Here is a 67,413-nt window from a genome sequence, read left to right as displayed (position 1 = left end):
ATGGAGTGGATGGCAGGAGAAAGGGGTAGGGATAGTCTTGAAGGAAGAATATGTCAAGAGTGTTTTGGAGGTGATGAGAGTGTCGGACAGAGTGATGAGCATGAAGCTGGAAATTGGTGGGGTGATAATGAATATGGTCAGTGCATATGTTCCCCAAGTTGGGTGTGAGATGGAAGAGAAAGAAGAATTCTTTAGTGAGTTGGATGTAGTGGTGGAGAGCGTCCCCAAGGGAGAGAGAGTGGTTGTTGGAGCAGATCTCAATGGGCATGTTGGTGAAGGGATCAGAGACATAGTTGACAAGAAGGTGATGGGTAGGTATGGTGTCAAGGAGAGGAATGTGAAAGGACAGATGGTGGTGGATTTCCCAAAAGGATGCATTTGGCTGTTGTGAATACGTATTTCAAGAAGAGGGGGGGTGACTTTCAAGAGTGGAGGAAGGTGCACACAGGTGGACTACATCTTATGCAGGAGGTGCAATCTGAAAGGGATTAGTGACTGCAAAGTGGTGGTAGGGCAGTGTGTTGCTAGGCAGAATCGGATGGTGGTCTGTAGGATGACTCTGGAGGCCAAGAAGAGGAAGAGAGTGAAAGAAGAGCCAAAGATAAAATGGTGGAAGTTGAAAAAGGAGGGGTGTTGCATGCAATTTAGGGAAGAGGTAAGGCAGGCAATAGGTGGGAATGAACAGTTACCAGATGACTGGGAAACAACTGCTGAAGTGCTGAGGGAGACGGCCAAGAAGGTACCTACTCTATCATGCGGGAAGAGGAAGGAAGACAAGGACTCTTGGTGGTGGAATGAGGAAGTACAGGAGAGCATAGAGCAGAAGAGGTTGGCGAAGAAGAAATGGGATAATCAGAGAGATGAAGAAAGTAGACAGGGGTGCAAGCTGATGTGGCGCAAGGCGAAGAGAAAAGTGGAAAAGGAAAAGGCATACGACGAGTTGTATGAGAGGTTGGACAGTAAGGAAGGAGAAAAGGACTTGTACTGATTGGCAAGACAAAGGGACCAAGCTGGGAAGGATATACAGCAGGTTAGGGTGTTGAAGGATAATGATGGAATGTGCTGACTAGTGAGGAGAGTGTGTTGAGAAGGTGGAAGGAGTACTTTGAGGAGTTGATGAATGAAGAAAATGAGAGGGAGAGAAGAGTGGATGATGTGGGGATAGTGGATCAAGAAGTATAGCAAACTAGCAAGGATGAGGTGAGAACAGCATTAAAGAAGCTGAAGAGTGGAAAGGCAGTTGGCCCAGATGACATACCTGGGGAAGCATGGAAATGTTCAGGTGAGATGGCAGTGGTGTTCCTAACGAGACTGTTTAACACCATCCTGGAAAAGGAGAGGATGCCGGAGGAGTGGAGAAGAAGTGTACTGGTACCCATCTTTAAGAATAAGGGAGACGTTCAGAGCTGTAGTAACTACAGGGGAATAAAGTTGATCAGCCACCGCATGAAGCTATTGGAAAGGGTAGTTGAGGCTAGGTAAAGAGGAGAGGTGGGGATCAGCGAGCAGCAGTATGGTTTCATGCCAGGAAAGAGTACTACAGATGCAATGTTTGCTTTAAGAATGCTGATGGAAAAGTCCAGGGGAGGCCAGAGGGAGTTGCACTGCATCTTTGTGGATTTAGAGAAAGTATCTGTGATAGAGTGCCGAGAGAGGAAATGCGGTATTGCATGAGGAAGTCGGGAGTGGCAGAGAAGCACGTAAGAATGGTACAGGATATGTATGGGGGCAGTCAGACAGTAGTAAGGTGTGCAGTAGGTGTGACAAAGGCATTCAAAATGGAGGTGGGATTGCATCAAGGATCAGTTCTGAGCCCTTTCTTGTTTGCAATGGTGATGGACAGGTGAACAGATTAAATCAGGCAGGAGTCTCCGTGGACTATGATGTTCGCAGATGACATTGTGATCTGTAGCGAGAGTAGGGAGCAGCTTGAGGAGAGCATGGAGAAGTGGAGGCATGCATTAGAGAGAAGAGGAATGAAAGTCAGCAGGAGTAAGACAGAATACATGTGCCTGAATGGGAGGGAGAGTGGTGAAAAGCTAAGAATGGAGTGGAGGTGGAGAAGATGGATGAGTTCAAGTACTTGGGGTTGACCATCCAAAACAGCAGAGAGTGCGGGAGAGAGGATAGGCAAGAGGAAAAGAGGAAGGCCAAAGAGAAGGTTTATGGATGTGGTGAGGGAGGACATGCAGGTGGTTGGTGTAAGGGAGGAAGATGTGCAGAACAGAAGGTATTGGAGGCAGATGATCCGCTGTGGCGACCCCTAACAGGAGCAGCCGAAAGAAAAAGAAGTAGTATCAAAATAAATTGCATGTCAGCTGCATCGACAAGGTATTATTAATTGAGTCTCTTTTTGGAGTGTGAAACTATTAAACCAGAACTGTGAGTAAGCAAATTTAAATGTGAATAAATATATACATTTAGCAGAGATTCGATTTACTTCAGTGGGAGTGAGCGACAGGTTAGGATTTTATTTCATGGCTTCATTGAGCCTTATTTATCATTATTCATTTGAATGATCATTTTGTCAACTATCCTTTTACTTCAGTGCTTAGTGGCAGATCAATGAAATATAAATTGATACTTATTACAATTGAAGAACAGCTAGAGGTGCGACAGAGAATCTTCCATGTCGCTCCTGTAATGATCCAGTTTCCATTTGACCCACATGTCAGACTTCATGCATTGTGGATCATTATCAACTTTGGCTCATGACGCATGGCCCAAAAGGACACACCTGTGGGTTTATATTTTGGAAAGCTAAATTTTGTTAATCGATATTAACACATGATAAATAAGCTGCGGAGGCCGGCAGAGAGTTGGGCCTTTAGGTGGCTCACTGAGGGGCCTGGATCTTGGAGCCAGGTGGTCTGGACCACACCCCCCCGTCAGGGACTCAAGTGGCCGGGCCACAGCTGCTTGGCCTGCTGGTCAGGGGATTAAACCAGAGAGAGAGGGAGGAAGAAAATGGAAAGAAATGGGGGGGGCGGAATTAGTAAAAAGGGAGGGTTAGTAAAAAAGGGAAAGAAATATGAAATAAAAATAAATGACACAAGGAGATGTGGAGTGAGAGATGGGACAGAGATGAAGAAATGAAAGGACAGTAAGAGCAAAGCAGGTTGAAGCATTAATACAAAACACAACCTGAATTGGGAGTTAAGTCTGTATAGAGAAAGTAGTTCAGACACTTTTTATATTACATATTCTACATATTCCATATTTTACATACAGTATATTATGTTATTATAATATATATTAAATTACATATCTGAAGCATATATTATATTTATATTTATATTTCTATATATTATATTATTAAATAAGACAAAATACATACACATTTTTGGAAACAAACACATATATATTTATATATATATGGCAGTGTCACCATATAAATGTCAGACATAGTCTTTAATATGTAATAACCCTAAACAAATAACCTTCGTAAAGAAGAACCTTGTAAAAAAACATTATAAAAAAAACACATTCTAATGATCATCCAATATCAAATCATGGTGTTTTTTTGTTTGTTTGTTATTTTTTCTTGAACAGTGTGTGCCAGATCAGTTATTACCAGACCTTAAACTGAGTTTACTTTCCTGAAACTATTTAATCTATATGGTTATAACAAACTGCAAACAGAATGTGTAATGTGGAATTTGATTGAGAAGGAAGAGGCCATTGTGTGTTTAGGGAAAAGGAAACGTTGCAATTTTACGAAATAATGACAGAGAAGTGATGCTCACGCCATTAACCCGAAAAACCAAGGTCTTTCTCATTCGTGTCTTACACTTCCCTCCTTGAACCCCTGACACACGCATGGCATTTTAGGATTTACTGTGTGTGTGTGTGTGTGTGTCTGAGACGCACTCCGGCCTAGAGTGACGTCATACGAGTTCGTCTTTAGTGCGCTTATGACGCCACGGGTAGTTTAACCCCTGAACTGCTGGTCGTCTTGGTTCTTTGCCCATCACGAGTTATTTTGCCCGCTCCTTCTGTGATAAGAGCCCAGAGACAGTGTTCCATCTATAATCTATGAATGTCTCTCTCATTAATCAACGTTTTGAAAAAAATTCTCTCAATTAAAAATCGATTGCAGTGGTATCTGTCCCCTGGTAACCCCCCTGTGTTGGGGAAATGCACTGTTTGTTTGTTTGTTTGTTTTCCCACAAAAGTCATGCTAAACATAAGGAATCATATTCAACCAATTTAATGATAATTTTGGCCAAACATATTCATTGATCTACATTTTCTCACTATAAGCCTTTTTTCTAGTATTTGACAACGAAAGCAAACAGCACATTGAAGCCATTAATCACTAAAAACCAGAAAGCTGTTTATTGTCTTTATATATATATTTATATATATATATATATATTTATATATATATTAATTCCCATAACTGTCTCTTCTGTTGCTGTGAGTAATGTGTTGAGGACTTTCTCTGCTGTTCGTGTCTTCATGTTGTTTAATACAATAACAAATAAAACGAATTCGGTCATTCAGGGTTCATGCCAGAATCGATGTTATTGAAATAAAATGATTATACCTCATACTCGGCTTAATATCCCACCGACACGTGTATTTCGTATTTATTAATTGATATATATGTTTTTATTATATTTCGTATTTTATTTTTTACACACACACTCTTTCTAAATGTATTTATTTATTTCGTATGTTTTTATTTAATTTTGTATTTTATTTTGTGTGTGTGTGTGTGTATATATATATATATATATATATTTATATATACATACACACACACACACCCTTTTTCAGAGCCCTTGTCAGTCGTGCACAGCAGGTACAGGCTGAAGTTGTGAGGGGGGAACTGATCAGGCATATGCACTGGGTATGAATTTCCGGTGAATTACTTCCACGAACAGCGGATCTTCAATAAAAGACGCACTTGTTATGACATAATTTCATTTTATGTCAAAGAAATAAAGGGCAAGCTATTAAAATATGGAAATCCGTCAAATTTAATGGAGTTAGAATTTTGTCGTGACATTCAAACTGGAAGCTCCCTCAGCTCTGTCAGGGAATACAAAACTCTCTCTCTCTCTCTCAAAATAAGTCATGTAGGCCTTTTTATGATGCACAAACCCAGACACTCAGTTCAACCGGCCATGCACCATCACACAACGGCGATCACTTGGGGAAAAAACCAGGTCGATTCTGCATCAAAAAACAGTTTGAAAACTGACTTTTTTTGAACACACGTGCACGCGCATTTACACGAAACCGTTACGCACACACACTGCAGCTGATACCAGACGGACCTCGACCGAATAATAAAACAAACCAAAAAAAAATGATTTATGATTGGTTTTGTGTGCAAGTCACTTGGAGGTTAACTGCGCTGTGTGCATTTTTATTTTTTAAAGAAATCTGCATTTTAAATATGTATTTCTTTGTGGATGGGGTCCAACATGGCAGTTCTTTTTCCTGAAAGGGGTGCAGCGTTTCCCAGAGGAGCATTATTTCATATCCAACAGCACAGTGGGCGTCATAATTAAAAAAATATAAATAAATAACCCAGTGGCAGAATGCATTGTCCAGTAAACAGTATGTGCGATTCAGATAAGAACGCACGTTTAATAAAGATTTCACCACCATAGTGTAGGTTTACAGGTGGAGCTCCAGGTTTCCAACATATCACCCAATAATTGTTAGGACTACAGCGGGAAGATATAAAAGATGTTTGAATATAAAAATATAGCGTGTCATGTGTCATGTGAGCGAAGTTTCCCTTTGCAGTGTTTTCCAGCAGTGGATCCTGTCTGGGTGGCGGAAGGTCTGTATGGTGGCGTGGGCGCATGGAGGTGGTGGGGTCTGGAGTGGGGGGGTCTCCGTCGGAAAGTAGCTCGTATCAAGCCCCGTGCCCCGGTCAGGGGGGGATGCTTCCGTTCAGAGCTGCAGCATTTAGAGAGTTGTGCAACTCCCAGGACACGTGGAAAGGCCTGGTTACGTGTCACCGAGACAAGCGGAAAACACGCTCCTGACGGACCAGAAACACGCGCGTTGATTACGCGGTTGTTCTGCACAGGCTGCAGATGGGAAACAGCACCGACAACTTGGAGTTACGTCCGCGTTTCAGTGCCATTTAAGTCGCCAAACTACATTTCAACTTGGCACGGATATAACTTGCCCGTATGATAAACACATCAAGACAAAATTAGGTTTTACTTCAGAAACAACGAGTTAATTAAAGAGTTAGAATTTAAACAATATGAGTAGAAGTAAAACGAAGTGAATAAGGTATATTTATACATCACCTTTCACAGACACCAGCCACAATGTGCTTTACAATCAAATTAATTTAAAGATTATACGCAAGTATATACAACCGAATAAATAAAATCTGAAACAAATAGGTAAATCGAACCTGGAAAACAAAGCCGACAAGAACTGGAAACGAACATTTCAAAAAGCCGCATTTTAACATTTACCTGCTGCTGTTGGAGTCGGTTCACGGCGAAGAAAGAAGTGATATAAAATAAAATAAAATGTTATAAAATAAAATATAAAATTAAATAATATAATTTCATAGAATATGATATAAATAGAATTCGGTGGCTCGCGGCTCCTCGCGCCGCAGAAACGAGACGAGGCCTTGAACCAAAGCTGCGTCTGAAGCCGAGCGCGCGAAGGAGCCTGGAGCATGGAGCCTGGAGCCTGGAGTCCGGAGCGTGGTGCATGATGGAGGAGGACAATTTGCATGAAGTGGAGCATTTAGAAGGGGCAGGTACACGGAACGGAAGTCAAAAAATAAAAATAAAAAATAAAATGAAATAAAATAATATATGAATAGAATATATAGATATAACAGGTGGAAGACTTACGATACATCTAACGACCGCTGTCGACATTCTGACCCCAAATCTAGTTTGACAATGTTTTAATAAGAAAGAAACTGAAAGAAAACACAATGAACTGTGAATCAGGTAGTTTACGCAGGACAGTTGGAAGAAAAAACAATATTCCATGCGGGACTTCCTATCATACTCCGGTAGCAATTTTATATGTAGTGCTAAATCTCACATTACAATGAGGGTTTGTATCCATATTTCCTAAAAATATAGTTTGAGAAAGTTTTAAGAAGACAAAAAAACAACAAACAAAAACCCAACAAAAAAACACTTGTATTTGCAATGAGCGGGCTACAGGAAGGAGACGGGGAATGAAAAACCAAAGGAGGCCCCTAGGAACATCGACATTTATGCACAAAAAGAGCTGCGCGGTTGACTTTCCTTAGAAATAATAGTTTGAATAGGTTTTAAGGAAACTGTTGATAGATAAAAAACCAAAACGTATTTGAAATCCGTTTTATTTAGGGGGAAATGCAATGCCTCGGTGTTTGAAATGGGCATATGTGTACATTTCAAAGAACACCACTTCGATTATAAAAAGGAATAATGCTCTGCGTGAAAAGTGGTGGTACGGGCGGGCACAAATATTCAATTTATACCACTAGAGAGCAATAAAACGAAACGACGAGATGTCTGAACATATTTTCATATTGCGCAAGAAACACGTGTGTGTGTGTGTGTTGCACGCACACGCGCGCAAAGTTGCACTCTTTTTTACTACATCAATCTGAAGGCAAGAGCACTTGTTGGCTCCTTTACCAAACATGTGCAGCAGAGAAAAAAAGAATAGGAAATCACCAAGGCTAAAACGGTTTCCTACGAACGCAAACAAAATAAAATACAATCAAAGAAAAAAAAATAAAGAAAATAGAGGAGTCCTATATCCCATGTTCTCCAATTACTGTGGTAATAATGTCAACCGCCATTGTGCCCCTGTTTTGGTGCCTCGCTCCGCCCCTACAACGTTTGTCGTAAACCCGCCGCCGGCTGGAGGAGACCCGGAGATAAGGGCAACTCGTCTCCATCTCAAGGCGAAACCAATCAGCTCCGTGACGCGCACCGAGCCTCTCCTGCGCGGCACGAACGGGTGGAACCGAGCGGGCGGCACCAGGGGCTTGTGGCGCGCTGTGTCCGTCCGGGGGGGGGGGGGGCATGCACACCATGTCCCTGAGCCCCAAGCACTCCACGCCATTCTCAGTGACGGACATCTTGAGCCCCATCGAGGAGACGTACCGGAGGTTCGGCGGCGGCATGGACAACGCGGGGAACCTGTACCGACAGACCCAGGTCTCGCAGCCCGGTGCGCAGCAGCACTCCTCGCTGCAGGGCCACGGCGCCTACCACGTGTCCCCCCACGGCGTCCCGCAGTTCTCCAGCGCCGTGGGGGGCTACTGCAACGGGAGCCTCGGTGACGTAGGGGAGCTGCCGTCCTACCAGGACACGGTGCGGAACGGCGGCCCGGCCACCGCCTGGTACAGCAACCCGGAGCCCCGGTACCCCACAAGTAAGTTCCATATGACTTTTGGTGAAATTCTCCGAAGCGGTCCGAGTAAATGCGGGACTATAATAAACCTTGATGAAGACAATAATAACATTTTTTAATCTATGAATTGTTGCATGGAGCGGCCTTTTTGCTTTTATAAACAAACTTCTACCGAAAAGACGCCTGCCCACCGCCTGGCCTTATGTCTCTTTTCTACAAGTTTCCAGATTCATGGGGACTTCCACCGGGATGAACATGCCCGGGATGGGCTCCCTGGCCGGGATAGACGCCACCGCCAAGTCCATGGTGACGCTCCACACCGCGCCGCGCAGGAAGCGGCGAGTCCTGTTCTCCCAGGCCCAGGTGTACGAGTTGGAGCGGCGCTTCAAGCAGCAGAAATACCTCTCGGCTCCGGAGAGGGAGCACCTGGCCGGCATGATCCACCTCACCCCGACCCAGGTCAAGATCTGGTTCCAGAACCACCGTTACAAGATGAAGCGGCAGGCGAAGGACAAGGCGGCGCAGCAGCAGCTGCAGGAGAGCGGCGGCGGCGGCACCGCTGCAGCGGCGGCGTCCCCGCGGCGTGTGGGCGCGTCGGCTGCGGCCAAGGACGCCAAGGGCTGTCCGAACGGATCCGGGACATCCAACCCAAATCCCACCGTTCACCGGCACCTCCAACAGCAGAACCACTCGGAAACGGGAGGCCACCTCCACCACCACCAGCAGCAGCAGAGCCAGCAGGTGAACCAGCTGTCCTCCTCCACCGAGGAGCAGGACGACCTGTCGCCCAGCCCCCCGGTGGGACTGCACGGGGCGGGGAGCGTGAGCCAGACGGACGCGGCGCTCATCGAATACACCAACAGCATGATCAGCTCCAATTTACTGTACGGGAGGACTTGGTAGCACCGACACGGGGAGCCTGGACTCACGAGGCCGGCGGTGGAGACCTGCGTGCGGGCCCAGGGCGCGACGCACGACGTAGTGTTTTAGGACAATTAAAAAGATGGAATTCAATTCGCAGTTTAAAAAGGTCTGACAGCTTGGCTACACCACCATATCCATAGGTGGAAAAAAAGCGAAAGTCAAGATGTTATTTCAATGTTTTTTGGCCAAAGTGCATTGTGTCGTCCACTATTACACCCAAAAGATGAGGTAGACCAATGCACCACAACTGTATATTCCCGAACTGTACACCCCTAAAAAAAAAAAATCGAAATATTTGTTAATTTTCTGAGTAGAAACGTGATTGCCGCATAAGAAATCCAATCTAATTTTTTTGAGCCAACGAACTTTTTTTTTTTACAAGATTTACAATTTGGCGAAAATGCGTCATTAGTACCATAGTGTGGTAATAAATATGAGGCCTGCGACAGTCTACACTGAAAACGAAAGTCATTGGATCAATAAAATAATCTTCAATTCCTTCAAGGTATATGCATGTTTTAGGTTCTCTTCTTAAAATGTGCATCTAAATTTCTCTATTTCAAGTTGAGAACACCCAAGAAATATATATTTTACTCGTTAAGCATTTTTTTTAAGTTCAGTCCACACAATGTTGCAGCGTTGCTTTTCCAATGTGAAATATCGAATAGGGCAGGGTAGTTTTGTATTTTTGTTATTTCTTTCAAAATGAAACCGAACAGCAAGTACCATGCCTTTGTGTGCTGAAATCAAGTCAAGATGACAAATTTGTTACAGATTTGAAATAAATGTTATTTTCATTCGCTATACACTTGAGACTTGGGCTCGAGATATTTTGCCAAAGGAACCTTTGGGACAGACTGACATTGGTGTCTTCATTCCTTGTATTAAGTTCATTATGTTGGCAAAAAAAATCGTTTCCATAATCCAGAGTGATAATTATTAAATTGTTTGTGCAACAGCTTGTCGTTTGCATCCCAAACAATCATAAAAATTATTTGCCAGATTGGAATATGGCCAAACTAATTTAATAAAAATAATAAAAATACTACAACAATCGACACATTTTCCAGCAGTATGTTTTGTTTTTATTACACAAATTTATGAACACATTGGTGAACTTGGAGCGATCTCTCATAGTTACGACAAAACATACTTTGAGACTGACTTGAGTTTCACTAGTTTTACAGGCAGTGATATTAAAAATCCATTACATACTTCAGTGTAATAAAAAAAAAAAAAAAAGCTTTAAAAGTACATAATTTGAAAAAAAGTCAGCAGCCCAATCTAAAATGACCCCCCCCTTTAAAGTCAATTTCCCTGAATCTAATTCCAATTATACCTTCTTGAGGGTGGTGGAGGTGGGTAACTCCTTCCGGAATTGTAGCCCTGGAAACACAAAATAAAAAAATAGTCAAATAATTGTTCACAACTTTGAATAAAACACAATAAAGTATATAAAGTGCATGTATCAAATACAAAATAAGACAATATTAACAGAAAATCAAAACATTTTAACAAAATAAATATTCAACATGTAACGAGTCAGTTCTCCAGCTCATGAGCCATAATTAAAAATTGAGGTTTTATAAATGTTATTTGTTGCATAGAACAGTTTCTATATGATTGACTTCACTAACTGCTCAAACAAAAGGTAATATTTGTAAAATAAAACATAACCTGGTGCTACATGAAAGGTTTGACACATTTTTCAAGACTTTGTTTGATAAATATACAACTGAAATATGCTTTGTAATCTCATTTTGGCTATGGAGTTTATTTTAAGTTAAATTTGAGTAAAAAACTTTAAGGTAAACATCATTAAAAATACAACCCAACAAACATAAAAACATAAAAGGCGTCTTGGGGCCCGAGGTTGAGTAAAAAACTTTAAGGTAAACATCATATTAAATATACAACCCAAATAGTATGTGTTAATATGAGCTTTGTCATTCAAACAGGATTTTAAAATCATTATTTTAATGTCATCGGTGTGAAGTCAGAAAATAAGGGCAAAGCAGGAGTTTCCACCGGTTAATCTCCCTCATACACAAGCACCCTTAGAACTATTCAACATTTCAAATATGAAGATGATAATCTTGTTTAAAATTGGGATCATCCTTTTTGGGGACACCCTCAAGCGGGACCAGCGTGCAGCAGTGACCTGGTGCTGCTGGGCCCTCTGATGGTTCTGATGCTGGTTGTAGTGGCTGGGTCCAACACCTCCTCCAGCCGAGCGGTTCAGGCTCTGCTGGAAGGCGGTGTGCTGGTCCTGCATGGGCTGACTCCAGCCGTGGCCTCCACCAAAACCGGAGCCTCCACCCCCATATCCACCCGGATCACTGCCGGCACGACCAAACTGATGCCTGGAGTGTAAAAAAACAAACCCCAAAATCAAACAAAAAAAGAATACATTTCAGAATGAAGACACTGGCACGATGTCTGGAAACGTCTTTAAACGTGGATCCTCCTGTAACTAGAGCTGGTTTCATGGTTTTAATAAACCTGCAGCCGAGGGTCTGTGCAGCCGGTGAAAATGTTTCCCACATGCTTAATAAAGGACAGTAATTTAGACAGGACAATTTGTCTGATGGATGTTCCGAGAACAGGTTTAACCAACTATTCCAAAACTCAAACTTTACTTTGTGTCCGATAACAATAAGTTAGTTTGGGGTCACTAGAAAACAATGATTGACATGTTTGAATCATTTTCTCTACTTGGGGATCAATGAGACCAATATCCCATTGCAGTTTCTGGCCGTCCCTAAAATGTATAAGTGGAATCATTTTAGGATTCATCTTAATATGGGATAGAGAATGCTAAAAGTCACGCTTGCCAAGTAGGTTGCTTTACATCATCGCACAATCCCCAGAAGCATGGATATTTAAAAACATTCTCTTTTTAGGGAAGGTCCTAAATGAAATGAAAGACCACTATGGAATTACAAGTCCTTTGATTAACAATTAGTTTCTACTGATTTGGAGAGAACCAATGAACACTACGAAGGAAAAACTGAATTCAGAGTTATTCATTGTTGGAAAAAACCTGGTTTTCGGCAACAAACAGATTTTCTTTTGTATTACCCGAAGTGTGGATATATTGCATGATCAGGAAAATAAAAATAGTGTTCATCCAAGAAGCCCCAAATTGACCTAAGTCAAGTTTGTCAAGCCCCCCCTGCTCACATCCCTTCGCATGCACCCAGGGATGGTACTCTTAAGGGGCGACGCCTCCCGTGCGTACGGGACGACTTATCGTGACAAATTCTGAAATATCGTGATGAATTATGTGGCTCAAAACGGCTTCATCCCTGAAGTGAAGCCAACAGTGCACACCACGTGAGAATAAGAGGGAACATCCACCCAACCACCATCCATTTTACCAGCATCGGCAAGACAATGGGCTGGTCACAGTGTGCAACCCACTATATTAAAATAAGGAAGAGAGAGAAAAAAAAAAAAAAAAAGGCCTTACTGGCAACAATTGAGCAGACACCCCGTCCTATCCCTCATTACTGAACCATGTCACATCCTGGCCAACGCCAGACTTAGAGCGTTGGAATCCCTAATCCCGCTCTCCAACTTACCTCTGCATCTGATTTGGTCAGGTCCTAAGTAGATAAAGAAACTGTTTTCAGTTGGTGCTAATAACTACTGACCCAGGGGTGACGCAGAGCCACAATGGGCCTGGAAGGCCTGAAAAGTTGAACCGCGGAAACCTTATTAGGACTTTGAGAGGTCCAGAGCCACAATCAATAGGCGCCCGCGCTTTGCCAGCAGCCGCAGTGCAGAAATGATACGGCTTCCAACAACATTAGCGACGCCTCATTAAGTTGCACAAACCTCCTTGAGAGAAATTTGTTTTTGTTGTGCAGGCCAAAAAAAAAAAAAAAACAAAAAAAACAAATTCAATAGCAAAGACCCAAACGGCAAAGGCGGCGTACTCTTTGAAAATGTTGGCAATCTGTTTGGGGATTGAGATAGTGAGAAATTAAAGCACCTTCTCATACGTTTGGAAGCCCAACGTGTTACATTCATAGTTTTCCTGCCTGTCAGTGGCCAGCACAATTTTTGTTGTGATGTGTACTATGGGAGTAATAAAAAAATAAACATTTATAGTTGAGACTTGTGTATCTAAAGTTACATTTCCATCTGCAATACTGGCAAAACAAGTTGCAGAACAAAATTAATATAACTGATGTTATTTAATGTGTATCAATTTAATCCATGGTTGAGATCACAACAGGACTTTCACTAATGTCGAAACCATGTTGATGAAAGTTCTTAAAAAAACAAAAAAAACAAACAAAAAAAAAATTACATTCTGAAACATAAAAAAGACAATACCTCTTGATCTCGATGGAAAATGCAAGAACGTTAATTGGCAAGTTTATGCCTAAAGAAAGAAAACAAAACAAAAAAAACCCTCAATCAAGCCAGAAAGCAAGCGCAGACTCACCTTGGGAACTGGGGCTGGTTCATTCGGGGAGCTGCTCCCAGCAAACTCTGCTCCCTGGAATCTGGACAGAACAAAAGACAGCGTTTTCACAAGTGGTTCTGTAGTGAGGTTTCAGCTCTTTTCAACGGACCACGGCCTGGGGGATAACCCCCCTTTCCCAAATCACACACACACACACACACACACACACACACACACACACACACACACACACACACACACACACACACACACACACACACACACACACACACACACACACACACACACACACACACACACACACACACACCTTGTTTATGGACACTGTATTTTCTCTACTTCCTTTATTGGCAAACATTACCAAGCATATTCAAATGCAGTTCCTTTTAAATCCAATGCCTGGACTGAATCATTCCAATCATACCAGATACATATTTGTGATTCACAGCAACAAGGTCAATTTCCTTCAGCTCAAATAGCTGTAAAAGCTGAGGAAATCCTCAGGCTTGCCCATCTGTGAGCAACACAAGCAGAATTTAATGCTTAACGTGGATGCCAATTAGCCCTATTGATTTCAGCCTTAACCTCCAATATCCAAACCAACCATTTCATATCTGCATCTGTGATTCAGAACGGACTGGTTGTAGCGCTGAATAAAAAAACACAACTAAGAAATTGGGCTCTTTCAAACATGGGATAGCGTTAGGCTCTAAGGGGGGAGACTGAGTTGGGCAGGAGCATCACATTTGCATTTCCTGTTCAGAAAATGAAATAAGCATTCAGCCTGCAGCATTGTGGATGCCTCAAGTACCCCGGTTCCATCGATGCAGCCCCTTCACAAAGGCACACTTAAAGAAAAAAAATATATATATAAAAATCCCCACGAACAGCTTCTTCCAGATCCACTGTTGCCAAGGCGATGACCAGCTGCAGGCCTGGGACTTGTTTGTTGTATAGGGGCAGGTCTGGTGAGTGTTTCAAAAAGAGCCGGAGGAGGCTGGGGTGTGAAGAAAGCAACCCGGGTGAGAGAAAGTTGACGTTAACAAATCGCAATGATGTAAAGACAAAAAACATTATATATAATTATATACAGCAAGTGGCGGGAGATTGAACATGTTTTTGTCGCTCGCAGAGAGAAGCCGACGGGTGCCTTTGCATGGGCCAAATGCACAAAGCTAAAACGTTAAATTGGAGCATGACTGAGCTTTACGGTTGACCACAATACAGCAGCAAACTGGCAATTACAAACAAGCAGGCAGACTGCCGGCGACACAATATATTTTTTTGTTTTGGCATTCAATTTTCATGTTTGATTATCTCCCGATAAACAAACTTGGAGTGGACCACCCAGTCGGGCCCCAATTACAGAACCACAGTGTCGCAGACTTCTTAACCGATCGCCGACGATAACTCAAAAGACAGAATTACAATTAGACACCTGTCAATCTCTCTCATTAAGAATGATCTCTAAGTCTATAGACAGACGGAGGCTGACAAAGGATTACGCTTTAAATCCGAAAAACACACCGTATTCACTGTATTAATGTGAGGATTACAACAGATTTAAACAACTAAACGTCTCACTCCGTGCTTTTCAATTAGTTTAGGGAAGAAGAAAATCAATTTGCATTTTCTCATCACTGGGCCAACACGCAGAGCAGTGAACTAACTTTTTATCCAGTAGCCACAGTGGCGGATAAAACCCCAAAATCTGACAAGATCCCAAAAAGAGGGATCTTATTACACATCCCGATGGCATAGCGAGATTTCGTGCCAGGACCAACAAATTCGGGTGAATCCTGTGGCTGGGAAGAAACTGAAGGAAGAAATGACAGCTGGATTCTTGAGGCCAAAGCACAATAGTACCCAAAACACGTTAAATTCAACTTTTGTTAATCTCAATTTATCTTGCATTAAATACAATTCTTAATGACAAATTAGCTTTGTCTTTTGGTTATGTTGGGGTGATGTATCCTAGCCTCCTATGCTGAGACTATGGCAGATAAACAGGATTTAGGTATGCATTATTCCATTCTACAACAGTGGCCAGTATAATAGTAAAAGTGACTCGGGTGGGGAGCGGAGCAGTGGTGGGTGGCTGAAAACGTTACTTTTCTGCCCCAGTTAAAATTTGGTGTCAAGACAATAATGGCCACCAGCAGCGTCTCCCTGGTTGGTTATTAAATACCAGCTGGTTTCATTGTGTGGAACAAAGCCCCTCAGCACGTTTCAGAGCCCGTGTGTTGACACATCACGGCAGGAGGTAGCACCGCTGCCAAAGGGGGAAGTTAACTTTGGTTTCAACCCTCTTCAGACAGCATCACACATCCAATCAAATGCCATCCTCCCGGATGCTTTCATCAGAGGGGGGCCACTGTGTCCAGCAGGGCCCACTCGACAGTCTCATTATCAGCCCTGCTCTACCACAACACTAATCAGCAAACGGGGGGGTGGTAAGAACCCCCACCCAACCAATCCGTGAACCCTCCCCATCACCAGCACAAAAGCCCAGTAGAGCAAAGCCCACGATGATTACTGGCCAAGCAGAGGATTGGTCCTGAGAAAGGGTTATCTGGACAAAAGCATGCTACAGAATAAGGCCCACTTGTCTGGTTAATCACATTCCTTAGGTTGGCAATATTAGGTTTTGCCGCCATCGGAGCTGGTTTTAACATCAGCATAGATTGGTAGGCTATTCTGGAAATCTCAAAAGTTGCCCGCCTATTTATGTGCATGGAAACAAAAAAAAAAAGTCACATTTAGAGATGGGCAGAAAATGCAAAAAAATAACATTTTTGCCACTGAAGGCAAATTTCAAAGGACAATGTCAAATTCAAACGGACTTTGATTGGCAAATAAAACAATTCAAAATTTTTCTCCTAGTTCTGCTGACGGGAATGTGCCTCTAATGTAGGTCAACAGTTCAGTTAAAAAAAAACCCCCCAAAAAACAGGTGGGGGGCATAAACTACAGATGGGCAATGTAGAACATTTACACTGATTACTCGTATTAAAATAACCATTTCCAAACTCACCCCCCTCGGCAAAAAAAAAAAAAAAAAAAAAAAAAAATTCAAGGCCGCTAATTGGCAAGTTTAACATCAAGAAGGAGCCGGGGGGGGGGGCACTGCACACCAGCACAGCCTAAAATCCCTATTTGCATCAAGTGCCACCAGAATAGCCCAGACTCCCCCGCACGCCATCAGCAGGCCGATGAGATTATTCATCAACTTGCAAATTGGCACATCAAAGTCAAACTGGAAAAGTGGCGTAAGAGGACAGCGGGGTGGAGGCCAGCGCCCAACAGGAGACCATGATTATGAGCTGAGCGTGATTATAGGCCCGCTCTCCATCCATATGTGGCCCGCCGTTCAAATATCCCCTATGCATGGGGGATGCCTCCCCTAAGCGGGGGGCAGTTAATTGTGTCACAATAATTGTGTCTTGAAAGGCACACTTTGCCAGCTGGGTGTACGCACTACGCATTTTACCACCTTTAGCCCAACAGGGTATTGATCCTTACAAGCTCAATGTCTTGCTTAGAGACTGGAGCAGAATGCAGGGCTGTTCATGAAAATACACCTGCTGTTGAAGTTTCAACGCAGTTTCCTATAACCAGAGGGTCACTTTCACTCACAGAATTTATATCTTAATAAATATATATTATAACTGTTTATAACTCATTAAATTGGAACTTTCTACCCCATGGTAAATCAACAAAGTTGCTTTTAATCAGTTCATGGTTATAGCTTTATAGAGGGCAGAGATGGGATGAAATTTGCATGGTGGAAACAAAGAGCAAATGTGCGTTTAGGGCAGTGGTCTCAAACTCAAACGACCTGGGGGCCACTGACCAGGTTGTCTTGAATGGGGCTGTGTTGAACTTCAAGGGAAACCTTGCCCGTTACTTTTTTTTTTTTTTGTCTTGTTTTCTCCTGCAAATGAGTGAATTACCTCGTAATCCTGTTATAAATAGCTCTCTTAGGATTTGATTAATTCCGTTTCATATTTTGAAAGCATTAAGTACATTGGTGTGGATTACTTAAGCGTGACTTAAAAAGATTATTTGCGAGCCAGATATATCAATATATCATCAGCATGTTACCACCCCACCACATTAAATTGTCTCTGAGCCCTGATGTGGCCCGCAGGCCTGTAGTTTGAGACCCCTGCTATAGGGATCAAAGAAACTTTGAACAGTTAAAATTGTCAAAGGTGGAAATACGACGTGAAACCAAAGGTGAATTTATTTTACACACTTTACAACATGGGCGGATAGGGCTGAGAAATATTGATATAATCTTGATATCATGACGTTGATCATGAGGCTATGAAGGTGAATGGCAAGATGGGCATGTTTTACCTATTAAATGTATATAGAACATAATAAATTCCATCGGCATTGTGCGTGACATTCTGAGTTATTTTTCTGACCACGTGTCAGTACCTACTTTATAACATCTTTGTTCCACTACAATATTAACATTTCAATAAAAATGTATATTTTGTGGTTGACCAAAGCATGTGTATGTGTTCCTTACAGTGATAGGAGGGTTGGTTGCCTCTGAAGTGTTGAGAGCGGTACTTGTCTTGTTGGTAGTGACTTGGCGGTGGAGCATTGCTGTACTGGCCTCCGCTTCCTCCTCCACCACCTCGACCTCCGCCTCTGCCCATGCTGTGTCTGCAACACATAACAAGACACAGAGTTAGGATCATAGATTCACCGATAACTTCCTTTTCAGACTGCGGTATTTTACGATGCCCTCACTATTGGACAGTTTCTGCTATGAAAATGCAATGAAAAGAGATTTTCCCCCAAATTAATAGATCATACATTTTGAGTACCTTGTGTCATTTTTCTAGATGGAAGATGAACCTGTAGCGATATTCACAAATACAAAACGGAACTTAATGCAACTATATCCTGATACACTTGTAACAGGCTCTGGAATATGAGCATTTTTACTAGCTCAGTATAGGACCAGAGACCGTATCGGTATCTGCACATCCCTATTTAGACCTAATATCGAAATATCATAACACATATTGTTCAGAAGCACAACATTCAATTTGGTCGACAAACTAAAAGCTCCAAATCCATTTAATTTAGTCAGAACAGCGTCATAGATCGCAATCCTTGGTAGCATCATATGATTTTTTACCATCATATTAATAATGTAGGAAATGATCCATGCTTTACACATTGAGCCGCCCCGGGAATAGAACTGCTGGTTCTCTAGCCCTACACTACCCATTGATGCTCAGAGAATGGAGCCTACATTTGAGTTGCATTTATTTCCTTACCCCATCCATTGATCTATGAAAGACTACTAGAAAGGAACACAAACACAGTAAATCTGAATGTATGTCGCACCGCTTCCATGTAAACCACAAGCAGCTCCATTCCTTCCTCAGTTCATCCCAGGCTTTTCAAGTCGCCAGTCTCTGGAGCACCTGCCTGCCTGGCACTATCAAGGCAAGTAACTGCCTGAATTACTGAATTAGGAACTCGGTCCACCAGAAACAAAATGGAATACAGTGGTTTTGTTTGTTCTTCAAATCTGTGCATAATTAATTCCTAAACATGCTTTAGTTCGACTGAGCCAGATGTTCAATTATTCGTGTTTCATAATGATAATATCTACGTGTGCAAGAGAGCGCTCTGAGCATAATCAAGAATGGGTGTTTAAATGGGAGTCGTTTTGGGGGAACAACAAGCCTTTAAATACATTGTTTAAAAAAAATATATAAAGATTTGAGAAACAAACTTATACAAGATTGCTAAAGGCTGACTGACAGATTGCAACCCTGTTCAGGTAAATCCATGGTTAGGGTTCATGAGATTTAAGCTTCAAGAGGCCAGGGCTGTTTATTAATCTTGAATTCCTGTTCAAGTCACTTGATGCCATCTTTCAGCGCTCAAGATCTGTTAAAAAAATAACATCTGCGTAAAGCCAAGAGCATTTGAATATGTTTTTTTTCTGCCCAAAATGTAGAAGATGACTTTGCTAAATGGACTGACCAGATTCGTCAAGAGGGGGGTAAGAGCAGGCGTAGGTTTTGTTTAATTTAAAATGGTTATTTCTTGTGTTTCTTACACAGTACATCTACATATAGTCAACTGACTCTGACCAGTGTTTCTTTCCACAACTTTTCAGTCGCCTGTGGAATCATTTGAAATACTCCTTTCCTCAATAATTCAAGTTAATCCATGAATGTCCAGTTCAACAACATATAAGGAGGTGGTAATTATGATGTTTTGTGATGTATAGAAGCGCTGCAGACACTCACCCCAGAGCCCTGAAGCCAGACTGGCCCAGGTGGGCCGGCTGCCTGTTGGAGTTGAAGCCTAGTTGGGGTCTCCACTGGCCGCGGTTCCCCGCCTCCCAGTCTCCAGGTTTCAGAACCTTAGCTGGGATCCTGCAAATGGAAAAAAAGACAAAAGCAATGGAATAAAGTTCTATTTTATTGTTGTTATATTGTGGAGTACAAGTGGTTAATTGTGTGTGACAATTACAATTAGGGCAGTACTCGACTGAGAATTGTCGAGTTGGTTGATTTGGTTTCGGCTCTTCATTACCAATATTTGGCGGAGGCGGGCTATATGTAAGATAGGCGGCCGCCTAGAGCCATGCCAAGGGGAGCACCGAGAGGGAGCGATTGCACAAACAATTTTTTTTTTTAATTTTAGATGTTAATGTTACCTATTTTATTTATATATTCTAATAAATATATTTAAGGATGTTGGTTGAAATCATTGCCCAAGAAAGGTGACTGAAAAATACTTTCTCCTCAACAAGCACCCTCAGACCATTGCCAGGGATCCAAGGTTGCTTTCAAACTCAAAAGTTTCAATTGGCTTGCCTCCTCGGCAGTTCAGTCTCATGGTTAATAATTTAAAAAGCAAAAAATGCATTATACTAAATGTGAATGTAATTAATCAATCCACATCCCCAAATAAACATATTCAAGAATTTCGCCATCTCGCCACTGGCTTTCACAGTACAGTCTTTAATTTGTTGTGCAATGAATGCAGTATGATTTTGAATGTTGACAGTCACAGGAACGTCAACAGTGCTGTTGAGAGTTGATACGTATAGGTTTGAGGGCCAAATTTGAATGTTGCTAACATCTGGAAAAGCTAAAATCCACACTTCCAAAGTCAAAAGTCTGTAAATAAAAAACAACACTAATTTGATCAAGCTTCCCTAGGCCTTGAACAGCAGATAACTGTTGTACAGACCAGTTCCAGTTCTGAAAACATCAAAGTTTATGAATAAAAAGTAGGGTTTCGGTGAAAATTTGTACATTTGTTCAGTCAGTACTCCTTGGTGAGCCCAAATGGTCAACTAGTGGTTTGTGATGTGGGTTTTCACCATTTGTTTAAATTAAAATGTACAGAAACGGGATGCCATATAATTGATCAAATAAAGACTTGTTGCAGTTGCTTTGTTCTGCTAGAAAGAAAATATATTACATTTGATGATGTGCATTGTATGCTTGTTTCCAACATAGGATAATGGCTTCTGGTATACCCTCACTATTTTTCCATTGAGACTCAACTGGTCAGAATAAAAGACTAAAAAGAAGAGAAGGCTTGGAAAATAAAGTTAATTAAAGAAAGACCCACCACTGCCACCACTTACTTTGCTTTAGAAAGGATAACTGCCTTGAACACAAAACCTTCTGCATAATGTGGATCCTTGTACTTCACCCTGGGAAAGAAAAAAACCCATTTCAGAGTCAGAGAAAGAATAATAAGCAACTTTCGATTTGGATTTTTTTTTAATTGATCCCAGATTAAGCTTTAGCTATGGCTCTGAAAAAGCACAAACACATCTATGTCTTTACATTAACCATAATCACTAAGAAGTACAACTTTGCGTGGCAATTTACCAGATTAAGGATTGAGCAGGTATTGAAATCAATTTAATTTGTTGGACATCAAATTTGGGAACAGATCCAGAAATATTAAATATTTTATTAAACTAGGCTGAAAGAAACACAAAACCAGTTTCCATGTTCAGGAGGCCATTTTCCTCCTGAAATAGTCCTTACCCTATTGCGCTGTTAGTCATGATGTCACGCAGAAGTGGAATAGGAGACTCCACTGGCCTGAACAACGATAGAAATCAGTTAATTATAAATTATGTCGTTGAAGTTGTCTTACTGTATGGGGAAAGATTTTATGATATTAACAACAGAACTTGATGAAAATGTAAAGCAGAGTTTGTGAGAATAGCCACTACTTACTTATCTGGTAGAATAGGGTCTTCATCAAGAGTTAATGTACCTTGGATTCCATGGCAGAGCTCTGCAGAGATCTCAGTGGCCTACAGTGGACACAAACTAGGAGAATCAAGCAAGGGGCACAGCAATTTTACCAGCATCTATATCTTAATACCCCCCGTCAAGGAGCAGTGGTTTTCAATTAAAAAATAAATGAATAATAACCTTGACTATTCGGGTAGTATCACTGAGATAAAATAGTTAAACTAGTTGGTAGCACTAGTTAAAGCAGGGGTGGTCAAACTTTTTTCCAGTTAAGGCCAGATTAATAATTACAGCTGTGATACAATTCTAGAGTTACTATTAACAATTACCATTAGATCCCCCCCCCCCCCATTTCGAACTACATTCGCAATACAGGACAAAAGATGCAAAGTCCGTTCTGATGGAGATTTCAGTTGCATTGGGCTCCATGTGTTATGAGATCAGTTTGGAAACTGGCTTGCGTTTTTTGTTTCCTACCTCCTGAGATTCTGCACTGTACAGCTCCTTGATAAAGTCACAGAGGGGGTGGGACTTCCTGACAAACAGCACATCGCTGCCCAGGCTGTTCCTTCTCACTGATAAAGACAAACAAGGATTGCAGTGGTCAAAGAAAATTAGACAATAAATCAGATTAAATGGACCGACAGTGAAATGACACAAGGAAGGAGGTAAAACATAGATGATGTATCCAGCAAAGCGTGGGAGAGAGATGGATTGATAAATCCAGAGATTTGTAATATTGACACATATGCCTACTTGTGTAATATTTTACATTCATCACACGCATTCATTCCCAATTTAATAAATACAGAAGGGGGGGACAAGGGATGATAAAGATTTTTTTATTCTGACCAGTAGCTGACCCTCGTTAACCAGTCATTAACCGTTATCAGACAATATTAAAATATTAGGGCAGTGTCCACCGAAAACAAAGTGAATTACGCTCGTTATTGTAATCAGGCTTTACAAATTATAATTACGAATAAGGTGAATCATTAATATTTTTATATGTGAAGGCAGCTCTCCCTGCGCCCCGATCCAATGTTATCTGATTGCACAGCCGGAGGGCTGTCCCTCCAAATAAAACAACTACAACCAGTGTGTTTTGACTGTTTTTATTTTCTTTTATTTGGAGGTACTTGCATTCCTCCTCAGTGCTTTAAAACATTTTTTTAACTGTTTAACTGATAGTATTAAATCGGTCAAAATTCTTATTGTTGGTTAATTATTAACAAAAGTACACACACACACTTAAGGGGGACAAGTACATTTAGAGGCACAGTAAAAATGTACTTTAAAAAAGGTATTGGCTGTAACATATTGAAACTACATAAAACTAAGGATGCAATTATTTGTACAAATCCTCCAGAACCATAATTAAGACACCAGTGTAACGCGTAATGACTGTGGGTGTGTGTTTACTGTGTGCATTTGTGTAATGTAGGAGGATTCGTTGGTCCGCGGTTTTTGGCAGGAGACCAAGTTTACAATGATATCTGATTTTGTTCAAGCCAAACATTTTGCATTCAAATGGAATTAACAAATCTGACAAAAGAAATTATGGAGATGCGCGACTTACCTTCCTCTGTTGTGAGGTTCGGATAGACGTCAGCAAGTGCAGCTCTCAGCCTGCGCTCGTCCACAAATGGCAGCAGAGCCACGCCTACATACACAACAGGACACAAAAGGGAAAGAGGGCGGTTTCAGTCCACATTGCAATAATTTACAACAGGAGAATAACAGTGTGTGAGTTGAGTGCCGTAGTTCTAAAGGAAGTGGCTGGGTTTTATTCGAGTCGGTGTACAGATAAATTAAGCTGGGATGCCAGCTGAATTCAATTCATCTACCTGTTGGGATAGAACACTACAAGTGACCAGGAACTGCCATATGCCGGGATCAAACTACACAAATTCAGCATCAGGCCCGAATATGAACGTCAGGAATGGCGAACGGCATCTTTACCCGGTGTAGTGTTACATAATCACCGAACAGCCTGACGAGAAGTCCAGCATGTCAGAATTGTTTGTATTTTCCTGCTTAGTCCAACAAATGCTGAGTGCTCTCTGGCGCACACACCTGTATGAGAAAGACGGATGCTGGCATTGCACCAGGGACTTTCAAATTGTTCCAAAACCCCAATAGTCAGAAAAATGTCCCATTTTACCTGGGGAGGTCCGATTAACATCATTCTTCATAATAATTAACCATGTGCTCTGGGCTCGTCGAGAGACGGGGGCTGTGTCCCGGCTCCGTCAGAAGGAGCCAAGTCTGTCCACAATCGCTTTTTCTTTTCAAAACACAAGTATGCCAGCATCACACATAGCACTTCTGTAGCCAGGTTTGTTGAAGTGACCTATGAACTCACCTAACGATGATTGGTCTGGGTCACACACACTGGTGCGCACTAGCCGTCTGAAGTCCTTGGTCTGTGCTAACAGTATCATTTATCCCATCCTGCCTGATTCCTCTACAGCTTCCTTCATGCTGCTCAACACCCGCTCCTTAAATAATAAAGCACTACTTATCCAGGACAGTGAACTTGATTTTCTATGTCTAACTGAGACATGGCAAAATCAGCAGGACTTTATAATACTCAACCAAGCCACTCCCCCAGGATATGTGTACCTTCAGAAACCCCGCTCCGTAGGCTGTGGCGGTGGGCTGGCTGTCATTCACCGAGCTGACATCCGGGTCAAGGAAATTCCAACACCGAATATAACATCTTTTGAGTGTATTCGATTCTCACTCTCTGGGTCATCTGGACAACTCCAGATTGTCCTCATATACCACCCCCACAAGGCCTCCACCACCTTCATGTCTGAGCTTACAGAGCTATTGTCCTCTGTCTGCTCCAAGTCCCCATCTACCCTCCTACTGGGAGACTTCAATATCCATGTGGACTCCTCCAGTTGCAGCTTTGCTGCTGAATTCCTGTCACTGTTGGACTGTTTTAATATCATCCAGCATGTCCAAGGCCCTACCCACGTTAAGGGCCCCTTTTTGGACCTAGTCTGCCCCCCCCCTCTTTCTTGTGCTATGTTCAAGATTCTTGGGAGCAAACTGTAATTTGTGACTTGTCTTCCTTGAGTCTCAAGACACAGTTTCCATTTTGTGGAAACTGTGTAAACCCCCCCCCCCACCATTTGCAGTGCCTGGACCTGGCAGTATCGGCCCATCACCCCGTCCTCTACACCGTCCCTGTCCCCCTGCAGCGCCCTGGTCATACAATGACCTTCAGAAATATTAAGTCAGTGGGTGCGCCAGCTCTATCTTACCTGCTTGTGACCCACATGGCCCTGGCTCCCTCTGACACCTTACCGGACAGCCCCGTCATCCACTATAACACTGCTCTATCCAATAGCCTGGACCCTCTGGCCCCCCTTAAATCCTGTACTGTATGCTATACCCGCCCCACCCCCTGGTTCACCACTGACCAACGCACCATGAAGGCCACCAGTCGTCGGTTGGAGCGGCTCCACAAGCGAACTGGCCTCACCGTCCACCGTCTGGCCTTTGAAGGCCATGTGCGTGTCTCCAAAACCAAGATCAAGTATTACTCCACTCTTATTGGCTCACAGCAAAACCACCCCAGAACACTATTCTCCACCATAAACCGTCTGCTCCACCCCGTTGCTGCCTCCCACACCGCTGACCTCTGCACCAAGTTCCTGGACTTTTTCCAGGTTAAAGTGGATACCATTCACCAACAACTCCTGGTCCCTGCCCCCTCTCCTCCCAACGTGTCCCAGACACTGGGCAGTGTGCCCTCAGCTGCCCCCCTCCGCCCCAATGCTCTTCTCTCTTCCTTCTCCCTAGTGGATGCTTCACTAGTCTTGAGGTTGGTGACCAAAGCCAAAGCCTCCACCTGTTCCCTGGACCCTATGCCAACGGCGTTGGTGAAGGCCTGCCTTCCTACACTCTGCACGGCCATCACAGACATTAAACAACTTCTCCCTAGCATCTGGTACAGTTCCCCCCAGTTTCAAAATCACTCCCATCCTAAAGAAGCCTGGACTGGACCCTGTTGATCTCAACAACTACCGGCCAATCTCCAACCTTCCATTCCTCAATAAGGTCCTGGAAAAGAGCGGTGGCTGCCCAGCTCGATCAACATCTGTCCACCCATGGGCTCTACGAACCCCTGCAGTCACCTTACAGAGCACACCACACCACAGAGACTGCCCTAATCAAGATCACCAACGACCTCCTCCTCGCTGCAGACTCCGGTAACATCAGTATTCTCATCCTCCTGGACTGCTCCGCTGCCTTTGACACCGTTTCCAACACAATCCTCCTCAAACGCCTATCCGACCTCCTTGGCATCACTGGTACAGCTCTCTCATGGTTTCAATCATATCTATCAAACAGAACTCAGAACTCCCCCCATGCCCCAGTCAACCATGGCGTCCCTCAAGGCTCTGTGCTTGGTCCAATACTCTTCATCATCTACCTGGTCCCCCTTTGGCCAGATCATTCGTCACCATGGTTTCAACTTCCACTGCTACGCTGATGATACACAGCTTTATCTCAGCACCTCACCATCCACTAAGCTCTCCCCACAGTCTCTGGTCAACTGCCTCCATGCCATAAAAACCTGGATGACAACTAACCTACTCAAACCCAACAGCTATAAGTCAGAGCTCATGGTTGTGGCCCCAAAGCTGCTGCTCCGGAAGGTTGGAGATCTCCTCCTCCTCCTCCTCATCAACAGCTATTCCATCAAAACATCTCCCAAGGTCTGCAACCTGGGTGTTATCCTGGACTCTACCCTCTCCTTTCAGTCTCACATCGAATCCATCACCAAGTCCGCCTTCCATCACCTCAAAAACATCTCCCGTCTCGGTCCCTCGCTCTCAGACTCCGGGGCCGAAACCCTAATCCATGCTTTCATCTCTTCCCAGTTGGACTACTGTAATGGAGTCCTGTCCGGGGTTTCCAGCAAAGCCCTGGACAGGCTCCAGTATGTGCAGAACTCAGCTGCCAGGTTTCTCACTCACACCAAGCCCTGGCAGCACATCACCCCCCACCCTCATCCACCTCCACTGGCTCCCGGTCAAGTTGCGCATCTCCTACAAACCCCTCCTCCTCACATACAAATCCCTTTACGCAATCGCTCCCCCAATACCTGTCCAAGCTCCTCCACCAGCGACTCCATCCCGGAACCTGCGGTCCGCAGACATGGATCTGCTGTCCTTCCCCCGTACCAGACTATAAACTTTCGGGGACAAGAGCCTTCAGCGTGGCAGCCCCCACCCTCTGGAACTCTCTCCCTGCTGTAATCTGTAACGCCCCGACTCTGGACACTTTCAAGACAACCCTCAAGACCCACTTTTTCACCATGGCCTTTCCTCATTAGTTAGTTTTAGTTAGTTTAGCTATCCCTTTGTTTTGTTTGTTCCTGCACCTCTCTCCCTTAATCTGTTCCCCACCCCCCCTTGCCCCTCTCCTGTAAAGCGACCATGGGTCGTTTGAAAGGCGTTATATAAATCTAAGTCATTATTATTATTTAGTACTTATAGTTTTGCCAGTCTCCTGACCAAGACCTGAAGACTTTATGGCACCACCACCGCCTAATCTGTCAGTGACGACGTGAAAGACAAAAAAATATTGTGTAGTCTCGTGTAGATGTAACAGTACACAGTATGTTATCCAACCATTCTTTACGCCCCCCATTGTTCAGTACGGACATGTGCGCAGCGTAGGGGCACAGCACAGTGTGCTCTAAGAGCTGCTTCTTAATGAATCCACTGTTGGAGCTCCACCGGCCACGTCAACCATAAGGGGCACCGCGTGGAGCTGCGCAGCATTTCTTTATTTTTGCATGAGAGGTTTATTTTTATTTTCAACTGTGTGCGGCTATGCAGCCTTTTCAATAGTAACAAGATAAAACTACATAGAAATGTGTTTGTAAAGAGTGCAATCAATCAAGGTGACCAGAGGGAAAATAAACTCCGGCAATGGCCGTGTCCCTCTTTATTACGAACATCTCTTCAAATACTTGTAGTGCCGTTCACCAACGATCCGATTCGTTTGAACGGCTCTTTTGTTGTAACAAAGGGAACTGAGTCCCGCTGGGTGCTGAGCCGTTCGTTGTTTTGCCAAGTTTTACAGTTTTATGCTGTGTTTGTTTAAGTTTCCCCCTCTATGTAAGAGAGGGGGTGTGGTGGATGGGATGGCTTGAGCAGCCACACTTGACACTCGTTGGTTGGGCTAACGAGCGGCAGGTTTAAAAACCCCATCCACACACTGACTTAGGATAGGAGCTCTGTCATGACATGTTCCATGTGCTCTTGGCTAATTCCATCTAGCCTTCTCTCTACAATAAACTGGTGTTAACAACCCCCCGTCGTCTGTGTCTCTGTGCCGGAGGTCCCTGAAAACGTGTGGTGGCGAAACTGCCACAGGGGGAAACATCAATTAACTTGAACCCCCCCTACAGTCATACACACAGAATTACACAATTTTATGGCAGACTACTATAAAAACTTTTTTATTACACCTTTTAACTTAAAAAAAATAAAAAATAAATTGTAAAAATAAAAATGCCCAAACTGTACAGTTACCGTGGCCCCAAAACCGTGACAGATACCAAACCCTGAGCCCACTGTACCGTTGCATCCCTAGTGCCTATCTGTTCGGCTTCATTGGAAATGTAACGCTTAATGTAGCAGTTCAGCCAAACAGGGAATAGAACCTCACACCCTGGTAGTGTTAGTCAGAGGCCTATCTGTTGAGCTGCACCCCTTCCGTTGAACAACACAAGAACGTACAAGAATTCCTCCAGGCGAGGTTTAGAGCTTGAAATGTTCATCACTTTTCAAGACTGTGACTCACCTTGCCAAGCATATTTCTTTCCATTCAGATCAATGGCGAAGTCATCAGGGTAAAAGTCAATGATGGAAGAATCCTAATAAAAGTAATGAGATATGAGGTGGAAACAGGTAGAAATACATTTAGTTGACAAACTGACAAACATTCTATTATTTTTGAACCCCCATTATCTTAAGACTACGTCACAACATCTTCAGTGTATGGACCATTTGTCCATAATGAAGTCTCTACAGCTATAACAGCCTCCTCCTCAATGTTCCAGAACTACACAGGGATCAAACGATAAAAAATTTACTTACAGGACTGGACATGAGTTCCCTCCAGGACTCGGGCAGGAAGTTTCCACTGGCAGCAGGAAACACTCCCATCAGCTGCTCCAGCGGTTTGAACTGGACATGGGGGGGGGGGGGGGGGTTCCCACAAGGTTTAAGTCACAAGTTGAAAGGATGGTGATGACACAAAGAAAATATAGACAGCAATAATGTTTACTCTATCGTTTTTCTTGACACCCCCTAATTGGATGTAGGGATGGATTTTTTTTTTTTTTTTTTCCTCATTGATTTATTTACTTCTTTGTCTGAATAGAACCATCAACAAATAAAAAGGAACCCTCAGTTCCAAAAGCAGAATAATATCTCTCTCTGAGCCGCAACTGTTTTTATCAGGTCAATATAGGTTTAAGTATCGGAGTACAGATCAAAATATAGGGAATATAGAGTCCAGGGTCATCAATTTGCTCTTACCGGTTTGGTATCCGTTTCAAACTCTGTGAACATATCTTTAATATCTTTGAAGTCAGAGGCAAACGGGGCGTAGTGGAAAGGGAAATACCACTTCCAGGAGGCGCAGCCCTGTGGAGGAGCAGATGAGCATTTGAGTGGAGTGTGACATGAGATGACACTGAAAGTATTTCATAGGACAGAAATCCAACATGCAGAATTAGAATCCAACGGATCCACCCTGCTAAGTGCCAAGAGTGCAGGCTGTTGGATGTGGTGTAATTTGTGTGGAGAATGTTTTCTTGGCACACAGATCCATTAACAGCAGTTGAGTATCATTGAAACACTAGAACATTTCAGTTACCAGTACTCACTACTTTTTTATTGTTATGGTTATTGTTTAGTTTTGCAATTCAAGAAATCAGTTATTTAGTTACGTTTTCAAAAAGCAATCCGTTACTGTTAAAATGTATTTTGCGGTTCCTTGTTGCCACAAAAAAAAAAAAAAAAAAAAGAAGAAAGAATCTGACGCATTTGCACCACGGTTTTCATTAGAAAATACTTTGTACCGGCCCACCAGTCGTGGAAGATTTGAATGTCCCAGGCAAATGGGAGAAGTTCTGGTCAATATTATCTGCATTTATTGAGCTTAAAAACAATTGATAAGTAGCCTATATAAAGAACGACATCAAGGCATGTAGGTAAATAATTTATTTTTTGAAAAGTAGGCTACTTTTGCTTATATATTACAGATATTACGTTATACTTATGTCCACTCACCGGCCACTTTATTAGGTACACCTGTTCAATTGCTTGTTAACACAAAGAGCTAATCAGCCAATCACATGGCAGTAACTCATTGCATTTAGGCATGCAGACATGGTGAGGATGACTTGCTGAAGTTCAAATCGAGCATCAGAATGGGGAAGAAAGGGGATTGAAGTGACTTTGGTGCCAGACCAGGGCTGGTCTGAGTATTTCAGAAACTGCTGACCTACTGGGATTTTCACGCACAACCATCTCTAGAGTTAACAGAGAATGGTCTTAAAAAGAGAAAATCTCAAGTGAGCGGCAGTTGTGTGGACAAAATGCCTTGTTGATGTCAGGGGTCAGAGGAGAATGGGTAGACTGGTTTGAGATGATAGAAAGGCAGCAGTAACTCAAATAACCACTCGTTACAACCAAGGTATGCAGAATACCATCTTTGAATGCACTACACCTCGAACCTTGAAGCAGATGGGCTACAACAGCAGACGACCACACCGGGTGCCACTCCTGTCAGATAAGAACAGGAAACTGAGGCTACAATTTGCACAGGCTCACCAAAAATGGACAATAGAAGATTGGAAAAAGGTTGCCTGGTCTGATGAGTCTCGATTTCAGCTGCGACATTCAGATGGTCGGGTCAGAATTTGGCGTAAACAACATGAAAGCATGGATCTTTTCCTCCTTGTGTCAACGGCTCAGGCTGGTGGTTTACTGGTGTGGGGCATATCTTCTTGGCACGCTTTGGGCCCCTAGTACCAATTGAGCATCGTTGAAACGCCACAGCATACCTGAGTATTATTGCTGACCATGTCCATCCCTTTAGGACAACAGCGTACCCATCTTCTGATGGCTACTTCTAGCAGGATCATGCACCATGTCAAAAAGCTCAAATCATCTCAAGCCCCCTACGGTTCAATACGCACACGTGAACCTTGGTATTTACGTTATCACGGTAGAAGTCGCCTGGACGTGTGCCGTAAGTGTATGCTTCCTTCTGTATCCACTGTTGGGGCTCCACTGGCCACGTCTGCCACGCAGAGTCTGTGCAGCATTTATCTATTTTTGCGCGAGGTCTTTTTTCCCCAGCATTTAAGAAAAACATGAGATAAAACTACATAGCAATGTTTTTGTAAAGAGTGGAATCAATTTAAATGTGTTTTATGTGAGCCAATATTGTACCAGTAACCATAGCGTAAGTCATAGCTTACACAACATAAATATTTTGGAAGCTATGGCTTGTGTCATGACATTTCACTGCATATATGTATGAACGTATGTATATGTATGTGACAAATAATCTCTTGAACTTGAACTTGAACTTATTAAAGATTAAGGTGAAGAAAACAGAAGTTTAGCCCTTAGAGTTCTAGAAGCATTTCCATAATTTTGCAGCACAAAACACACATTTAGAAACACAATTAGTGCTTTAAATGGTTATATTTGGATAGTGCTATACTCTTTCAATGAGAATGTGTTTTTCTGAAATAATATTTGAATCATTCATTTATAAAAATATTGGAAGATGCATAATTCAAGTTCACTGCTTAATTTAAAGTAAATTTCGTTCATTCCAAGTTAATGTTCACTATACTAGCATGACCTCTCTATTATTCTGTACCTTCTCAACATTCCATTTCCTGCCTTTGTTTTATAACAATGATAATTTTGAGCAAGTGGCCCTTTTCAGACCGCACACAATTACCATCTGCTTTGGGTCGGAATTCAAATACCCCAAAAAACACCCAACGATGGATGCATGTGGCCCTCATTTGTCAACAATACTAATATACAATAATCATCTTTTTCCTCCTGCTCAAAGTTTTGGATGTTGCGGCAGTCTCCACTGCCGGTGTGTTTAAAACTTAAGTGCAACCTACCCACGAGGGAGGGTGCAGGGCTTGTTTCTATAGTGACAAACATAATTGGCTAGAGGTAAAAGGTCAGCAACAGATCATCCAAATTGATTGGCTTTTCGTTGAGCATGTGTAGCTGAGCTAGCGAGACGCCAGCCATTACGTCGTGGAAGTATACGCATTATTTTGAATGTGGGGGAAAGGGACAAGATCATCACAGTGAAATGCAAATTATGCTTGGGTGATAACAAGTGTCTGTCAGCTGTGAAGGGCTCTTCTTCAAATCTGAAGAAGCACCTGCAAGCTAAGCACAGCAGCTACACACTGGTGGTGAGGCCCATTGAGGAGGAGGACCAATATCAACCATAGTTTGATACTAACTAGCTACCAACTTTCCGTAAGAGCATAAAAAAAAAATAAAAAAAAAATCCATACCTCAACAAAGCTTACTGGGATATGAAAAAATAACTGCAAAGAAAAAGTATGAGGGCTTGGAATATGTTTTGCCCACAGCTGACATGTGGACAGCACCGAATATGGGCTTTATGGGAATGGCAGAGCACTGGATCCATCCCTCTACTTGCAGAGCTTGAAAGCTGACATTGCATGCAGGCGAGTGAGAGGAAGGCACACTTACCACAGGATTGCCACTGAGATCGAGCAGATACAGACATCATATGGCCTAAGCAGGAAAGTGACTGTCAGTGTCACAGACAATGGTTCCAATTTTGTTTAGGCGTTCCAGGTGTATCAGAAAATTGGTTCAGACGCTGAAGCAGAGGAGGAGGGGAGGGAAAAATCTACCTTTTCAGATCTACACAAAGTGCTCTCCAACGGTGACAACAGCAATAAGTTTGTTCTCCCTCCACATCAGAGATGTGCGTCACACACGCTCAATCTCATATCTCCCACAGACACAGAAATGGCTGTTGTCAAATAGTGAAAACCACAGTGGCACACAGGAGTGCCATCGCCAAATGTTCGGGACTGTGGACAGCTAAGTGGTCAACTGTGGCATGTGAAATTTAGCAGGAGAAATCTAAATGATGCCTTGTGCAGGGTCACTGACATTTCCATTGCAGACTTGAATAGCTTTTGAACCCTAGGCGTCAGGTTCATCACAGACAGAATACCAGTTTTTAAAGAGTACTGTATGGTTTTGAAGCCACTTACAATGGCCTTGGATATTCTTCAAGGGGAAGACAACCGCTTTTACAGATCTGTCCAGCCAACACTTGAGGCCCTGATGGCTATGACTGAAGGACAACTCCCATTTGACATCTGGCCTACCTGATGTCATAGTCAAGGTAAACAGGTTTATGCTCAGTAGCAATTGTCATATAAAAAGTTGATAAACTTTACACTGTACAAAAGGTCTATTTTAGTAGTTCGCATCTTCCTAATAAGGTTAATATAGATTCAAGGTTCTTATGAATGAAATGCAAGAGATTGTGCACATCTTTAGCAGCAGCACATTTGTAGCAGCAAATGTGCTGCCCCCCCCCCAATATAACAATGTATAAAATAAAATAGCATAAAAATATTAATATAGTAGAAATGTGGACAAACAAAAAAAACAGACAAATGTAACAATAACGTCAGGGACGAGCATGGCACAGAAGCTTTTATGATGTTCTGTAATATATCTTGCAGGTTGTTAAGACATGATTCACATCCACGCCGGAAAGTAAGGAGGCCTTGCTGGCTGCGGTGACCATTACTAAATTCAAGCTGTGTTGGATGAGGCGAAAAAAAAACAAAAAATAAAACCACAAGTGTCGTGCTCTCCCTGTGGGGGATCCACTGCATAAACTACCGCCCCCTGGCCTGTGCATGTCACCGGAGGGTGACTTTTTGCATTTGAGAGACAGGACGGACAGTGAAATCGAGGAGTATCATGTCGGGTCTCGATGGATGAACAAATTCCCCATGATCAAGAAAATCTTTTGAAAAATAACATTGGTTTGGTGAGTCTGATTTGACAAAGCTATGCACTTTCATAGCTTGTATGTACATGTAAGCCTAGGCATTTACCTAGTTAACTGGTTCATTAGTTGCATGTTGAAACATTATGAACTGCACCTATACGAATCTGTGTTGTTTTCATATAGGCAGCTGTGCCTAATATGCTTCTGCCAGAACGTTACAGCCAAAAGGCTGCACAGGTGCCACCTTCATGTTCCCTGTTTATATTCACTGTCATGTACTAATAATAATTCAACTTTTTAATTGCAATTGAATTGCAAAAAAAATGACATGTTGTACTAACTTGTTAGGCTATATGCATTGAGCCCCGGTACCCTCTTGATTTTGTTTACTTGCAAACATAATTGTTAAAAAACAGTTAAAGGGGATATTGCGCCTGTTATAGGGCTGCTACTAATGACCATATTCCGATCGATTAATCTATCGACTATTTTATTGATTAGCTGATAATACTAATAATACTACTACTACTACTAATAATAATAATAATAATTAATGAAAATATTAAAACTATACATTTGATTTAATTTCATTTTGACACCACTTGTAAGTCATTGTATAATGTAGCACAAAACAAAATATAAACAAAGGCTTGCATATGCAACATGCTTGCAAAATGACAAAAATATAAGGGGAAAAGGAGAAGAGACGCTCGGAAGGTGTTGATGTGGTGGGTCCATACAAACAGACTGCCAGGACAGCCAGAGAGGGAAACCATGTCTCATTTGCTTTCCACCACTGCAGAGGATCTGTACTTTTAGGCAGAGGCTGTTCACCAAAATACTTGAGAATCTATTCTCTCAGTAAATGACTGATGACATCTGCCTCGTCCCCACTGTCATTCTGGCTGGATGTTTCTTATGAGTCCGACCCAAGCAAGGCGTCCAGCAGAGATACAGACCTCTTATCTGTAACACCTGCTGATGTTTGGGCCTCTGTGGTATGCTGCGGTTTTTGATTCGCCGTTACTCTCCTCTTTGCTTCTTGTGTAAGGGCTTGTCCTTTCAGGCTTTCATCGGGGGATAGGAATTTCAGTCTGCAAGACCTGGGATCCAGGGCAGCTGCAATTGTACTGGTATAGGGCTTTTTCGTACCGTGGTCAAAAGAAACTTATAACCGCGGTACTGCCATTTACCAATGGGAGGGGCACTTTCGTTTTTGGACAGTCAGTGTGCAAACTGTGCATTACACTAACAGGATAAAACAAATAGAAGGTTAAATGCACAGGGATAACATTTCAATGAGGAACTATAAATAAATATATTTTTATATGTGTGAACTGACGCAGACACAGCTCTCCGTGCTTCCCCAAGAGCAGAGTGCTGTGCCCTGTTCATATCTGCATTGAACAGCCAAATCCAATTAGACTGACAAAACTCTGAGTCGGGTACAGCCCTGGAAATAAAAATCAAAGTCACAGCGGGAGTAGACTGTTTTAATGTGGAAGAATGTAGAATGTTTTAACCATAGCACTGAAACCCTCATCTTCTACCATTGACAGGTCGCATGTCTGTGAGGACAGTATCAGTAAGAGCCACTGCAAATTGTGGTCAGAAATTCGTTTGCAGGAATTTTTTCACATGGTTTTACCTTATACTGAGAGCAAGCGAGAAAATAAAACAAATATATCATAATTATTTAACAAGTAGAGTAATGTTCCCTACACCTTTAAGTATATTGATCACAATTATTCAAACATTATCAATTGTATTTATGGCAACCCCTACACAAAGAAGTGTGCTTAAAATAAGGGCAGAAATAAAATAATTAGATGAGGTACAAGCCCACAAGCCCAAGGCATAGGAACACACACAGGCACTGTCAATCTGTCAATGTGGACTAAGCCCACATTCTGGCCTAATATATTTGCTCAAATTGTAATCTTTAATGATGAGCGTATTTAGCAGCTACAAAGACAAAATATCTTAAAAAGCTCTCCCTACTAATGTTAATTTAATAAACATGAAAAGACAACACTGAGGGTGGTTTTGCCTTTTCTGGAGGTCCATCATGTAGAATAGCTGCTGTGTGTTTTCTCTTCAGGTGGTCATGCATAGTGCTAATGCTGCTGTGCCATTTAAACTTTGCACAGTGTACAAAGCACTTTTTTCTTTTGTGATAATTTGAAGTACTTCCATACTTTTAAAGCTTTGAGTCTTTGGGAATTTTTACACCGAACCACTGTCGAAACCGAGTCGGACTGCAGTCTCCATTATGAAAACTGTAGCGTTGACTGGGACCAAAAAAGACTGACCCCATGCACGCATCAATTACGTAATGATAGAGGAAAAAAATGTGTTATACTAAATTTCAGAGTTTTAGAAATCAAAATGGTAAATTCCTGAAAAACAAAAGTAAAAAAAATTATGCGTCTTTAAAATATTCATGGCGACGCATTTTCGGCAAAGATGTCATTGCTTATGCCGACTAACCCCAACAGCCCTAGTCTGTCATTGCTCTATTAGTCTGCAGTTACAGATTATGGGCTGTAGACTAGGCCATGCAATGACTGTAGAGTCAATACTTTCAAAGGTTTACATACAGTAGGCTACACGCCCTCTGGACAATATAACTTAACCAACATTTTTGGTAAAGGAAAAGTACTGTGCCAAGTTACTTTTCTCAGTAGGTAATGCTGCAACGTAACAAGTTACTTTTTAATGGCAGTAATCTTGTAAAGTAAGAAGTTACTTTTAAAAGTAACATCACCCAATACTGCGTGTTACTGACTATGTGCATTTTCAAGGATAGCAGGATAACACACAATGCCATAAAGCATGCATCATTTCAAGCTGGTTCCACCAACATCAGAGGGGTTTCAGTTCAGGTCTACACAGCCCCGGATCTCAACCCAATACCCAATGGAAGGGGAGGTTTGCAGCACTGAATGGTTTCCCACACCTTGCTTTATCTATGCCACTCAAGGAAAAAATGGCTCCTGCCCGGATCTAGATAAGTTTACCTAATAAAGTGGTCACCAAGTAGCAATGTTGAAGACACAAAGTACAACCACAATCGCAAACAGTAATTTTGAACAATAAGCGACCCCCAAGGGAAACTATAGAGAGTACACATTGCAAAACGCTATCCTCCTCCACCAGGCTTCTGAGCCTTCGTCCATGCTTGTGCAAACTAAACCAGCAGAGAATATAGGCCTTGTAGTTGGGGGGGAATGAGCGTAGACAGAAAGGTCAAGGGGTGAGGAGCATTTGCTGGCAGAATGCCTGGTTTGAGAGTTGAAATCTTTACCCAACAAGCAAATAAAATATTAACGATTGTTATTTTAAATAATCTTAATTCATAAGGTTACAGAGTGCCTAAAAGAAACCAGTCTCCTGAAACCATTTAGGCAACAGAATGGGGGGGGGGGGGGGGGGGGGGGGGAGTAACTCTCTGCCCGTTTCAGACAAGTTCCACTTAATCACAAAGCTTAGACCAGAATCTCATCAGACTAAGCGATATAGCTGACATTTAAATATCTTCTGATTGCATGCACCTTCAAATCTACATTACAGAGTGCACTTTGTAAGACGTCTATGTTCCAGTCACTAGGTGCTTGGCAGCTTAATAAATAAATAAATAGTACAATTTTAAAAAAGGGGTCCCGATTGTTGGTTTGTGGAGCAAAAATACATGTTTACCTTTAAAAGCCCAAAAATGCTTACTTTATACTGACTAAAATGCTTACTTTTACAAATTATTTCCATGTTGATTTTTAACATATAAGGTTTTTGTTAAGTTTATGTCTCAAAATGATAAGTAAAGTAATAATATTAGCTACGTTGGGGATCTTTGGAACAAGCTTACTCTGCTGCATGCAAAAAGCCTCGCCTTTCAAGTCACACCAAAGGATGACCTTCGCATTCCATGCAACTCTGGGGGAACAAGGTCCCCCAGTACATTCAACCCGAGCTCACAATGTAGTCAGCATTATCATTAGCTTATCACTGTTTATTAAATGCTGCTCATTCAAATGGCAATGTGGGATTCTTTTTATTTATTTATTTATTTATTTATTTATTTATAACCACAGTGAAAGGCAGGTTGTGACCCTGAATCCTGCATTCAAAAATAATCACATAGAACATCCTGCTTGTTGAAAAAAACCCTTGTGACTGAGCCAACAATGTTTCAAACACACAAAAATAAGTTTATAAATATTTCACTGGCCTGTGTGATAAAGACAACCAGATATTTTGTGTTATTTGGGGGAACCAGATATCCTTCCCTGAGCATTTGGTGAGGGCGTATTTTCATCTAACTACTGAATTTGGCGTGGCGGCAGAACCGTGAATATACGGCAGTGAAGACCAGACACGTCCCGTGTCCGCCGAGGGGGGCTGGTAATAAATTCACTCAGAACAGCCCCTGAGACGGGCTTTCAATTGGCGAGCATGTGGTGTCAACACAGAGCCCGCGTGCACTGAGCTCACAATTATCTTCTGCAAATCCCCCCGGTGCAAGGCTGACACATCAAGGCTCTTCTGAAGAGGGCTGACGGCTAATTATTTAGTTTCACGATAAAGATCAATATTCTACAACAATAAAATAATTTAGTGCAAAATGACATTGCAAACCCTTTGCTGTCCTGATATGGATGATCATTGGATGAATAGTGACATGGACAGCTGATGGGTCTGTGAGATTCATGAACAAATAAAAATAATAAATATGGTCTGGTTTGAGTCAACACAAGATTTGATCACGAATTCTGCTTGAGAGAGACTGATCTGAAGTACTGCAATTACAAAAGTTAATCTGACCATTGATTAATATCACACCTAGAGAAATGTTCATGGGATGCAATTATGCCAAAACAAATAATTATCTAAATCAATTCCCTAATCAAATAACCATGCAGCTCACACAAAAGCAAGTGGTGGTGGATGGACTTATGTTAGGGCGAGTCACATATAAATTGAAGTGTCCCACAAATATGTTTTAATGTTAAGACCAGAAAAAGATTTTAAAGCTGCTTTTCCACCAATGCAAAGGCACTTAATGAGAAAACGTTAAGCCTGGAACCATAGCAGTCCCTAAAGGAAGTCTGGGTTTCTTTCCCATCGCTACTAGGAACCGTGGAAGATTATTATGCAAATAAGGAAGAGGTGACACAAAACATATGTCACTTCGACAGGCGACGACACCCCCACAACAACAATAAGAGCAACACAGCTAAGAGGAAGCTGTATTTCAGGCTCTGGTCTTACATTTTCTTGTATAAAACCCAAGTAGTAGTAAGGGAAAGACAGTACTTTCAGCACGCAATGAGTGTTCAGGTCTCACCTGATAATAGTAGCGCAGCACCCAGCACAGGCCTTCCACGTAAGATTTGACCACCTTCCGCTTGAAGTCTTCGTCTGTTGAGTCCACATCAAACTTTGTTTTGTAATATCTCTGCTTCCAGCCCTCCTCCCACAACCTGAGGAAGAGCACATAGAAATGCTTTTTATCAATAAGAACAAAAGTACTTTTCATCTAAACACATATGGTGCATGGTAAAGACTGTATAGGTTATTTTGTATAGGTTAATATAATAAATCATTTTTATTCAATTAAAGTTATTAGTTTATGCTAGCTATGGACTCTTTGAAGTCTTCCACGCCCCATTTCATTCATGTTTAGGAAAAAAAAGGAAAGAAAAAGATAAAACTTCTTTTGGAACAGTTTAATGGCTTTGACTTTTTGGTAAATTTGCATGGTGGTGCCATTCTGCACATATGATCATGGCTGCTGAGCATCTGTCCAGTCAACCACCCCCCCCCCCCCCCCCCCCCCCTCCCCCCCCCACCGGCCCACAGGGAGCCACGACTTGTAAGTGGAAAGCCTCCATGAATACCAATTTAGCCCGATGGATTTAACAGCTTTGGTAAGCACGTCAGAGGAATTTTCAAGGAATATTCCTCCTTTCCATATTAATCACTTGCAGAGGATGCTGCTGATGGCGGCTTGAGGTGCGAGGGTGGAGAGGACAGGCTATGTTACCTTACAAGTGCCGCCATCTTGCACATTTCTTAAATCGCCAGGAGCAGCCAAATAAGTTGAAAAACCGTTCTTGGAGGAAAATGAGATTTTTCCAGATTCGTGTTTCTTTGTGTTTTTTTTTAATTTTATCTCAACATATTTTCAAAACAGTTTGATTTTTAAATAGTAGAAAAATGTCAACCGTGGAATTAAATATTCCCGTTAGATTACATGGGGAAACACAGTTCACTTACTGAGAAGCTGAACAACGCCGATCGATCATTTCCTTCATAGCGACCGTCCAGGTCACGATCATTCCTCCATATTCCATGTGATTTAAGTCACAATGTGAAACCGTTTGGACAGAGTTTTACCTTTAAATCTTACTACTTTTACACACACACACACAGACATCATTGTAGAGGGGGCGTGTACCAACGAAGAAGAAATGCTGACGTCACTTCCGTAAACAAGCCGAGGATCCCGTTTACTTGTCAGTGAAAAGGTTTTTGTCTGTGTTGTTATGAATTACGAGAAGAGGGTGGCGGAAGATCTAAATCATATCGCGGACCTTAATCGGACCAGTGCGATAGATCCAAGTCAGTGTACGCAGCGCGTACTGGACTTAATTTCCCGTGATGATAGTCAGTTCTCCGACAGAGACGCAGAGAACGACAGTGATTCTGAAACTGATACCGGTGTTATCCCGGACTTGGAGAACATTTCAAACAGCGGATTTTGACCAGAAAGTGACGATGAAATGGAAAATTTTCAAGAATCACCTGAGGAGATCGACGATACACCTGTTGCTGTCACAACGGAAAAAGTTGATGACGTGATGAAGTCTGTTGAGGTTGGTGTTGCAGATTATGAACAAGTAGCAATGCACAAGATTCTCATGTTTACCTGCAAATGCAGCAAGGGGCGAAAGGATCATGAAAAGAGGCAGCCCCAAACAGGCTCTGAGTGTAGCTGGGGAAGGGTTGGGGTTAGCCCACATAACTCCAAGAAGAAAAGATATTTGGAATATGCACATTTGTATATTAAATGACAGACCAAGGCTGATATACAGACTCATATTACTGATACTCTACATTTTGTTGTGCTGTCCGCACTTTTAAACTCTTAAATGATTCCACTTTTATAAAACATGTATATTCTTACTGTTAAATAAAAGCCTTTTTAAAAACGAAAGACGTGTCTCGATTACGCTGTTCAACATTCCCTCAAAACACAAGAACAATGCAGAGATTGCCCCATTCAGCAGGGTGTCAAGTCCCCATTCAGCAGGCCATGCGACTGTGTTGGTCCTCCAACCATTTGCATTCTGGGAGCTGTCTGAATAAAGCCAAGTGTGGGGGAAAACTTTGAAGGTGATTATCTCAGAATCACAGTTTGCCACACCCTTGTCATTAACAAGAAATTATTTAAAAGAAATATTTGCTTGATTTGCAAAAGTGACACCTTGTTTTGAAGCTCTGATTCTTCACTTTCAAATGATATGGAAAATAAGTCAAAAGCCACCAAAAGTACCTTAGGTCTGCGGTGGGTCACATATTTTTAATAAAAATAATAAAAGTAATTAACTCAAATAACAGAGATGATCATAAAACACTGGCACTCTGTCAGTGTCCTTTATTGCATAGTAAACACACATTTATTTAACAAATATAAAATGAAACATTATGTAATTCCTCACCTTAATTGTTACTGTTGTGTTTTTGATTGTCTTTTTATAAACAATTCCAAGACCGATGCTGTGGGGGGGGGGGGGGGGGGGGGGGGGGGGCAGATTGGGCAGTGATAGGGCCTGTCACTTTAAGACATTGCATTGTGGGTCATGCAGGAGCCCTGTTGGTGCATGGCTAGGAGGGGTGGATGACAGAGAGATCGCTGATGAAAGCTAATTAACTTGTTGTGTTTTATCATTTTATCCTATAATTTAGAAGCTGGCCGTCTACTACCTGTCCTCAAATGAATGCAAAGTCTAAAGAACACTGCTTCACGGTGTCTCTGTGGAAGAAAATCCCTCATTGTTGGAAGTTCCCAACCACAAGGTTCCATTCACATGGACTAAACACTGCATATGTGACCCACTGCGTACTTAAGGGTCATTTGGCGGCTTTTTTAACACACCATTTGAAAGTGGAGAATCAGAGCTTCCAAACAAGGTGTCACTTGTGCAAATCAAGCAAATATTTTTAAACTATGACTTGTTAATGACAAGGGTGTGGCAAACCGTGTGGCAAACACCTCCAAAGTTTTACCCACACCAGGTTAATTCAGCCAGCTCCTAGAATGCAAATGGAGTTGGCCGACAAACAAAGCCTCATGGCTACTTAACATAATGCTGAATGGGCCAATCAAGAACAGCTCAACAACACACAACTAATTTTGTTTTCAAAAAAGCATTTATTTAACAGTAAGAATACACATGTTTTATAAAAGTGGAATTATTTGAGTTTAAAAGTATGGACAACACAACAAAATGTCGAGTCTATCAATATTATGAGTCTCTGAAATCTGAAAATTGAAACTGAAATTTTCAAGTTTCATCGTCACATTAAGTTTGAAATCTGCTGTTTGAAATGTTCTTCAAGTCCGGAGTAATATCAGATTCAGCAGCACTGTCGTTTTCCGCATTCACTGTCGGAGAACTGACTATCATTGCGGAAAATGAAGTCTAGTACGCGCTGCTAACACTGACTTGGATCTATCACACTGGTCAGATTAAGGTCCCAAATATGATTCAGAGCTTTCGCCACCCGCTCCGCATAATCCATAATGATATGGAGAAGAAAGCTTTCACAGACACGTGAGACTGAAACACCCCGGTGCTGCGCTTTAACTGTCTGTTTACGGACGTGACGTAGGTGCGTGACATGAAGGGGGGGTTCTTCTTCGCAGTTTCACAACAGTGGCTCCGTGTGTGTAAGAGTAGTATGATTTAAAGGTTGAATTCTATCAAAACAGTTTCACACTGTGACTTCACATCACATGGAATATGGATGAATGACCTTCACCTGGACGCTTGCTTTAAAGGAAACCATCGATCGGCTTTATTCAGCACTGTTACGCGTCTCAGTAAGTGAACTGCGTTTCCCCATGTAATCAAACGGGAATATTTAACCCCACGGTTTAACATTTTTCTACTATTTATAAATCAAACTCTGTTTTGAAAATACGTTGGGTTAAAAAAACGGAAACAAACAAAAAAAAAAAAAAACACAAAGAAACACGAATGTGGAAAAATCTCATTTTCCTCCAAGAAAGGTTTTTTCAACTTTGCTGTTCCTGACAATTTTAGAAATGCGTGAGATGGCGGCATTTGCTGTGGTGGGACATATATGTGAAAGCACAACATGACTTCTGACCCTTTGCTCGGAGCTGAAAATTAACTCCATGTGTTGACTTGGGTTGAGTAAGGAATGTCACAATTTTTATTTTAGTGTTAAAATCCCAGCAGGGATGAATATGAATGAAGTTATAGTAGGCCTATCCCCGATGTCCGTTCCGCCGCAACACTGACAATCCTTTGATGGTTGTTCAATATTCTACAAGATTACATTTAATCTTCTCTAAAATTAAAATGTCCACAGATTAACTTGACTTGATTTCCATTCAAGATTTGGTTTGGCAATGGAAAGTTAAAAGAACCTTACTTACTTCTACTTGTGGCTTCTAAATTTGTTCATGCGTGGTATAGTATTGGTAGGGTATAGGCCTTTAAGCTACATTAACATTAGTAGACTGCATTTGCCGTCGTACTTCCCCCTCGCCCCCCCCCGTGCCGTTATTCCATTCCTGTCCACTGTGTTCCATGTGAATGCAGCTTTAATGGCACTTTATCTGTGACATTTAAACCGATACCGATAGTTCTTCGGAACCCAAATATCGGCCAATGTTATTGGTCGGGCCCAACTTACAAGAGGCATCACTCAGTCTCAATGGACCATGTCCAGCATATTTTCTGAACATTTTGGAAGGCATCTTTTTTGTGAATGAATGTCACCAATAGATTCCGTGATTGTAGAACAAGAAAACAACTCTTCATTGTTTTCTCTTAATTACATGAGTGCAATAACTTAGACCCAATATGGCTTTTTCCTGATATGATTAAATAGCATCTCAAAATGTTGTTGACACAGCAGTCTACAGTATACAGATATGACAGCTTGTTCATGCATGCTTTAGGCTCACTCTAAACTAGGGGTCTCAAACTGCAGGCCCAGGGGCCATCTCTTGCCCACACATAATCTTTTCAAATCACAATGCTTAATTAATCCACACAAATGTACTTAATGTTTTAAAATGTAAAACAGAATTAATTAGATCATAAGAGAGCTATTTCTCACAGGAGTACGAGGAAATTCACTAACATGTGGGGAAAAAAAAGCAAAAACAAAAAAATAAATAAAACAGGCCGATTTTCCCTTGAAGTTTAAAATGGACCCCCTAGAAGAAGACAAACTGGCCAGTAGCCCCCAGGTCATTTGAGTTTGAGACCACTGCTCTACCAGGTTATAAAAGGAACAATAAGTAATAAAATATTATTTTATTCATTTGTCAGGGTTTCCCCCAGTGTATTGTATTTTTCTATTGAGTTGACCCCCCTGCCTGGCCGAAGCATACTTTTTTTTTTTTAAAGGTTGTTTTTAATCAAAAGATCAACATTGACCACCACATATTGATTTTACATTTTTTTTTACTATTTAAAATGGGTAAAAGCTTATCTTATTGTAGCACAGTGCATTGATTCTCTCAAGGGCGTAACTTTGGTTTGCGAATAGACATACATATACATACTTTCATACATATATGCAGTGAAATGTAATAGGGAGGGGACACCCCATTGGGTTGGGTACCGAAACTCCAATTCCAGGCTCCAATATGATCTGTAACTACTGGGCCGAATCGCAACGCAGATTTCGGTGCCTCATTTCGGTGCCATGCCCGAGCTGACGATTTAAATATCCGCCCTCTGGTGCTACGAAACTGACACACGGGCTTTCAATAAACAAAAATGCTTGGAGTGCGCTGCTTGAAATGCTCTGTATGAACGCCGCCTCTTTCCTCTCCTATGCGAACGGTGCAACTTGCCTTATGGTCGAGAGCCAAGCAGCAGCGGTGCTCGTCAATGTCATATTATGATCAGATAATCATTATTATGATCAGATAATTAATTATTTGTCAGATAAAAGAGGCGGGTCATAAAAGTTTTCTCTACAGATAACGTCCGTTTCATACAACTGTCAGATATTTGGTAACATGTGAAAAGTATATGAAAAGTAATTAGGATTAAAAAAAAAAATCTTAAATCGCCTCGATCTATTTTTTTTCTTTTTTAAACAAAAATAATTTAAAAAGATAGATCATGCATTAAAGCCCTTGAAAATAATGATATGGCTGAAACAAAACTAAATATGTTTAAGGTCCTCTGTGTGTCCTCTGAGGGAACAATCGGTGCGCCAAAAAAAAAAGAAAAAAACGAGAGAAAAAAACAAAAAACAAAAAACAAAACAGCCTATCATCATCGGAACTGCTAAATGGAGAAAAATTGCCACGATGCATATCAAGGACATTACCTGACGTTGTCCTCAGGCTCGGGTTCACTGTCACTGTCCTCCGCTTTCCTCTTCATCCCCCGGCTGCCCGAGGCGTCACTGGGCCCTGCAGACGTCTGGAATTGACAAACACAAAGGTAAAACACCTGGTTCAAATCCAGATACTCACTGTCCATTTCTGATCTTAGAAAAAATTGTATCTACAGTTCACTATGAGATTACTCTAAAATATGTATAGAGTTTATGTATGTTTTCCTTGAGGAAAAACCAGAGACCTGGAAATGATCATCCACTTGTTTGTCATTAAGCCATGTGAGGATCATACAGGTCTGTTGAGACCACAGCATTAAGTCTAATCAAGGATTTCACTGTGTTTGGGTCACAGATGGGGGTTGACCATTGCACTACCACATTAATTTGAGTGTGAAGAAAATAGAAAAAAAAAATCCCAGTAACTGTATGAAAAACAGATGTACCATCTTTCAACACCCATTTCTTTGACTATTCATGGACTAACGAAAAGCTGGCAATAGTTCATTAGTGTGCTCACAGTTGCACAAGAAGAGATTTTTTAACAGCTTAGGATACATAAAAACATGTTTGGCCATGAACTGTACTAAACAAAGGGAGTTCTTACAAAACTGCTGATGCCAGTTTTTTTTTTTTTAAGAATGAAAAGGGACTTTTCTGATGGATAAAAAGGGACTCCATTCCTAGATTCAATTAGAAAAAATTAACTTTGGTTTAAAATTGGTACACTTGAAAGAGATTCAGCACTTTATATATGACCCCTGAGACTTATCCCTCCCACCAACACCGTGGCGAGCTTACTGACATTTCCACCATTCTTCATCATTGCCTTCAGGGACTGCGCAGCATCCTGAAGAAGAGCAGAAAATTAATTGAAATGCAATCTTCACAACTTAATTTGCTTAAGATTATTTATTAGGAATATTATTTTATTCTTATCAGGTAATCAGCCAATATCAGAATAAGAATAATGTAATATCAATAAATATTATAATTAATATCCCTTATAGATGATGATTCATGTAAGGGCACTAATAACTGATCAGTAGGGGTGTAGTGATACATGCAGTTGTATTAAACCGTTCGGTAAGAGGCTTTCAGTTCTGTACGCATTACAAACCGACTAATCTGTTGATAATACCACCAGTATAATTTTTAATGCTAAAAAAATGTATGTCGTGATAATGACAATATTGCTACTTTTTGACGATGTTAAACAGCTTTGCGTACCGCAGTCAGACCCGTGGTCTTTCCTCTTACGTGCCTGTAGTAAATACTATTTACTTGGTGAATTTTCAGTTAATGCTTAAAAGAATAAAGATGTTTTTGTGATCAAAACATTTTACATATCTTTTAATAAGTACTTCATTCCTTTTTATTAATGTTTTAACATGAACATATATTCACAGCTCCCACTTCTCAATAGCACATCTAGCGCTGCTTGCGCAAAATTCCATCATTTAAATATCGTTAACTTTTGAATAGATTTCTTATTGAAAATGTATTAAAAACACACTGAGTTCCAAAAAAACCCAGAATTGTTTATTTTGTTTGTAACTACCACAATACACGCAATTTTTTGTAAAGGAGCTGTGTGTTCTATATGCTGCTAAGAAGACACCCCAGAAAATGGGTCAGGTAAAGCTCCATATTGTTCAAAGTTATATAAATTAATAATAGAATCATACCCCATTTGTTTAAAAAAAAAAAAAAAAAAAAAAAAAAAAAAAAAAGACTTTCCTCTGGCATTTCTACTTTTTGCTGTATCTAAAACATACCAAACAGTGACACCACTGTACCGAACCGTGAATTTTATGAACCGTTACACCCCCACTGATCAGATATAAATCCCAGTGTAGCTCAACATTGGGCTGTAGCACTATTAAGGTTCAGCACACTAACAAATTGATTTCTACTGCAAAGTGTTCACAGCATTCCAAAACCTTTCAACACAGAATGTTTCCATTATGAGGCGTTGATTTGGGAAATCCCAGCATACCCTGTTGTGCTGCATTCTCATGTCATATGCCTGGTGCCTTGCATTCTGAACCACCTCGGGACGGTTTCTGCCACCTAGAGCCTGGGGGGCAAACTGTCCCGTGGTCAGGTAGCTGGGGGCCTGCTCAGCCTGGTGAGGGAACAGGGAATCTCATTAAATTATTCCTGATTACCATGCTTCAACTGGGATTAATATTGTATTGCAAATCCAGTCTACAGTCATATAGTACTTCTGCCCGTGATTTTACTCTTACTGTAAGTGTATGATCAAAACAAATTTGGTCAATAACATAAAAGTATAACATTTATAAGTGTTTATAATAAACACAGATACACCCATTACAGCAAACAGATTTGTTTATTCTTTAGTTTACCTTCATTCTCTTCTTCTTTTCTTTCATTCTTCTCTTGAAGCCTTCCTGTAAAAATAAAATAAAAATGTTAGTGGTAGATAAATTTAGATTTATACTTACTCGACCGCGATAGTACATCCTAATATTCAAGCTCATTAAGTGTTGAGGGTGAGAGGCTGAATATGTCATCTTCCACTGCTGTGGCTTTTTATGTATTGAAGTTGTGAATCTTCTCCACAATCGTTATTTGGAATTGTTTATGATCAATTTACTTGAGTTTGATATTTTTGTAAAAAAAAAAAAAAAAAAAAAAAAAAGTGATTAAACAATATGAATCAGTTTTTTTTAGACTACTCTCCAATTCTGTCTCTAGCAATGCTTTACAGTGAAAACGGACCGACACCTCACTGTGAATAATTAAACCGCGTTTCTTACATCATCATCTTTGCGCTTTTTGAAGATGTTGTCCTCAGCCACGCCCACTGCCTGCATGATCAGCTCCACGCGCTCCAGGTTGACAAAACCGTTGTGTGTCAGATAACCCTGTATAGAGAGCAGCAAGGTCAGCTCTGTGTTTTAACATATACCACTGTAACTACTTATAGACTTTGCACATGAACAAAAAGGACAAAATTTTAAGTCCAAGGCTCAGTTTTAAAGTCCCTGTAAAGTGAATTCCGGGATTTTTTTTCAAACACATTATACACGTTAGAAAGTAATTGCTGAAAACGTGGAAAGACTGAATGATGTAGTAGTGAATTGTGGAGTTGGACTGTTTCTCACCATTTTTGTGATGTTGATTTTTCGGGCGGGGCTAAATCATGACTATGACGTGGAGAGGTCATATTTGGCATGGCCCCTAACACTATATAAACACCAGGTCAGATTGGGAGCATCAGTGGTTTTAAACTTGGATAACAGCCCAGAGAGTTTGGGATATACATTGGGAATAAACACCCGGAGTAAAAGGCATCTCTCTGCTCCCCCGCCCTCCCCTCCCACCCTCCAGAAGAAACATGCAGAGGGCACAACGCCCTCTGCATGGTTCTTCACTGTGCTTGCACAAGGAAACAAACAGCCCTTCTCCACCCTCGAATAGCAGAAACATAACTCGGCACCTATGCACCCAGAACAAAAAATAACTATCTCGCTGGTTTTACCCCATGCATTCACTGCATGTGGTAAAAGAGCAGGAAGAGAATGCAGCAGAGTGCCCCGCAGCCAGACAGGCACAGTAAGGTGAGCAACTACACACAGGACTGGGTTCAGCAGAACATTTAAACATGTAACATGTAAATGCTTGACATGTTTTGGTATGGTTTCAGTGCCTTCAGCAGACACCCACCCAGCATCTCAGAACAGAGGGAACTGCTTCTAATTTATTTTATTTGTTTTACGAGTTTGAAGCCTAATTTTATATACTTCTCCATCTTTTTTTAATTTTATTTGGCTGGGTAGTCAATAATACCTATTTCTGTAGTTTGACAAACTCAAAGCACAAATTTATTTTTGCTTTACAAGGACTTGAATTTGCCCCTAGCCGCTCTAGTTTGCACATACTAATATTTATTTGAGTGGTTATGTTTTTTTGTGATACAATACATTGGTATTAAAGTCGTAAATATAATCGATCGCTCTAGGAAGCTTTATACTTACACCAGTTTTGTGTACCACATCTTTGTAGATGCCCACTAGTCGATCTATAGCGCCCTCTCTGCAAAACAAGAACAGGGGAAAACTCAATTTGATGTAAGTCAGGTGAAGACGTTCCAACAGAGTGAAAGGGTGCAGATTTGCAAGAAACACCCTGAGCCAGCTTTCGTCAAATGACCCCACTGCAGCGTTCAATACACCGTAACTATATCAACAAACACGGCAGGGAACATCTTACCTGATTTCTAAGGATGGCAGGTGGGGGAGGAAGTCATTACCAACGAAGAAGCACATGAAGACCCAGTCATCCACACTCCTCTCAAAGTCAAAGGGAAAGGGCAGGCTGGCCATGGTGAGCTCTTTCTCCAAGTACTAACCACACAGGGAGCAGATGCATATCCTTATAATGTTATTACTTACATTTAAAATAATTTATTTTGAGTAAAAATGTATTTAATAATAAATGTTTAAAGTTTGTCTAAAGATTTTCCCAAAATCTAATTTGCATTGCACTACATAAACACACCAATTTAAATAAAATGTTACTAACTAGACAAAGTATTACTAGTCCTTGACCTGGAGTATTGCTACTCCAGGTCATGGAAGCTTGAGATGTATTTTAGATGTACATTAGAACAGACCTCACGCAGGACACAGAGCCTGATGAAGATGAACTCTTGTTCAGACACTGGCATTGTGTCAGCAAACTGGTCATGCTGTAAGGGTGACAGAAAACGGAGTGGTTAAAGTGGTAATCCAGAAGAATAATTAGCCAGACAAACTCAAATATTTGATTTGTTTATTTTTATAGCAATTCAACTCATTTTTCCTTTTGCAAAATTAATTTGACCGTCTTACGGTGCTGACAAGGATCGATTTTGCGGTTTCAAAAGCAATTCTGAATGGTAAAATTGCCTCAGAATTTTAAATGGTTACAGACTATACATTTCTTGCAACCTTTCGGGGCGCACATCTTCAATAATTGAGGATTAGAAAAAGATATTTCTAATGCAGTGGACTATCGGCAACAGAAAACATTTTCCCCTCTAATTAAGATGAATGACGGCCTGGTAAAATGCCCTAATGTGTTAGAAGGGCATCAACACAGACAGTACCTCTCCTTGTTTCTCCCGGGCCGTTCCCTGGCAGTCTTTAATCTCATGACCCATCTGTCCACAGAGAGCACATGGTCTAGGTTTGTTGGGTTTAAACTCCTCTCGAATGATGGTGAAGTTGGGTTCATGAGTGGCCAAACCCAGCATGATCAGATCAGCTGGTGGAAGGAAACATGCAAAGAAGACAGCAGTAGGGTTATAAACTGCAATCAACCAGATTTAATGTGCATCATTTCAATACATTTTTATAGAAGATTTCATTTTCACAAGATGTTATCAGATTGTACTTTTAAGATGTTCAGATGCGGTCACAACCTTACCGTCAGCTCCACACAGGCAGTGGTGTGTGTTGGGGTCGTGGTGCGGTTGAGCTGTCAAAACAGAAAGGGGCTGTGAAGGTCTGGCAGGACATGTAGGAGGGTTTTCCTTTGACTACTGCTTATTTTAATCCTCAGTACCAGCCACTCGATCAGAGAATTATCTGTTCTAAAAGTTTGACAATTTCCCTTTCTGCAAGTTAGATGTGGGCAAACTCTTAGTACGTATTAGGCTTTATCATATTGTCTTTATGTTTTTAAATAATATATAATCCATTGTAATTGGCACATTAAAGAAAAACTACTATATCCTAACATAAACCTTATTTTCTGACCATTGGGAGTGTTTGGCATTAAAATATTTTCAACTGATCCAGTATTGAGAGAATATCTTCAGCCAAATGTCGTGAACCAAGTTGCCATATATAGCACAACGGGGAAATTGTGGGGGCTGAAGAACATGGGTGCAATTACCACATTGATGGTTTACAAGCAAAATGAGTAAAGTGGGGCTGTGCTAGAGACTGCCTTACCTCTCTGTCTTCGAATGAAGTCCATGATCTTGTGCTCACCCTCTCCAGGAACACTGGCATCTGACAGGAAAACCTAAATTCAAAGAAGACAAGGTTAATCCTCTTTTTAGAGAAAAGCAGCTGCTTAGTTAAATGTGTGTGCTTCTAGAAGTCCAAAAACAGTTTTCAATTGGCCACGTTTCACTTTGCCACCACCTTTGAGTGTAAAGTCATTCGTAATCTACCAAACATAATTACTTTAGAGCGGCAGCTACATGAATAAGTCGATTTTCGTCATCCTTGCTGCACTTAACTGCTAGATAAGTTGTTATTAAACTGCAATATAACTGTCCTCCTACTCCAAGACAGGTCGTTGCAGTCAGGTTTTAAGTATCATGTGTTCGAGGAGTTAAGGAATACTTACTGTGATATTCCGCCATCCTGGATCATTGCTGAGTCTTTCTGCAACGTAGTACCGAAGACATTGCGCGAGGTTGTCCATAAACTCTGTTCCCTAGAAACAAAGAGTTGTTTGAGGATAAAAAGATTACATCAATTTTTATCCAGACATTATTCCTTTATTATATCTCAATACCACAAAAGACCAAAAATCTAAATATCCATACATAAATACATTAAAATGCAGCTATATTTAAATGTTCATCTTACTCACTGGAGTGATACAGTTGCTGTCAAACCTCTCCTTGATCTCCTCAGGTGGAAGGTATCCTCCTATGGATGGTTACAGGGAAACATTAGGCTGAACTAATCATGAGTACAATGAAAGATTACAGAAAGAGGGAGTGGCACACAAACATAATGCAAAGTGACACACACAGACGCGCGCGCACGTTACAATGGGTTGGTTAGTTAACTATTCGGATAAACATAGGGTGTGTCATTGCAGTAAAGGGCACTAAGGTGTTTTGTATACAGCATACCTCTCTGAATGACTTCCTCCCTTATCCTCTCCTTTTCCTCTGTCAGTTCTACTCCTTCCTTGGAGGCCCTGAAGCGTCTGGAACGCTGCTGGTTCATCTTGGCACGTGGGGCCTAAGTCAATGTTTTAAAGAGTGTCACTCAAGTCTACATCAGTCTGTTTCAGACCAGGGATCAAAGGACACCAATGCATGTCCCCAATACACACACACACACACACACACACACACACACACACACACACACACACACACACACACACACACACACACACACACACACACACACACACACACACACACACACACACACACACACACATATATATATATATATAAAAAAAACAGAGACCAGTGTTTGCGTTTGGTTCACACAAAAATATATTTATGATTCCCCTTATTTATAATTCCCCATATAAATGTTATCCCTGTGCATTTTGTAAGCTTCTGTTTTATCCTGTTACATTAATGCACACTGACTGACCAAAAAAATAATATAAATAAAAAGCGACTGCTCGCCTTAAACAATCTCAGTGGCCTGAAAAGTTTCCGACTGAAGATTCGACTCGACAGCTTTCAGGGGGCTCCCCTTCCAAGTACGCCCAAGGCAGTCGCAGGTGGGAGCAGTGCACGCGATCCATGTCTACTTATTTATAAGAAATGGTGTCCTTCAACACCCACATTGGCTTCCTTCAAGGACATGCTGTCAACCCTTGATCCTCAGTATGAGTTGCCATCGCAACACTACTTTTGCCAGTAGGCCATTCCGAGGCTCTACACGGAAACAAGAGGTCATAATGGTAGAGCTGAGGTCGCCGACCCACATATCATTGACCACCGACATGTGGTTTTTCTGGAACATGATGCCCTAGATGTCTGTCACAGCTCATTTAATATTGGATTGGACTCTGAAGACAGGTGTCCAGAGGCAGTGTTCATCCCCAAGCGGCATACGAGAGAGAACTTGTCGGATGCACTCAAGGAAATCATTTAGAATTTGGGCCTTAGTGAATCCAAGATTGCATGCATCACCACTGACGAGCGAAAATTGTTTCAGCAAGCCGAGCGCTAAGATGGCCATGGCCATTTTATTCTGTTAAATCTGAAAGTAATACACAAGTTATCATGTTTTTCCAAAGTAACTATTCTGATCACTACTTTTCTTTGTAACTGTAAGGGATCCCAGTTACAATTATTTTGTATTTTAAATACGTAAAGCCCTTACATGTATTCCGTTACTCCCCAACCCTGTGATGAGGCTAGGCTATTGTGTAAATACTCAGACGGGGCTATCATCTGAAGGTGTTTTATTAATATTATTATGATAATTACAAGAAATTATTATATACAAGAAAAATAACCACCCATGGTCTTGTCTCAGTCGGCCGAACAATGGGCAAATGCTGAGGTGGAAAGGTATCTACACAAGGAGACCACTGTGGGAGACGCTAACTCTCTCCTCCGGTGGAAAGTAAACGATAGCTGCTTCCCCAAGATGGCCAGGTAGTAGTGAAATGCCTTGCGCTACAAGTACAGCGTCGAGCACATGCTTAGTGCAGTCGGGAAATCTGCTGAAACCGGAGAAGGTCAATATGTTGGACTTTTTGGCCAGAAACTAAACATAGCTTTCCAACATTTGTCAAAAGGGTCGATTAAATGGCATGAACGGTTGCAATATTAAATATGAATGATTTTATTATTTTGTCCATTATTTCTCAGATTGCTCCAAAGAAATGGAATATTTTAATGTTTGCAAATGTTGAATCGGAACTTAAAAATCAAACACGACTCTTTGTTAAACATGGACTATGATCGAACACGGTAAACTGCAATAACACCGTTTCAGTGTGTGACCGGATTTTTTCTAGCAAATGAAAAAAAAAAAACGCCTGACATTAATGTCCTTTAGTGATCGAGGAGTCGGTCGCCAATAGACTATATAATCAACAATTGGCCCAAGTATAGTGGGGATCGGATCGATATAAAAACGATAGTAACAAACCAAACTCAACAATATGGATAACCACACTGCAATTTTCCTCCGGGATGAAGCTCAGTTCAAAAAATACTATGGACATTAATTGGAAGAGAGGAAAAGGTACATTTGTCGAAGTTTCGAGAGAATCATGTACATTATCAATCGTCTTTAAACTGACATCTAAAACATAATCTCTGCTGTATGTTTGTGTCAGTGACACTGGATGGAAACACTTCGCGCTGTCTGTGTGATTGAGATCTGCCTAATATGCAATACATTTTTTTTTTTTTTTTATAACTTACCACGCCGTCAATGGCCATGTAAAGCACCCTCCTCGGCCGAATTATGTTGAACAGACGATCAATGTACTCAAAAATAGCAACCATCATTTCATCTTCATTTTTTGGAGCTGGTCTGCGGACAAATGACAGATTGGGAGTTAAGTAAGGGGGGGTTTCCACTTGGGACTTTATGGTGAATTAAAGTGTGGTAAATTAAAGCAAACTGAACAGAGAGGACGGAAGTGACTTACTTATCCTCCGGATGTGTACACGGGTGGATGATCCCGTTCATGTCCAGGTACAGATTGTCGAACTCCACCTCGTTGGGATTCGGTTTGCTGGTATCAACCGGGATTCGCACGCCATTGCATTCTTTGGACTATGGGAAAAAAACGATATTCAAAACTACACAACGAAAAAAATTCATCGCGTTGTTGTTAACAATCCAACTAAAGCTCCACCTCCGTGGGGAGGCGAGGCAACGTGACCAACAAGCAAGTGCTTACCACTAAAACCTTTTCTTGAAAAAAGAGACGAATATGCATGTAATTTGTCGATAATCACTGCTTTCAACCTAAGCTGAACATTTTATTTCACTAATTATTGCAGAAGCTAATGCGTGCAAACGCCATCAAGGCAATGCTAGCAAGCTAGCAGCGCAGTTTGTTTGCTAGCTACTCACCCTCTCCTCGACACAATGAACGACAATTGAAGCATATTTTCGACTAAGCCAACGGAAAAATGCCGGGACTCCCATCTCCGGTGGATTCTCAACCAAACGACCAAGGGGTTCGAAAGCAGGTGGGGAAACGTTTAAAAGCCGCTTAATTTAAGAACAAAAGTGCGGCGGCTACATGCTGTTCATCACGACCAGGTGAGACGGAACAACGTACGAGCGGCCTGGCCGACAAGATCTTCCGGGTCATGGGACGTTCCGCAACACCGAAAGCAGGAGCGCCCCACAGCGCCCCCGGTGGCACCGCGGCCACTGACAGTTCCACGGTCGGTGGACCTGCGTGGCGTTCACTTAGAACCCGGAGCTCAGCAATTCCGGGATCGGTACTTCGCCACTTCCGAGCGAGCTGAATGTGTTTGTTTGGAAAAACATTGACGCCCCAGTAAATTGTCAAAAAACACACCGTGTTAACCGTAAACTCGGGCCGGAGCGTTCTGCACCAAAACTCCGACTCAAAATGTTGAAGGTCGACGTAAATGGCCATTATTTTGCGCTATTCCAGATACGGGTCAGATTTTTCCGAGTTGGGACGTTAACGGAACGCAGCATTGGATGTTTGCGTGGGTATCATGACACTATAACGTTCCCCATGAAATGCGGATGTTAATACACAAGGAATGTAGCCTGATAACGGTTGCTGCATTACAGACCATTAGCAAACAAAGCTTGACAATCTAAAATAAAATAAAAATCTAAATAAAACATACAGAATATACAATGTATTGTATGTATGTATGTGTGTATGTATGTATGTGTACGTAGATGTACTGTATGTATATGCAGAAGGTTAATTAAAATGGTGGCTATGACAGTAGTATTGGTTATTAATATAAATATACTGTGGATGGGATATTCTGCACATGATTCACATGTAAACAATAATAATGGACGTGTCTCAATCATGTCAATGTCCTAATTATCACAATATTATTACAATATATTGCGGTAATAGTGGTTAGAGTGCGGTTAGAGTCTTTAAGTAGTGGCTCTGCATGATGTAAAATAAGCAATCGCAGAGTTATTTTACTAAAGATGCACCGTGCATTAATTTTATTTTTATTTTTTTACATTGTTGGGTCGATCACCAGTAAAAGGGTCCATTACTTCCCCACTTGAGGCTTTCAAGACATCTGCTATTTCCACAAAGAGCTACTGATGGACGCTCTTCTATTGCCCATTCAGGTGCATTTCCATTGGCTCAAAAAATGATGTTGATATGGGAAAAGGTGAAATGCAATGACACAATTATTTTGACACAGTTTTTTTTAGTTGTGTTTTTTGTGGTTGTTTTGACTGTGGTTTTACGCGTTGGCATGCTTCACGTCAGGGCTGTTCTCAGTACAATGCCCTGACTTAATGGGCTCGGAATTAAACTTTATAAAGAGGGAGAGCGCCCTCACCCGGTGTACCCTGAGATGACAATTCTAAAATCTGTTTCCCAGAAGAAATGCATTGTTCCATGGCACAAACATGAATATTGTTAATAGTAGTTATATAGTATATGGCATTGATATAGGACCTATAAAGTACAGCTAAGTTTTAAAACACACGTTTACAAAGTGATTGGCAAACAGACGTGCATAAAAACTGGTCACACTAAATAAAAAGCCTTACCTGTTTTTTTTTTATCAGCCTTTATGATTATCATTTAACAGCAATTGACACAAAACAATCACATGTAAGAATAAACATAAACAGTCTTTTGCAACAGATATTTCCAACTCTAGAAATGTTAAATTTATTCAGATTATTCAAATGTATTTATTTAAAACAAAAACATTTATTCCATCACTTTTCAAGCAACCATGCAGGTCACACTCAATTTAATATTATTTAATAATCTGTTGTTGTTATTGGGAGTCCCTAATGTTGCCTGCAGCTATATTTATTGTTATTATTATTATTATTATTATTATTATTATTATTATTATTCATATATTGGGTCCATAGCAACCTCATTGTTACTGCTCAGTTTTTTGTTATTATTAATCTTTTTGGCGTTTATCGAGCTCAAAGTATCACGGCAGCCACAGTACACACAGACATCGCTGAGGTCTTGTTAGAAACAGGACATTTCAAACGTCTTCACAGAACATTTAACATGGACTTTACAAACAGACACTCTGGTGAGAAAGGCGAGGCAGCCTCTTTACCACCTCAGGCAGCTGAGGAAATTCCGGGTCTCGGTGAGGATCCTCAAGTCCTTCTACTGTGGAGCGGTGGAGAGCATCCTGACAGGCAACATTACTGCCTGGTTTGGGAGCTGTACTGCTCAGGACGGGCGGGCCCTGCAGAGGGTGGTGCGTTCAGCTGAACGTACCACTGGAACTACCCTCCCCCCCTTGCAGGAGTTATACACCAGGAGGTGTAGTAGCAGAGCCCGCAGGATCATGAAGGATCCTCATCACCCCAACAACGGACTGTTTCAGCTGCTGCGGTCAGGCAAGCGCCTCCGCAGTCACACAGCGAGAACAGAGAGACTGAGACAGAGTTTCTTCCCTCAAGCCATCAGAACTGTCAATGCTGACCTCACCAGGGGTCTTCACTGAGCCACACACATAGGCTCCACTACCTTACTGTACTGTATGTAGCATACTGTACAGCATACTGTATCACTGTTCTGGGTTGTTCGGTGTTACCGTATTGCTGGCTGTACTGTTGTATACTGTGCTATATATCTCGCAAACACTACCTCACTTTATTCACATGCCACTTTAATGCACATATCTGTATATACATAAATAGCCTATCCTATATACATAAGTCTATCCCATATACATAAGCCTATTCCCTTTATCTATTCTATTTTATTTAATTGTATTTTATTCTATATATTTTTATTTTATTCTATAGTATTCGACTTACTGCATTATGTTTTAGGAATCAGTTAGTTGGTCAAGTAGAAATTCTTAGGTAGCTAATGTGTTCAGTCTAGGACATATTGTGTGTAATCACCGGGTGCGTTGCATTGACATTTCACTGTATACAGTATATGTATGAAAGTATGTATATGTATGTGACGAATAAACCTCTTGAATCTTGAATCTTGTTCGAGTTTGATCAATATCTATCTGCATTTGCGCAGAAATGAGTGAAAGACTTGTAATTTACCGGAAGTAGAAGAACGTTGGAGCGATTTGATGAGTTCCAGAAGTGGGGCGCTATCATCCAAAGTTATATAAGTCTAAGCTTCATCTCTTAGAAGACACTCGCATCCAAAGGAAACCCAGAAAACTATAATTGGTGTCGATATATAATGATGTGTTTTATGGAACCTCGGAAAACTGTTATACATACCTAACTTGACTAAACTGGATTGCTGCCTGCAGCTATATTTCTATATTTCTCTAATAATGACAATAATAACAACAACAATAATTTATAATATAATAATAATAATAATAATAATAATAATAACAATAACAGTAACAACAATAATAATAATAATACTTATGAATAATATTAATAATAACAATAATAACAACAACAATAATAATAATAATAATAATTATTATTATTATTATTATTATTATTATTATTATTATTATTATTATTTATGTTTGTTATTATTTGGAAATGTAAACTCATGCTATCGGATCCACTGCTCTTCAATTGTACTCTCAAAATATGTAATATGTAGTATACACACAATTCTGCAATTTATTTATTTAAGAGTAAAATCAGACTTATTCATGACTCAGTACAGAGCGCATACACATACAGACATGTTTTATTTCTATTTAATATGGAACAACGCTTTGTTTCAACAGCCTTCCGGTATAAACTCATGTAAATACAATCACAACAGTTGTGAAAAGGTATTCAAGGAACTTCTAGTCCATGCCTTGCTAAATTCATGGTTAATATACAGACTATATGGCTGTATGTCCACAGAAAGCCTGTATATGGCCTGTTTTTAATATAAAGCACTTTTATTATTATGGTTATTATTATGATTATGATGATGATGATGATGATGATGATATTATTATAATAATTATTATGTGGCTGTGTTAAAACTGTGCTGTGGATTCTTGTCGAAGAAAACATTCGCTTAATGTGAAGCATTTATGTGCCGTGCCTTTGATTAGCTGATCCCTTCAGCCTGCACATGAAAAGCTCAGCTGGAATTCGCATAGTACAATACATCAATTTGTGTCTCCAAGGTTATGATCTGGCCTTGGGGGCCCTGTGCACATCGAAGAATATCTTTACATCTGTGGCTCTTTCAGGCTGTTTCTACCCATTGTAGTGGGGGAATAAAGACCCAGTGGCACATATTTATTCACCAGTGAAACACACTCACACAGACTTGCAATTTACCTCTCCCTTTTCCCACTTTACTCATGTGTCAAAAAATGCCATGACTCAAAGTATTCTTCAAGTATACACAGGCAGGCAGACACACACACACACACACACACACACACACACACACACACATACACACACACACACACACACACCAGTGGTTCTGTTGGGTTAATCACATATTCTAAAATATATGGAGAGTGTAAATGGTGTGTTTTTATTCTCCACTAGGCATTTTAAGGAGGCTGTTTGAGCAGTCTCTTGCTTGATAAAAAGGGTTGTGTGAGCGAACAGCATGGTGCCGTGTGACAACAGAGAGCAAAACTGAGCAATTATTCTCCAAATTCTCTTGTAAATGGTAAGCTGCCCTGCTGTAAACTTTGTATTTGTGAAAGCCTTGATACAATTATGTGCATGTGTGGAACACACACACACACACACACACACACACACACACAGACACACACACAGACACACACACACACACACACACGCACACACACGCACACAGACACACACACAAATGACTCACTTATGCACTCATATAAAGACACACAAACTCACATTGACATTTTTCAGCACAAATTCAACAGCAGAGATGAAAATATGAAAATAACAACACAACAATTTTTTGTTCCAATTACAATTGGAAAAAATGTATGATTTCCTGCAAGACAGGGTTGATTCCATTTTTTGTGACCATGTTTTATTTGGTTTTGCTTTTCTGTGACAGCCGCCACACATGTACACGTATCCACTTCAACAGGGTTCAGAATGAAATAACACACGACACGATCGTTTTATCATTCAAGTTGCCTGTACCATTTACAGTAATACAAGAGTTCAAATCATCATCCAAATTTGGCCATGGAGCCCATTCCTGTTTATTCAGCGAGTCCAGCACATTGGCGTTGTCTTTTGAATTAATCCTCATACCGTATGTTTACCTTCACTCTAACCCTGGTATGAATTCATACCTTTCTATGATTTATGATCCTACGTATTATTTAGTAGTAAAGCTTTTATTCTACGGTATCTATCTACGGTATCTATCTATCTATCTATCTATCTATCTATCTATCTATCTGTCTATCCATCTATCTATCCGTCCATCTATCATCTATCTATTTATCTGACAGGCTGACACTGAAACGCAGATTTTTTTTTTTACGAGCAGAGGTAGTTTTACAGAGCTGCTGAACCAGCCCAAACAGACCACAATAGGATCACTCATGACTGCCCTCACAGTCGATAATTAAAAAAAATGGCAGCTCTGCAGCGTTGATGTACTAAAAGACTCTTGGTAGACATAAAGCGGTTTAATTAGGCTAAATTTGTCTCAATTAAGGCGCTCACTTAACAGACAGTGTCTGCGCTGGCTGCGGGCCTGGTGAGTGGGCTCCAGCGTGATCGCATGGCCAGGGGTCCTTACCTGCCCATTAGCAGTGAAAAACAGAAGATGAGCTTAGAGTCGAAAGCATTTTAATAACAAACACGGTTCCCCCCGCTGGAGTCCCACCAGAGTGGGAGTCAATTACTGCTAATGGAAGTTGGCCACACATTTAGAAATGGGACCCGGCGGCCGGCACAAATGGGGCCGCCACGCACCACTCGGTCATGTGAGTCTCGGAGATGATCCGTGGGGGAGGAAACGGTTGTGGTGCGAAGGTTGCTTTGTTTGAGTGACTGTCAACATTTGTCCGTGGGAAACAATATAAAAATGCTCTCCCCCTACCTCAACAGTCCCCGCTGAGAAGCCCTTGAGCCAGAACAATGCCCAGGAAATGGTTGAGTTCTCCAGCAGAACTGTGCAGTAGCTCAGTGGTTTTCAACCCTTTTCATATCAAGGACCCTCAATTTGATACGTAATAGGCTCCAGAGCAAGATTTGAGCCCAATTTGAGATATGAGATATGATTTAGTGTCAACCATTATGTACATTCTTTTAACGGTGCTCACGTCTTGTAAATCTTAAACTCGGTTAAGTTTAACTATCAATCATTTTGCTGGGGACCCGTGGAACCTCTTGAAGGACCCCTGGTGAACCTCATGGTGAGATTCCCTGCGATAGCTGCTGTTTCTGAATACTTACAGTCCAACCAATGTCAGAAATTCTGATTTAATCGCCCCTCTCTCACTATGAGTGTTTCCCTTGGGCTTTTAAAGGCCTTCAAAGTATGTATTGTGCTTTTCCAGTTGCAAATGACCCAGAGAAAGTGTATTCGTTATGATTTCAACAGCTCATTTCAATCCTCCACAAATGCATTGAATGGCGTCACAATTTCTATTGACTAAATCACACTTCATAAGATAACTCATGGATTGTGTGTGTGTGTGGTATGTGTATTATATATAATATTGCTATTATATAACGAAGGTAAAGGACTATATGATAATATTGTGTGTGTATATCTATTTTTTGTGAGATTATATTATTTAGAATGGTATGATTATACAATTTATATTATAGTATTATAAATTATATAAATATAAAATATAAATATAAAACAAATATTTTATATAAACATAAATTATTTAAGGTTATATTATTTTATGGCTTATTACACAGCTTTGCTTGCGCACTTGCAATGTAGTTGCATTGAATTGCTTCAATTTATTACACTTTATTTTATAGGTTGCTTAAATAAATAAATAAAACGCCTACAAAATAAAAAGTCCTATGTAACAAATTGGAGTATTTGTTTACGATGAGCCAGTGACTCATCTGAAAAAGATTAGTCAAATAAATGTGATAATGTGATGTAGGTAATTCTACACACAAAACTGGTTTCACTATGGAAGGTCGCTAAAGGGCATTGTGGCGTGCAGCTCAAAGCAAGGCTGCAGAGGGAAGCAACTAGCCAAGCTCTGGTTAAATTAGGGAAGAGATGGTTGCAAGCAGAGGAACGGGCGGGCCTGATGAGAAAATCCCAGAATCCAAAAGCTCAGTTATTCAAGCAATACATCTTGTGTCTTTATGACAAGTGAAAATAAAAACCTAAAAACAAGATCTTAGTTATTTTAAAGTAACATTCAGATGTACTTTTGAGCTGTCCATCCACGTTGCACAGTGATTATCAGCTGTACCACCAGTTACAGGGTTGCAGTTCGGTCAGCATTGCAGTTCACACCTGGCAACCCCCAACTCACTTTTTCTACAGTCTGGGAGGCTTATGAGATGGAGAATGACTCCTCCAGCCCTGAGTGTGGTTACTAGCCACACTTTGAGCTAAATAAAATGGTACATTATGTTATTGATTGATTTTATAACTTCATTTTGAGTACTACGAGGTATTTCTGGTTTCAATTCCTGTGATTCTTCCAAAGTGACCAATTTGTCAATGTCTTAAATTGTACATTCCAACGAATATAATTCGAATATAGCTTGAATATAAATTCAAACTGCCTCTCTCACCAATGTCCTTCTGTAAGGTCATCGATATGTTTACACATATATATTTTGTTATTTCTTAACAATACAACTTTTCGTGCTGCTATATGCTGTGTATTAATTGTCTTGTTGAGTCTGGGCCTTTGTTTGTTGTACAAAGCTTTGCCTATATCTATTTAAAAAAAAAACCATTCCATCACATTGGCTCTCCATGACCCATCTAGATGAATAAATATGGACTATTTGAATAGTAGAAGGCCCCTCGTGAATCGCGGTGCCAAGTGTCATCGACTGCTTTGTTTGAAACGGGGCTTGGTCATGCACATGCTCAAAGTCACACGCAAAACAGTCGATTGTGAGCAGGGAATCCTATTACCTTGAGTGTTTTGCAAAACGAAAATAGTGCATGCGATCTTGTGCATGCACGCTCGCCTCTATGCGCATGCAATTAGGGGGTTTATGCATGTTGCTGGCTTTTCATTAATGATGCAAAATAACAAAGTACTTAGTTACTCTAATTACTGTAGGTGCATTTTTCAAGTATATGTATCCTGTACTTCAGCCTATTCAGTTTCGGAGACCTTCAAACTTCGGTTTCACTTTCTTTTTTTTTCTGTCTTGTTGTAGGCTCCGTTACATCAAGGTGCTGGATATGACATGAACTCTCTTAATGCTTTATGTACACGTAAGTGAGTATTTATCCTGTTTTACTGAAGGAGACAAGGCAATGTGTTACCTTCATGCTCACAAGAGCCATCCTGTGTCCTAGTATTTGTACCTTTACTTAAGTAAAAACTTTGAGTACTTCTTCCACCACTGCTTTTTTACCCACAGTGTTTCACAGGCCCAATAAGTGTCAGAAACTTGTGCTAACTTCCCCGCAGCCGCGACATCGCGCCTCATCTCCTCTAATGGCTTCTTTGAGAACCGTGTTATTCACTCGGCCCACGGCCTCACACTGTGACATTCAAACGGAGCTCCGTGTCATTAGCCCCGCACGCCTTTTTGGCTCGCACATAAAAGCGGACTGATCCGTCCCGGCAGGCGCAGCCGGTCAGCGTCAGCCTCCCCTCCGCAGGGGAGGGAGGGCGGCTACCAGCTCCCCGCCGGAGGGCCGCCGCAGCAGAGCTGGCGTTCCCAGTCTTGCAGCCGAAGCCAAGAGCCGGTGATAGTCGAGCGGGAAATCAGAGGCAAATCAGAGGCCGTTTAGAACACGCTCCGCGGACGACGTGGGCCTGGGCTCGTTAGAAGTCACGCGGAGAGGGGGTGGATCTGACAAGGCCGGGTGACCCTGCGCTCATTACTCGCCGGGGATAATATGGCGGGAGGAAGCGGGGAAGAAACCGCTAATGAGGGAGAGCGACTCTCCCTAAATAGAGGGAATTAGCGGCTGCTTTTTCGGGGAAAAACAACAGAGCCCTTTTTCTCTGATGTGGTCATGTCGATGGCTGCTTCTCCTCTGGGTCGCAATTTAAGAAGCAGACGTACTGTAAAGATCAAACTGTTAAAGTAGAACACAATGCGGGCGTGCCGCGCTCTAATAGCATTTTTGATTCTTAAACATGGTGACTTGTTCCCTCGACGCACCTTTAGCTTTTCTATCGCACGTCAAAACAAATCTACGCGAACAAATTCAGCGCCTGCTGAATAAAACATTCACATTTTTAAATTCTATTTATTTTTATAGAGACGATGCAGGATTTAAAGGAAAGTCCAGTATTTATTTATTTTTTTTACCGTTTTTAAATTTTTTTTTTTCATGGGGAGTGAAAAGCGGAGGGGATAAAAAACAAGGTTTAGGTTAAAAAGTACCAGTTTTCCTTTAAAAGGAATTGCCACCAGGGTTGGCTTCAAACCAATTTGCTATAATCTGTGGTTACTGGCCAGAGTATATCATATATACAACACCATACATCAACATACAGTATAACACACAACATACAGTATAACACACAATAGGATATTCACACAAATCCAAACGGTGTAACATTTCATGAAGTAAGCCAGACTTTTAAGTTCAGTTTACTTTAAATTTTTAGCCTATTTAATACGTTTTGTCTTTCCTGAGAAAGTTCTCTTCATACCAGAAGCCTTGTTCCAGTGTTTTATTACCTGTAGGCTATTGATCAGGATTTAAACGCCTTCCTCCCCTGACATGGCAGAGATACTGAAAGGAAGGAAGGAAGCCAGCGATGAGATGTAACCGGTGTCTCACAACAGCAGGGCGAACACTTTACAAACGCGATCCCTTCTGTCGGTATTTGCGGAAGCTTTACTTGAATTCAAGTCCAACTTCCTCTGTCGAAACCTCTGTGCCATGTGCAGAACGCAGTAACATCCGCATGGAGGGTGTATCGCACCCAAATAGTACACTGGGAATATGACAGCACAACGCAATCACATTGGCAGGTGAGCGCTAAGGACAGCTTTTGGGGACGGAAAAAATGGGTTTTTCAAATCCAGAACGTCTGCTCCGGCCCGCTGCGCTCGCCGCCTAATTTGGGACAAAAGACGACTGAGCTGCTTATCCGTGCGCCTAAAACTTCTTCCCGGGGGGCGGAGGCGCCGGGGCAGACCACCGACGCTTTGGGCGACCACGCTGTGTCAACAGAGGACGACAAAAGCACAAAGCGGCAGCGGTGACTCTTTGTAGACGCTCTCTAACGTGAGGCCGGCCGGCCCCGCTGGTGCCCTGCCGTGCCCTGCGACAACCTCCCCCGCCTTACGCTGCGAAGAGGGAGCTTTTTTTGGGGGGGGCTTGCTGGACGTCCGTTTTAAGTCGGAAGTTAGGCTCGACACTCGCGGAGAGATGGAGGGAGATGCTGTCTCCATTGAGCTCTGGCTCACCGTTCTGGCTCGAGGATGTCGGGTGAGACGTACAAAGCCTTTGCTCGGTTAGGTCAATCGTAGGTCCAGCACAAATCCATGTTCAACCCATTAATGACCAAGAAGAAAAACAGGATGTTATGGAAAAACTCCGGCTGTGGCCACATGCCTTGATTTATAAAAAGAAAATCTGCAGATTTTAGCTCTAGGATTGTGTACATACAGTATACGTGTGTGTGCGTGCGTGTGTCTGTGGCAGACTACTACCAATTGTAGAACGTGGACAGAAAATACCAAATGTATCTCTTTGTGAGTGATTGCATCTTATTCATCTATTTGAGAGTCTCAGTGTAAATGCTGCACTTATCCGAAGAGTATAATTGTCCAGTTTGGTTTTTGTCCATAAACTCAAATCAGTGAACCCATGGACATTAAAATGTGAAAACGGCAAAAACGCATTAAATCAGAAATAACACAACAAAATAATGAAAACATACTAAAAACGTTTTTCTCTTAATGGGACAGGAATAGCATTCCAAAGGTAAGGATCAACTATGGAGGCACAGCGCACACTGTATATATTGCTCTCAAAATTACTTGCTTGCTATTTATTATTGACCATTTCCAACTCTTTAAGGTAAGCTAAACTCCTTACCTTTGTTACTGCAAATAGACTTTTCCCCACAATGTAATGCTGGTGGGGATCCAAACCAAAGCATTAGGATCTCCACGTTGAGCCAGGTTTATCTTATCTAATTTAATAATGAATAGACATAAAGAACATAAGGGGATGCACTGGAGGACGGCGACAGTTACTCAGTGGTTCATGTTCTCTACACACTGTGTACATGTACCTTATGTACCTATATTCCTACATGCTTTATTGTAATTTTCATTCTTTATTTTTAGCTGAATAATAATGTGTACAAAACATTTATAAATTCGTCCAAACCCAGGCCCAGACAGTCTGCGTCAAATTATTCACCAGGTTATATTTTATAAGGATTTTTATAGTTTATATTATGTTTTTTAGATTTCCCCCCTGGACGGGCAGTAAAGTACTAGTTTATCTCATATTTCTGATACTTCTTAATGTGAATTTTGTGACAACAACATTCACACAACACTTGGGAGTCAAGATCAGTGTGAAGAGGTAAGGTAAGTCCTGCAGTACTTAGGAAAAAGAGAGGCCACGGGTCCAGTTGGATTCCATGCATTTATGGAAGTCCATTAAAAAGCAGTTACCCCACCCCCCCATCCCTAAACAGAGGTCTGTTCTGGAGGGCGACGGGCCCGA

General features: G+C 41.4%; 2 protein-coding genes across 2 annotated transcripts; one reads left to right on the top strand and one right to left on the bottom strand.

Moving 5' to 3' along the window:
• Positions 1 to 8,036: 8,036 nt before the first annotated feature.
• Positions 8,037 to 9,261, top strand: nkx2.4b (NK2 homeobox 4b; the record flags this gene model as incomplete). The annotated part of the gene is made up of 2 exons (XM_079996846.1): positions 8,037 to 8,379; positions 8,579 to 9,261. The coding sequence occupies 2 exons, from the start codon at positions 8,037 to 8,039 to the stop codon at positions 9,259 to 9,261; spliced, it is 1,026 nt and encodes a 341-aa protein (XP_079852972.1).
• Positions 9,262 to 10,508: 1,247 nt separating this feature from the next.
• Positions 10,509 to 55,733, bottom strand: xrn2 (5'-3' exoribonuclease 2). The gene is made up of 31 exons (XM_079996523.1): positions 55,536 to 55,733; positions 55,105 to 55,232; positions 54,875 to 54,986; positions 52,598 to 52,709; positions 52,330 to 52,388; positions 52,081 to 52,170; positions 51,678 to 51,750; positions 51,148 to 51,198; positions 50,828 to 50,985; positions 50,354 to 50,428; positions 49,951 to 50,084; positions 49,716 to 49,773; positions 48,495 to 48,602; positions 48,081 to 48,125; positions 47,708 to 47,836; positions 46,514 to 46,558; positions 45,700 to 45,794; positions 39,437 to 39,572; positions 29,568 to 29,675; positions 29,124 to 29,213; positions 28,828 to 28,900; positions 23,573 to 23,656; positions 22,471 to 22,568; positions 21,973 to 22,052; positions 21,778 to 21,834; positions 21,366 to 21,434; positions 20,011 to 20,139; positions 18,261 to 18,400; positions 13,739 to 13,799; positions 11,444 to 11,645; positions 10,509 to 10,668 (listed from the first exon to the last, which is right to left on the bottom strand). Exons 1-31 carry the CDS (start codon positions 55,608 to 55,610, stop codon positions 10,606 to 10,608), a joined length of 2,937 nt encoding a protein of 978 aa, XP_079852649.1. The 5' UTR covers positions 55,611 to 55,733; the 3' UTR covers positions 10,509 to 10,605.
• Between the last annotated feature and the right edge of the window lie 11,680 nt (positions 55,734 to 67,413).

The sequence above is a fragment of the Zeus faber genome (assembly GCF_960531495.2).
Source record: "Zeus faber genome assembly, chromosome: 2".
NCBI lineage: Eukaryota > Metazoa > Chordata > Actinopteri > Zeiformes > Zeidae > Zeus > Zeus faber.
The sequence above is the reverse complement of the archived record's forward strand: the minus strand, read 5'-3'. Positions and strand labels throughout refer to the sequence as shown.

Coding starts and splice junctions, on each gene's coding strand:
- xrn2 (XM_079996523.1), bottom strand. CDS start 55,610: ATGGGAGTCCCGGCATTTTTCCGTTGGCTTAGTCGAAAATATGCTTCA. Junction 49,774..49,950: donor CTGCCATCCTTAGAAATCAG/GTAAGATGTTCC, acceptor CTTGTTTTGCAG/AGAGGGCGCTATAGATCGAC. Junction 22,569..23,572: donor GAACCTCACAACAGAGGAAG/GTAAGTCGCGCA, acceptor TGTCTTTATCAG/TGAGAAGGAACAGCCTGGGC.